Raw genomic sequence first — 72,089 nt, 5'->3', positions numbered from 1 at the left:
TCTGCATTTTTATTTTGTTAAATATGAATACAGTGATAGCAGAAGTGCTGCCATGTGTCAGAAAGAGAGGACCAATGTGTTTATTTGGTAGTTCAATGAAAGGCTTCAGTTAGCTAAGAGTGAGAAAAATAATTTGCATTCACATTTGCGGTTTTGTCTTGCTATACAATATTTGAAATTTTAAAAAACAAACAAAACACGACATTTTTGGAAATATTTGTGGGTGTTTTCTTGTTTGTTTGGGGTTTTTTTGTACTACTTGAACACTAAAGTGGCACTCACATGAGATGACAGTGTCAGCAGTGGCCCACGGCTCATTTAAGTGTGACGCCCCTGATGTAGGGAGTGCAAAGAGCTGGAGTGTGTATGAGAGCAAGTGGGGGGTGGGGAGTTTTTGTGCACAAATTGTGCATATGAGAGAGAAAACTGCTTTTATAGCCTTCATTTTAAATTATGTTTTGAAAAGATTTGGTGTCCAACTTAGTGGCATTTTAGCTTTGCCTAAAGTTACAGTTTGCAGGTGTTACAGCTTACAGTTATTATTAACATAAGCACTTGGTCATAGCGCTTGGTCATCTGATTATTGGTTTTTTTTCTTTCTTCTGTGTTGTTGTGATATATACAGTAAATAAAGTATATACAGTAAATAAAATTTAATTGACTTTAACTGAATCTGTCTTCTGCTTATTCAATTCAGGGTCGCATTGGGGGGTTGGAAGCTATCCCAGCTGCCACAGGCCAAAGGCACAGTGCATCCTGCTCATGGTGCCAATTTATCTCAGGGTTGGTATAAAAGCCACTGAACTATTTGAATACTAGTTATTTATAACACCTAGCATGTAAAGCTTCTTTCTAAACTTGAGCGGTTTCAGATGCTTTTTAAAAAAACAAACTCTGAGTTCTCTGATTGCAGGGTTAAGGTGCTTTTAACCTCTTGAAAGTACTTCTGCTTCTTGTCTTCCCCAAATGACAACATTTAATGCCTTTAATATCATTCACTGTACCTAAGGGCAAACCAGGACACAAAAGGACAAACACTTGCCTTCCTTTAAGTACATTCTAGAGAAGAAGCTGAAAAACAATCATCTGTCAAAGTGTGTTCAGTAGAGCATTGTTTGTTGAAAGCAAACACTGCATCTGTGGTATCATATTGGTTGCTCCCATAGCGTAGGCAGTGCTACACTGACTATAAATGGTTCAGCATAGACACACAGACAGAGAGGTAGTGTTTAAAGTTGAGGACTGTTAATTATCATTGTTAACTAAGTCACTGATCATTTACAGTATTTCCAAGAGTCTGGCAGTCTTTTGCTAGAATAGAATAGAATAGAATAGAATAGAACATCCTTTATTGTTCTTTAGTGAGGAAATTCAGGTGTTACAGCAGCAAAGTGACAGACAGATGGGGCATGCAGATTCACACAAAAGTAAAGAAAAAATAAAACACAAAAAAATAATAGACTCTGCAGGGCAACTTTACAACATAAGAAAAAAAAACCCGGTGCATTTATTAAAAATAACCTACTCAGATTCAAAGAAATGAGCTGAGTGAGATCATTAAAAAAGATGTACAAAAAGTGCTGTATATTTGTGCTTCAAAACAACAATGACAAGCTATTTACAGAAAACTGGAAAAACTGTGCAACAGCAGGGATGTAAACAACTTATTGTGTTTGTTGGGAGCAGTGATGGTTATAAAGTCTAACAGCTGCTTGGAGGAAGGACCTGCGATAACGCTCCTTTATGAACCTAGGATCCAGCAGTCTGCAACAGCTTTGTGCATGGGGTGGGAGACATTGTCCAAGAGTGATGTATTGCCAGAGTTCTTCTCTTTCCTACCACCTGCACCGGGTTGAGGAGGCATCCTAAAACAGAGCTGGCCTTCCTGATGAGCTTATAGAATCACTTTCTCTCAGCTGTAGATAAGCTGGTGTTCCAACATAAAACACCATAGAAGATGGCTGACGCCACCACAGAGTCAAATAAGGTCGTTAGGAGCGCCCCTGCACTCTAAAATATCTCAGTCTCTTCAGCAGGTAGAGTCTGCTCTGACCTCTCTTAAAAGCATCAGTGTTGTGACTCCAATCCAGCTTAATGTTCAGGTGAACACTGAGGTGCTTATAAGAGTTCACTATCTCAGTGTCAGGTGCCTTGATGTTCACTGGTGTTGGTGTGGTGGGTCTGCACCAGCAGAAATCCACCACCAGCTTCTTGGTTTTCCCAGGATGATGGAGATCATGAGACGGTTCCGCTGGTACCAGTCCACAAAGTCCTGAATCCACTCTTTGTCCTCTGAGTCGTCCTCACCTGTGTAAGTCTGCACTGTTTAGGGTGAACAGGAAAGCTATGAGCACAGTTCCCTGCTGGGCCCCTGTACTGCACTCCAGCCTGTCAGAGCCACAGCCCTGTGTCATTTATACAGTGCCAAATCATAACAATGGTTGCCTCAAGGCACTCCTAACAGCTCTAGCTTGTCCCTCAGAAGTCCAGGCTGGATAGTGTTAAAGAACTGGAGAAGTCAAAGAACATGATCCTCACAGTGCTTCCAGGCTTCTCCAGGTGGGTCAGACCTTGGTACAGGAGGTAGATGATGTCATCATCCACCCTGATGCCAGGCTGGTAGGCGAACTACAACGAATCCAACGAAGACCTCAACAGGGAGCGGAGATGATTTAGGACCAGCCTCTCGAGGGTCTTCATCAGACATCAGCCTGTAGCTGTGCAGGTCCTTTGGATATGTAGACTTTGGTACAGGTACCACACAGGAGGTCTTTCCCCAGCTTCAGGACCATGTTGAACATGTTGAACATGTATCTGTGCAGCATCTCAGGAGCCTGGAGCTGATGCCATCTGGACCTGCACCCTTTCACACCTTGATCATTCCAACCTCACGTGTTGAAAGGGACAGGATGATGGTGAGGGAGCGGGCCTGTAGGATGGAGTCTTTTTAAGCCTCTTCAAAATCCCACTGATGTTGTTCTGCAGCAGTTGGTCCTCCATCTTCTTCCTGTAGATCTTTTTAGTTCCGTCCCCGATCTTCTTCTTGGTTTCTTCTGCAGAGCTCTTGGCTCCTCCTTATTTCCTGATCTAAAGACTCTCTTCGTCTTTTTTCATGGCTTATCCAGTGCTTGTTACTGCAGAGGGGCACAGTGTTAATGAAGTTAATGTAACCATGGATGCAGTCTGTTATACTGTGAATGTCCTTGCCCGTGAGGAGCACAAAGCTCTTTCCACACAGTGGAGCTGAAGCAGTCCCTCGGAGCTTCTTCAGTCTCTTCAGACCATCTCTTCACTTTGCATGTCACAGCTGGTTCTCTGCGTACAAGGGGTGTATACATTGGCTGGGGATGAAGCAGGTTGTGATCTGAGGTTGATCTGATATCCTCGTGTTGGTGTTGTTCCCAGATCATCATACTAAATGTTGTTCCAGGATCAACATTGCAAGTGACCAATCAGAATGTTGTGACGTCATACTTTTGCGACTTCGGGAAAAACCGGCGTAAAACAAAAAACTGTACTAAAGCTGCGTGAAACCGCCTCTGTCCGCCGATCAACGGACCCTGACCCTAACCGTAACCCTTTAATAAACAGTAAGCAGAATTGATATTGTCCTTGCAACATTGGAATTTCATAAATGCACGAATGGCTTGGCGCGCAAAAAAATAACGTCACAACAATGTGGTTGGTCACTTGCAATGTTGAACCTGGAACAACATTTTCATGATGGTCTGGGAACAACACCAACACGAGGATATCAGATCATCCGTGATCTGAGTCCCCAGGGGGAGTTAGAGGTGATGAACTGTATGCCTCCTTGGTCTTGGCATGTATTAAGTCCAGCATTTTATTGTATTTGGTGTGGCAGAGACATGATTCAAATTCCCAGAGATCAGAAAAGGGCCTGGGCATGCTGTGTTTGGAGATACCCTCCTCTTTTCTTACCGTGAAGTCATTGCTGAGTTTACTGAATCTGCTTTTGGGTCCTTTCCCTCATGCCAGCCTCCGGGCCGCCCTGTGACAGACGTGGGTCCCACGTCTCTTTCTACCCAAGGAAACATGCAGCACGGAGAGCTACCAGCTGATCTCTGGTGTAAACAACTGAAGCATGGCTGCTCACACGGTGTCTGAGTACAAGGACCATAAAAAAGAAAACAAAAACAAAGTGGTCCAGATTCAGAAAAAGCTCCACTCCAGTGTGTGTACAAGCAAACCAGAAGAAACAGAAATGCACAGTATGTCCAAAAAAAATAAATTAATTAAAAATGGAAACTCAGTATTGAGTAGGAGCTGCTGTAACAGTCTGCCTGCTCCCCTGGCTCTGGAAGTAGATAATATAAATGTTAATGTAACTTTAACGCTTGCTTGCTCTTAGGGGCGCCAAGTGTGCCCACAGAAAAGAGGGCCCAAAGGGTATCCAGACACTTCTCATGCAGGATCAGAGGCCAGACTTTATTCAGACAGCTGGAATTTTATTTTACTTTTACCCTAACGCTGGGTCAATATAAACATGATTCAGTTTAAATGAATCCCTGGTATTTGCAGATATTAAAAATTGATGCATTGAAGCTAATTGGGACTGTTATTGGAAATCTGTGGCTGCTGCACTACTAGTTACAGCAGTAACCTAAATAACTAGTAACTCAATGAGCGATGACAGAAGCTAAAATTTGTGTCATATCATCATTGAAATAGTAACCACTCTATTACCTTTGTGCAGTAACTTTAGGCTAGCACTACGATAACAGTAAAACACATCGTTACATGAACATAGGTATTAACACACATTAACATTTCTGAGTGCTTACTCACTGACTTATTAAAATCACTGTATAAATGTGTGTATCCATTTATTCTCCTTACCTGTAAACCAGGGGTTTCAAAACACAAGCCCTGGGGGGCAGAATCAGACAGGATTTAGCAGGGATTAAATGTTGTTTAGCTCCTTTACACTGATAGAAAGGGGAGTTTCAGTGATCTAGCTCCCTGATATAAACCCTGACCTCTGATGTAAACACTGCTATATCACCAGAAGTCAGCAAGAATGGATTCTGGAGTTTTCCCATACTTCTGTTAGTAACATTCTATGAGAGGTTTGGTACTGGGAGTATCACTTTAGCATCGATTAATTTTTGAAAAGTACATTATCATAACACATTATCCTCCATTTTATTGTAGATGCGCTTTTTTGTGTTTTACAACACAACTTCATTCTGTGTTTACTAGCATCTGGGAAACAGGTTGAATATGTTAAAAAGCACATCACTAATAAAAAAAATGCTAAAGCGATGCTCCCAGTTGAAACAAACTTACACTGAACCTCTGTACATGTTCAGGAGCAGGTTGAATATGCAGCACCCATTAACCATAACCATAGGAGACCTGACACAGGGAAAATGCTAACACTTTAGGACCTTTGAAATGATGTTGAACTGATGAAACAACATCAAGCCGGAGTGAAAATCTCACAGATAGAAATTTATTATTTCTGTCTTATCAAAAACTAAAGAGCCAGATTACACCTGACAGCTAAGACAGCTTTGCAAAATGTGATGCAAAGCAAAATGAAGCACAAAAGTGTCACATGCATTAAGTGATACTATACTGTGTACTCTGACCAGCAACAGGTTGTTTTTTACTAAAAGATAAAGGCTGGTCTGGCAATGTGATGGAAAGGCTTAAAGTGGTTTATATATGCTTGATATAATCGTGATAGTGGCAGAAATTACACTGCCAGTTTGAGGCTAAAGATGCTGTATCCCAAAAATACCACACTTTAATTTTAATGACATTAAGTACTTTAATGGTCTCTCTTTGTCAAGAAACACTAGATTAAAAGCATTACCATACTGCATGCCAGAACTACACAAATAGGCCTAAAAGTATTTTGATGTGAATTCCTGTAGGAGGATATGATTTAATGAGGTTTTCATATATTGTCTCTCTAAAGATGATTATTGAAAACAGCAATCCATTTAAGAGCTCTAAGGCTCGTGGTTAGAAAACAGATGATAACTCGCTGAGATCATGACCATTTGTACTTGCTGTTATCATGAATACACATGTGGCATAGACTGATGTCCTGTACACTTGATTTACACATGTCTCTGAAAGATGGTTTTCTTAGTCTAGTCTAGTTTATTTTGTTTTACACAAAGAAAGTGCCCATGTTTAGTGTGAGGTTTGTAGCTAACATTTCTTCTGCTCAAACTGAGTTTAGTGGTTTGTGAAGTGGAAAAGTGAGCACACTGCTGAACACTTGTTTTGGTGACATCACCTCCATACTGCTAGCTTTAAATGTGTATGTTACATTTATTCAATTTAAAGAAGTGTATGACAGAGTTTTTAGTGATCGATGGTGGTGAATGTGACGTGAGTGTTAGTATTCATCTTACTCATGAGCTTCTTTTAAAAGACATACATGTGGATTCTGAATTCAAAAAGAGATGTCTCTTATGAATGTATTTTTAATTGACAAACTGTGCATAGCCTATCTAACTAATTAGGTGTATGTATTTTCTTTACGGTCAGTGCTTAGAGACACTACATATAACTCAAAGTCACATAGACCAAATGATCTGACGGCCATCATAACGACCCACAAAATGATAGATACACGACTGACGAGAACAATAATTTCCGTTGTTAGGTGATAAACTTTTATGGGTAATAAAAGCTGTCACAATGCCGTCACCTCCACCGCCCTCCCACCTAGAGCTCCTTCACCTCTTTAAGAGATCATTTGCAGACTAAACTGTAACGTAAGCCTGGGTTTGATTAGTATACATGTGCTGGTGCCTTCTGATAAAATCAACATTCAATGAGGAAATTAACTTTTTTTAATGTCAACATACAGGAGAATATACCCCAGGAGTTACAGGTCTACATAATATTTGACAACTGTCTTTGTAGAGCTCCCATTGAAGAGCCACTCACGTATGACTACCAATTTATCTACTGAAAAGCCATTTCCTCTTGATACTGATAGAGGCCACGTTATCAAACATACGGTTAATATAAATGATGACGAAGATCTAAGCTGCAAACCCAAACGCTCAAAGTACTTAAATCAGTTAAGTAATGTAAACTTATTTTTTTAAAACTACCCTACTAACTCAATGGAGTCCTTGTCTGTTATCAGTTGCTCACTGGTTCTTTCACTAATAATTTTTATTTTTTTTCTTTGTTATATTTTTTTTGTTGCTTTTATTTCTTTTTGAAACATTTAAAAAACAATTTAACTTGAAAATTACTGAAATAAATTTATTGGGCCTTTTAAAAAATCTGCCTTAACTACAAGCTTTTAAAACAATCAACTGGACATTTTTAATTTAAGTTGTTAATTTGGTTTTTTTTTAAATTATCTTTGATATCTTTATAATAATTAAATTATTTAATTACTAATTAAATTAATTGTCTTATTTGATTGAAGACTGAAAAGCCAGAAACACCAGCAGTAAGGTAGCTCTGAATTAATTGCTGTTGACCAGCATTGTTTGCATCACGGTAAGTATTCTAATTTTCTTTAAATCTTTCTCTTTTTTTTTCCCCAAGCCATTTTAGATGGTCAGGAATTCTCATTCAGTGGTACCGTGGTGTTAATAAGCTAACAGCTAATAGGCTAACGCAGCCAATTCACAAAGTTAGCTGACGGAGTTCACAGTGGTAGCTAGGATAGACTGCTAAGTTTTCAAACTATAGACACCGTGCTATTCTGAAGTATTTGATTTTTTTTCTTTATTAAAACAGACATCATAATCAGTGTTGGTAAGTTACTTTTAAAAAAGTAATTAATTACTAATTACTTAATCAATATTGTATTTAAAATACTTATCTAATTACTGTGTCTGAAAAGTAACTTAATTACTCAATAAGTAATTTAACTAAATACTTCTTAAAATCCCTATAAACCTTGGACAAACAATAGAAATTAAACTCTTTAAATAATAAATAATTTAAAAAAACATACGAGTCAACATGAAATAGTTTAGCCTTTTAGCTTTCTGAATCATCTTTATTACATTCTATAAAAAAACATTCTTTAATAATTACATTTTTTAGTAAGAAATGTAACTTTCTTTGGCTAAGAAACACAATTCCTGAATAACAAAAATATTTTTCTGCAACATATCTGAATAACAAAAAAGCTTAGCCTAAGAAATGTTAAATATGACATGTATCACGCTGTAAACATTAAAATTTTTACATTTTCAAAGCAATGAGTAACATATTCATACATAATGTATGTAATCATGTCATGTGTTTCAACAAAGTGAAGTTAACTCTGACATTTGGTTAACAAACAGAATTCCTCTGAAACTTTCTCAAACCAATGAGCACCATATTTCCTGCATGCTGTATGCACTCATGTTTTCCAAAACCTTGTTGTACTACTTAGCTGTCTTGTTTTTGAAAATGTTGTTGTATCTCATTAATGTAAGTCTCTCAAAGCGTTCACTTGACAGTCTGTTCCTTCTGGGTGTAAGCACAAGATTGCTGAGGCTAAAAAGCCTTTCGACTGGTGCGCTTGATGGTGTGGCTCTGTTGTACCTCAGTGAAATGGTCTTAATCCTGGGAAACTGGCTAAGAACACCCAGCTCAGACCCAGCAGATTTCAAATATTCCATCACCTCTGTTTCAGCAGAGTAGGTACAGTTGTCCTCCTCAAATGAAAAAAAGTCATCAGTGGAGTCAGCAGGGTTCTTGTGATCCTGAGCAGGTTGTTGGTCTTCAAGAGACAACCCTCTGTAGTAAGCATTGCCCTAACCATGTCTTTTTTTCTCTTCTTCTCTGGTCCAGCGTAACTTAAATTTAGGCAAAGTGACTGCAGCCAGGAGAGCTTCTTTATTGTCCATCATTGAGGAAAAGCGCACCTTGATCGCCTATGAGACAAAAATACATCAGACACTTCACATAAGAGCATGATAAATAACACAAAAATTTTGCATACAGAATTGCTCAGAGCAAGAAACCACACACGATAGCTGAGGAGCTAATACTCCCCGCAGCTTTAGATATGGTGTCAACTACGCTCAATTAGACAAGTGCTGCAAAATAAAGGCCGTACCTCTCTCTGATGATGCAGTTGCAAGCTGGATATGTGATATTTCAAGTGACATCGAAGAATAACTAATTGACGGGCTGTGGACAGGAATAAAGACTGTTGTTAATTGCTTATGTGTGCTTCTTCATGTCAGAGTCTCTGTGTGACGATTTGTTGTTTTGTACGTGTCCCAAGAAGAGCGACGCTGATGAGCTCTTTATGTTTCTTGACTGTTATCTTACAGAACGTGGCCTTAAATGGGAGAATTGTGTAAGAATTTGTACGGATGGTGCACAAACTATGGCAGAGAAAGAAGGGGTTGCAGGCACTTCTCAAGAGAGTCTCACCAAATGTGCAATGGACGCACTGCATACACATTGAGGCAGATTAACCCTGAACTCAACACTGTTAACCGACGTTGTTGCCATCATGGTGAATTTCATTAAAAAAAGACCCCTTAAAGCGTGACTGTTACACCACTTTGTGAGGAGATGGGAGCTGAACATGTAGCTGTTTTATTTCACACATTTTTCCATTTCTGACTTAGTTCACATTCTGTTTAACTTGTTACTTTTGAATTGGTGCAGACTAATGAAGCAGTGTGGGTACCTGGTGAAGCTCCCCAAGAAAGGTGACCTATCCCAGTGTGGCAACTGGCGAGGAATTATGCTGCTGTCCATACCAAGCAAGGTGTTGACCAGAATCATCTTAGAGAGACTGAAGGAGGCATTGGACAAGAGACTGAGATCAGAGCAGGCAGGATTTAGACAAGATAGATCATGTACAGACCACATCGCCACTCTGCGCATCATCATTGAGCAGTCTATTGAATGGCAGTCTCCCTTGTACACAATCTTCGTCGACTTTGAAAAAACCTTCGACAGCGTTGACAGGGAGACCATGTGGAAACTGATGCAGCACTATGGAATTCCGTAGAAGCTCATCATCCAACAGCTTTATGAAGACTCGTCCTGCCAGATCATCCACAATAGAAAACTGACCGACCAACCTATTTGCAGTGAAAACCGGAGTGAGTCAAGGCTGCACGTACCCTAAAGCAGATGACTCGTAATCTGGAGAGGAAATGGCGTGTCACAAATTTAGAGGATCATCATTTAGCCTGGAGAAAAAGTTTGCTGCTTTATAAGAAAGCCCTCCGCAAAGCCAGAACATCTTATTATTCATCACTGATTGAAGAAAATAAGAACAACCCCAGGTTTCTCTTCAGCACTGTAGCCAGGCTGACAAAAAGTAAGAGCTCTTTTGAGCCAACAATCCCTTTAACATTAACTAGTAATGACTTCATGAACTTCTTCACAAATAAAATTTTTATCATTAGAGAAAAAATTACCAATAATCATCCCACAGATGTAATATTATCTACAGCTACTCTTAGTACCATTGATGTTAAGTTAGACTCTTTTTCTCCAATTGATCTTTCTGAGTTAACTTCAATAATTACTTCCTCCAAACCATCAACGTGTCTTTTAGACCCCATTCCTACAAAACTGCTCAAAGAAGTCCTGCCATTAATTAATTCTTCGATCTTAAATATGATCAACCTATCTCTAATAATCGGCTATGTACCACAGGCCTTCAAGCTGGCTGTAGTTAAACCTTTACTCAAAAAGCATCTCTAGACCCAGCAGTCTTAGCTAATTATAGGCCAATCTCCAACCTTCCTTTCATATCAAACATCCTTGAAAGAGTAGTTGTCAAACAGCTAACAGATCATCTGCAGAGGTTTATTTGAAGAGTTTCAGTCAGGTTTCAGAGCTCATCACAGCACAGAAACAGCTTTACTGAAGGTTACAAATGATCTTCTTATGGCCTCTGACAGTGGACTCATCTCTGTGCTTGTCCTGCTAGACCTCAGTGCAGCGTTCGATACTGTCGACCATAATATCCTATTAGAGCGATTAGAACATGCTGTAGGTATTACAGGGACTGTGCTGCAGTGGTTTGTATCTATCTAATAGACTCCAGTTTGTTCATGTAAATGGAGAGTCCTCTTCACACACTGAGGTTAATTATGGAGTTCCACAGGGTTCAGTGCTAGGACCAATTCTGTTTACATTATACATGCTTCCCTTAGGCAGCATCATTAGAAGACATAGCATACATTTACACTGCTATGCAGATGACACCCAGCTCTATCTGTCCATGAAGCCAGATAACACACACCAATTAGTTAAACTGCAGGAATGTCTTAAAGACATAAAGACCTGGATGGTCGCTAACTTTCTGCTTCTTAATTCAGATAAAACTGAGGTTATTGTACTCGGCCCTGAAAATCTTAGAAGTATGGTATCTAACCAGATTCTTACTCTGGATGGCATTACCTTGGCCTCCAGTAACGCTGTGAGGAACCTTGGAGTCATTATTGACCAGGACATGTCCTTCAATGCACATATTAAACAAATATGTAAGACTGCGTTCTTCCATTTGTGCAACATCTCTAAAGTTAGAAATATCCTGTCTCAGAGTGACGCTGAAAAACTAGTTCATGTAATTATTACTTCCAGGCTGGACGACTGTAATTCATTATTATCAGGATGTCCAAAAAACTCACTGAAAAGCCTTCAGCTAATCCAAAATGCTGCAGCAAGAGTCCTGACAGGGACTAGAAAGAGAGAGCAGATTTCTCCTGTTTTGGCTTCCCTTCATTGGCTTCCTGTTAAATCCAGAATTGAATTCAAAATCCAGGGGGCAGCACGGTGGCACAGTGGTTAGCACTGTTGCCGCACAGCAAGAAGGTCCTGAGTTCAATTCCACCATCAGGCCGGGGTCTTTCTGTGTGGAGTTTGCATGTTCTCCCCGTGTTTGCGTGGGTTCTCTCCGGGTACTCCAGCTTCCTCCCACTGTCCAAAGACATGCAGCTTGTGGGGATAGGTTAATTGGATAATCCAAATTGCCACTAGGTGTGAATGTGCGAGTGAATGTGAGTGTGAATGGTTGTCTGTCCCTGTGTATTGGCCCTGCGACAGACTGGCGACCTGTCCAGGGTGTACCCCGCCTTTTGCCCTATGACAGCTGGGATAGGCTCCAGCGCCCCCCGCGACCCTGAAAAGGATAAGCGGAAGCGAATGGATGGATGGATGGATGGATGAATTAAAAATCCTGCTCCTCACATACAAGGTCTTAAATAATCAGGCCCCATCTTATCTTAATGACCTTGTAGTACCATATCACCCTATTAGAGCACTTCGCTCTCGCTCTGCAGGCCTACTTCTTGTTCCTAGAGTATTTAAAAGTAGAATGGGAGGGAGAGCCTTCAGTTTTCAGGCCCCTCTTCTGTGGAACCAGCTTCCATTTTGGATTCAGGAGACAGACACTATCTCTACTTTCAAGATTAGGCTTAAAACTTTCCTTTTTGCTAAAGCATATAGTTAGGGCTGGACCAGGTGGCCCTGAATCCTCCCTTAGTTATGCTGCAATAGACGTAGGCTGCCGGGGGATTCCCATGATGCATTGAGTTTTTCCTTTCCAGTCACCTTTCTCGCTCACTATGTATTAACAGACCTCTCTGCATTGAATCATATCTGTTATTAACCTCTGTCTCTCTTCCACAGCATGTCTTTTATCCTGTCTTCCTTCTCTCACCCCAACCAATCACACCAGATGGCCCCGCCCCTCCCTGAGCCTGGTTCTGCCGGAGGTTTCTTCCTGTTAAAAGGGAGTTTTTCCTTCCCACTGTCGCCAAAGTGCTTGCTCATAGGGGGTCATATGATTGTTGGGTTTTTCTCTGTATCTATGAAGCGCCTTGAGGCGACTTTTGTTGTGATTTGGCGCTATATAAATAAAATTGAATTGAATTGAATTGAATTGCATGCTGTCGCCGACAATCTTCCTGATCGTCATGGACTGGATCATGAGAAGAACCACAGAGGGCAGCAACAACGATACAATACTAATATCAGCTTGTAAGTTGACAATTTTAAAGGTGAAGTAAAAAATTTCTCTTTACCCTTAATTACTTGAAGCTCTAACATATAATTAAACCAAATATTTACAATAACTTTTATGTTTCTATATTGAATATTAAATCACATTATCACTGAACTGCTAGTTCTACCTGTCTGATGTGACGACATTGCAATAGACAATGCCGCCACAAAGTTTAGTCAGTTTAGTGGGTTTTTTTATTCAGTGCGTCATTTTAACTGAAGCATTTGCTTTTTTTTGTTAAGCAAAGCTAAGTGCTTTGGCGACCGTGGCTCAGGGGGGATCCCTGGGCTCTCTGTCCTGGTCGTTGTGTCCTTGGGCAAGACACTTTACCCTACTTGCCTACTGGTGTTGGCCAGAGGGGCCGATGGCGCGATATGGCAGCCTCGCCTCTGTCAGTCTGCCCCAGGGCAGCTGTGGCTACAACTGTAGCTGCCTCCACCAGTGTGTGAATGTGAGAGTGAGTGAATAGTGGCATTGTAAAGCGCTTTGGGTGCCTTGAAAAGCGCTATATAAATCCAATCCATTATTATTATTATTAAGTGGTATGCCTTCCCTTCTAGTCGCAGTCTCAACCATATACTGTCTTCAAAACTGCCAAAAAGTTTCATATTATGTACAGCAAGTAGCTTTTTCTGTCATCTACATCTGTCATCTGCAATGGTTCTGGCAATCTACAGAACCATTGCAGATGGAGAAAATGATTATGTATAATCAGCAGTGTTGGGTAAGTTACTTTAAATTAGTAACTTAGTTACATTACTAGTTACTTCTATTCCCCGGCCTACATCTATGTGGGGGAGGTAATTGGCTGTAGTGTTTAACTGTAGGGATATCCTATGTGAAGATTATGTGTCCTTATTTAGTGAGGATGTTTTACTTCCTGCCCTTTATTTACCTGTGCTTGTGTATGGTGAGACTGTTAAAAAGGAGTTGAGCCATATACATCGTGAGGGGAGATGACTAGACTTGTAGTCAAGATTGCCTAAACCAAGACCATGACAAGACCAAGCCCAAGACAGACCAAGTCAAGACCAAGACAAAGTCGAGACGAGACGGAGACGGAGACCAAGACAAAAAACAATAAAAGTCTTTAAACTGAAGCCAGATGCTGCTTCATTTACAGGTGTTTACATATTTACATATTTATGTGTTTTTGCGATGCACTCGCACAGCCCTCCTCACCGCTGTCTACTGTTTCACTAACTTACTGAGAGGACAGACGCACGCTCCACCTGACTGTTGCGTCTCTCACCCTCTCTGTTTTTCACATAATGATATTACCCTATATCCTTGCATGTGATTGGCCACAATATGGAGGGATTGGAGCATAGCTGAGCCACTGTGTGAGAGCTGAGCAGTGAAAGGAAATTAAGTGAGGAGCTGGCTCTCGCTCAATGGCTTCTGACTCTTCTGATTCACTACAACTCAACTTACATTATTAAACACTCATATGAATCTATGCCTGGAAAACTTTGATTGTCTATATCAGTGTATAATTTGAAATAAGAAGGTAGAAAAGTACTTCTCACTGTATCATTTTTATGTAATCTAAAAAAAGATAGTTGAACTATCATGGTCTTTTCTACTCTTTCTGAGCTCTTCAAAGCACTCTACACAACTTGCCTCATTCACACCTACACGCTTTTTCTATGGAAATGCTTTCTACCTAACATTCACATGCATTCATACTTTGATTGAGGCATTGAAAAGCAACTTGGCTGGATTTTTGGCAAGGAGCAGATGGGGATTAAACCCAACCTTCCGATTAGTAGGTGACCTGCTCTACTACCTGAGCTACATCCAACCTCGTTTCCTCCTCTGCCCAAACACACCTGAGTTAATCAACCACTTGTTCCTGACGATCTCGTCAAGAAACCACTACTTAAGGTAATAGCTAAGGATTGTTCTTTGCTGGATTGTTGAGCTGCTCAGTTAGTTGAAACCCTGGCTCTTGTGGCTCTGTGTGTTTTGCGCTGCACCTGACAACTTTGATTTCGACTGGGTGTTTTCTGTGCACAAATCCCTGGAGACCCTTCCCTGGTGTGGTAAGTCTAACCCTGACCTGAGAGAGAGTGTGATCGGTAAATATAGGATGTGTGGATTTCCTTCCTCCCTAGACCCCCCTGGAGCACTATTTACCTTGTGTCATTGTGGTTGTTGTAAACATATCAATTCACTGTAACTAAGCACACTGAACTGTGATCTCCTGAGTCCTGCACTTGATATCCATAAACACAGGAAAAACTTATACTCAGTCTCCAAGAATGTCCCTAGCTCTCTCACTTTCTCCTCCAGCGACAGTGCCTGACAGAAATGGCTGCAGGCCATGAATTGAATGGACTTCAACCCATGCAAGTCACGCTCTCCTCTGCCTCTCCTGGCACAAAAGAAGGCTACCAGTGGTTGAGTGTCTTTTCTGCGGCCACAAGAGCTATTTCACTGATTTATGTCCTGTCTGGCCAAAAGACAACATTTCTCAGTAATGATAGGGGTACAGATGGGTGAGAACAAAAAAGCTTCCTCTCTACCACTTCTCATGAGCCCTGCTGAAATGTCTTTAAACTCCCACTATCATTTACTCCAAGCATTAGCTGATTCAGGAGCCGAATAAAGCTTCATTGATCCCTCCCTATCTTAAACATTAGAGATCCCTCTCTCCAAGGTTTTACAAGTCAGAAGCCTAGATGGGAAAAGATTCCCCGACATCACACATAAGACTCAATCTGTCTCTCTCATTCTCTCTAGCAACCACACTGAGGACATCTGTTTCTATGTGTTCAAAGCATTTGGTCCAAGGTCACCCCTGGTTATCATTTCGTAACCAATGTATTGGTTGGGATGAAAATTGCATTTAAGGGTGAATTCCACAATGTTACTAACACTAGTTAAGATAAAAAAACAACAAAAAACATTGCTCACCTTCAGATGCTCCGCCCACATCTACAGATCTCCTGTGTATCATGAGGCTGAGGTTTTCCATGAGTGTCTGGCTTTGTCTCCTCCTCCCTTTAGACCTTACAATTGTGTTACTGTCCTCACCGGTGCACCTTTCCCGACCAGCAGATTATACAGTTTCTTTAAGAGCGAATGTAAGGCCATCGATAACTGACTCACTGGTCGCAGGCATCATTCGGCCATCTTCGAGTGTCTGGTACTTCCCTTTGGGCTAACAATAGCTTCTGCTGTCTTTCAAGACCTGGTAAATGACGTCCTCTGGGATGTCATTAGCCACTTTGTGTTCGTCGACTTAGACGACATCCTGATCTTCTCACGGTCACTCTAAGAACATGAGTTTCATGTTAGGCAAGACCTGCAGCACCTCCTTGAGAATAAACAGTTTGTTAAATGTGAATTCTATGTTGACACTATTTCTTTCCCTGGTTACATTGTAGAGAAAGGACACCTCAAACTGGATACAGCAAAAGTGTTTGGCCTGTCCCTGATGCTTGGTAGCCCCACAAAACTCCTACACAGGACGTTGATTTCAGCTCTCTGATTTTTAAAAAAAAAAGTGTCTTAACCCCTGATCCTATCAGTCTTATCCAGCAGATAAGACTGAGAAGAAGTCTTATCTGCTGAGAAGAACCCTGCATTATCCAGAAGATAATGCAGGGTTCTAGAGCTGATGTGGGTGAGGAGATTCACCCAGCCTGACTCCCTTGATGTGCAGGTCTCTTCCCTGTTTGCCCTGGTATGTAAAAAAAATGAGTAGCCTTGCCAACAAAGGTTTTTTGGTTTTGTTTCTTTTCATCTATAAGCTTATTACTGTCTTTATATTGCAAATGTGAAGAGACTGTTTGGTTTGTAACTTGGGTTGTCCTACCTTGGTTGTCATGATCAATGGTCTTGTCCCAGGGTTTTAAGTTGCTTTGGAGTTCTAGTTTTTGATTATTGTTTTGTTAATTTTTTTTATTCATGTTTATACTATGGTTACTATTGTCTTGTGATGCGATCCAGTTTTGTAATGTTGATTTTTTTCTTCTTCTTTCAAGCCTTGATTTTTACTCTTTTTAATTGTTTTGATTCCTCCAACAATGAAGAGAAAGTCATTAAGACAAAAAAGAAGCATCAATCATATTGATACAATCAAATGTCATACTGACAACGGAAAGTGGTAGTTTCAACTCTGAGTACAAATTTAAAGTAAAGCGCAAATCAACACTCAAAAGTGATTGCCCCCTGTGCTGTTTTTGCTCTGTCCTCTTTGATTGTTGGGCATGGAAAGGCAAAGGCATGAAAAATACAGCAGTGCATGTTTACAAGTTTATAGTCTTGGGAGCATTTCTCTGGATTTATCAGTACACTTAAAGCAGGGGTCTCAAACTCGTGGCCTGAGGGCCACTTGCGGCCCACATGAAGAAATATAATGCAATTTGGCCCTTGAAGTTACTTTTTTGTTAGGGAGGATTTGTTTATTGTTGAGTGCAATTATAAAATAAGTTCTTTATTTAATATGAAGGCAACATGAGCAGAGAGTACAAACATGTTGAGGATTGGCTGTGTTAGTGCAGTGAGAGAGTCAGAAACTAATGTGTACGGTTATGTCTGCATTTTTATTTTGTTAAATATGAACAAGGTGAAAGCAGAAGTGCTGCCACATACCAGAAAGAGAGGACCAGTGTGTTTATTTGGTAGTTCAATGAAAGGCTTCAGTTAGTTAAGAGTGAGGGGAAGAAATTGCATTTATGTTTGCAGTTTTGTCTTGTTATCCAATACTTGAAAAAAAAAAAAAAACACTACATTTTTGTAACTATTTCTGTTTTCTTGTTTGTTTGCTGTTGTTGGGTTTTTTGCACTAGTAAAAACACTAAAGTTCCCCTCCAGTGAGATGACAGTGCCAGCAGTGGCCCACAGCTCATTTAACTTTGAGACCCCTGACTTAAAGAGATTTGCGGCAGCTGACAGTCACAGCTGGCATGTCCTACCTGGACCATACTGATTGAAATTCCTTTTAAAGAGAGCCTTCAGTTGTTTTGAATGAATGACAGTTATTTTTGAATCCCCAAATAACTTCCAAAATGAGTAATTCTTTTGTATCCCGTATTTGGAAGGGCATACGAGGGAGTACAAACTGAACTCCTGCAGATGTCACATCGTGTGATTCATTGTTGTAGCATCCAAGAAAATTAAAACCTCAACAACCTTCAAACATGAATGGATAAGTGTGTACAACACACACTGTGTGTGTCCACTTATGGGAGATGTTTAAAAAATGTTTTATCTGTTCCAGTGGGACCCACATCTTTTTTTTTCTTTTTTTTTTGCCCAATGACACGTTCATTGTATTGTGTACTTGACATTTATCAGGTAACAATAGCTAACTGAAGTTGACAGTGTGAAGTACAGATGACAACTGTGCACAGATTTGTTCAAACGCCTCTCACTATGGACATAAACCTCACACCTGGTCCCTAATGGCCAAGTACTTCACTTTACAGCATTTCATGCTAACAAAAGCTATGGCTTGTGGATGTTTTCTGCTGTTTGGGAAAAGTATTAGTGTATAAATTCCCATGGGTGGAGAGCAGTCGATCACATTTACAGCCTACAGTGGAGACAAAAGGTTCTCCTTCCTGTTATTCTTAGGCAGAATGCCATGAAATGCCAAGATCTGAGAGAATGGCCCTCCCTCCATAATCCTTACAGGTAAACTTTACATCACCTTATAATAATATAATAATAGTGTTTATTACCAGTAAACTGCTTTCTTTACACAAAATGTCTAACTGTGTCCAAATGTTTAAAATTATATCCACTTTGAGAGAGTGTCACTGTGCTTACAGAAATACATTACCTGAGTGAGTCTTTTTTTCCCACCTCAATTTAGGTATACAGAACTGAGATAGGCGGAAGTGAGTCGTTGTTTAAAGAAAATGTGAGTCATAAGAGCTGTTATGATGCATAAAAATGAAGGAAGGGAAGCAAGAATGAAAATAATTTATAGGCTGCCAGAGATTCGGGGCCCAAAGGAACTGTGAAAATTAGCAGCAAATAAAAAAAAGTAGGTTCAGTGTTAGCAACAAGATGGGTGTTTTTCTGGACTGTACATGTGCAAAACGAGCTAAGTCAGAAGTAACAGATGTCAGTTTAACTACTTTGTTTCCTTGAATACTGTTTACTACATACAACACATGGTCTGTAGACTGAAGAAATTGAAATCAGTTTTGTTTACCCTTTAAAAGAAGGTGCTCAAAGTAGAAATTATCCTCCTCCACATTTTTTGATTACCATATCCCCAAGCTGCCTCCATCTGCAGGTTAAATGGTGTCTCAGTATCTAAAACTGAAGAGCACACTTTGTTGTTGTTTTGGGTTTTTCTTTTAACTAAGCTTCAATTCAATTTTATTTATACAGCACCAAATCACACCAACAGTCGACTCAAGGTGCTTTGTATTGTAAGGTAGACACTACAAAAATACATACAAAGAAAAACCCAACAATCACATGACCCCTATGAGCAAGCACTTTGGCGACAGTGGGAAGGAAAAACTCCCTTTTAACAGGAAGAAACCTCCGGCAGAACCAGGCTCAGGGAGGGGCGGGGCGGGTGAGAGAAGGAAGACAGGATAAAGACATGCTGTGGAAGAGAGACAGAGGTTAATAACAAGTTTGATTCAATGCAGAGAGGTCTATTAATACATAGTGAGTGAGAAAGGTGACTGAAGAAGAAACACTCAATGCATCATGGGAATCCCCCGGCAGCCTACGTCTATTGCAGCATAGCTAAGGGAGGATTCAGGGTCACCTGGTCCAGCCCTAACTATATGCTTTAGCAAAAAGGAAAGTTTGAAGCCTAATCTTAAAGTAGAGATAGTGTCTGTCTCCTGAATCCAAACTGGAAGCTGGTTCCACAGAAGAGGGGCCTGAAAACAGAAGGCTCTGCCTCCCATTCTACTTTTAAATACTCTAGGAACAACAAGTAGGCCTGCAGAGCGAGAGCGAAGTGCTCTAATAGGGTGATATGGTACTACAAGGTCATTAAGATAAGATGGGGCCTGATTATTTAAGACCTTGTATGTGAGGAGCAGGATTTTGAATTCAATTCTGGACTTAAACAAAACTAATTGAGAGGCGGTCGATTACAACTATGTGCCCACCCTAGCAGAGGGAAGATTTAAGCCCCGGATGGAGCTCCCACAGTCAAGGGCAGGAGTGCCAGGGGATCAGAGGCAGCGGGCAGCCAACCCCAACTGAGACTAACCTTGGTTTTATTTTAAAAATTCTTAAAGAGTAGTTGTAAAACAGCTAACTGATCATCTGCAGAGTAATGGTTTATTTGAAGAGTTTCAGTAAGGTTTATAGTTAGGGCTGCATTAGGTGAGGCTGAATCCTCCTCTTAGTTATGCTCCAATAGGTGTAGGCTGCATTATGAGGTCATTAAGATAACATGGGGCCTGATTACAGTAAATCGTGCACTCTCTGATCCTATGAGTAATACCCAGTAGGCGGTGCACAGCTTGAATGGAGATGCTATTGTGTCAAAGTAACTGAGGATGGAACTTAAAAAAATATAATTTGTTCTCATCTAATTTTTTTGTATTTTATAGCATATAACCCCTTTGAAAATATGCTGTGGTAGACAATATACTTCAGAAAGTCATGAATCACCATAATGACAACAAAGACTGATTCTGCTGAAGTGAAACAGTCCAAAGTTAGTAAGGTTTTAGTGAAGACATAGCCAGGCGTTCTAAAATTTGACACAATTTGGCAAATCTCATCACAGTCTGTGAGAGTTGAAATTTCTTAGATACTGAGCAATAGAAATTATCTAACTTTATTTACATGCCTAAAATACTTGTTTTTTTATTATCTTTTTTTAAAGAATTACTCACACACATGCACAGCAAAAATAGTCTTTGAGACTATTTCTGTAAAACAGGAGAAAGGTGCATTGTGGAAGATGGTGTTAGAGGTGTTACTTGTCCACACACATGCCTTCGGGTGAACCGTGCTTTGTGTTTACATTATTTTATGTAATTTGTGTGTTTGATGCTGTTTAAACCAAATTTTTGAGAGGACAGAGGTTGGAGAAGTTAACGGGCATATCCAGGCATAAAGATGCACTTATCTCTGTATTTCCTGTTGATGACGATTAAATGTCAACAACTGTGACATCCAGTCATATTTAATCACCTGATGTCCAGCTACACCTCTCTCTCTCTCTCTCTCTCTCTCTTTGTGACCTTGCTTCAACATGATTTAAAGCATAGTTTAAACTTTCAAATCACTTAGTCATTCTGACCAAGCACTACAGACCACAGACATCCGGACAGCTCCAGGCTGTCCACCATCTTTACATTCCCTGCTGGTACAACAACCCCAGGACACACACGCACATACAGACAGACACACACGCACATACAGACAGACACACACGTGCACACACACACACACACACACACACACACACACACACACACACACACACACACACAACATCACAATAAATTTCATTACTCAAACTGCATTTCTCATTCATCATATTAATTAGACTTATACTTTGAATAAGTCTAATCAAGTGTTGCGGGAGTATGGGGTGTCTGGCCCATTGCTACGGGCCATTCGATCCCTATACAACCGTTGCAAGAGCTTGGTTGGCATTGCCGGCAATAAGTCGGACTCGTTCCCGGTGGGTGATGGGCTCCGCCAGGGCTGCCCTTTGTCTCCGGTTCTGTTCATAATTTTTATGGACAGGATTTCTAGGCGCAGCCAAGTGGCGGAGGGCTTTCGCTTTGGTGGCCTCAGAATCTCATCTCTGATTTTTGCAGATGATGTGGTTCTGTTGGCTTCATCGGGTGAAGGCCTCCAGCTCGCACTGGAACGGTTCGCAGTCGAGTGTGAAGCAGCGGGAATGAGGATCAGCACCTCCAAATCTATCTCTCGGCTGGCCTGGGAACGCCTTGGAGGTGGCTGTAGAGAGGGAGGTCTGGGCCTCTTTGCTTAGGCTCCTGCCCCCGCGACCCGGCCTCGGATAAAGCGGATGAAAATGGATGGATGGATGGATGGATACTTTAAATACATCTTTGATTAAGAATAAAGATGATTTACTATTAGCAGAAAAGGGCTGGATGTTAAGACCTTTACCCTCTCATGTGTAATGAGGGGTAAATTGGGGAGATTTCAATCTCTTTCAATCCCACCTTTATTAACATGAAACACACTATAATGATTAGACCGGGATTAATATTTATAATTAATTAAAATTCATTGTTTATTGACGCATTGGAAAAGGAGAGTGAGAAGAAAGAATCAGGAAAAGATGTTTGTGTGGATACAGATCACCTCAAGATCACTAAAGCCATGTTCTGGTTGCGATAGAGCGGCCCATTGACATGCAACTTATCGATCGTGATGACAGCTTCTTGGATGATATGTTTCAGATCAGGAACAAGACCTTGCTTCGCTCTAGGATCTTCTTGTTCAATCTGAAGTCTGTTCCACTCAATTCAACTGAGTGCATCTCCAGTTCTTTTTGCTTGAAGTGTTCAAATTTGGTCACGATTGGTCTGGGTTTGCATCCTTTGCTTTCCTCCCAAGCGGTGGACACAATGGAAGCAGATGGCTTTTACTGTGTCCTCCGGTGAGTCTGAATAAATTATCTCACTGTTTTTCACAGAGTCTTCCTCTGCTTTCTCTGGTATTCCTGTAAAAACTAGGTTTTCTCTTATGCTGCAGGCCTTCTGCTCAATAGGAATTTCTTAGATTTTTTATTTATTTTTTTATTTTCTTGCCAGTTCATTCCCTCGTTCAGGGATTTTATTGACTCTCTGGGGGCTTTGTTTTCTTTCTTTTTTTTTCTGCAGTGAGTGTTTCCACTGTTTGGTTGTACTCTACTTATTCCCACAAAGCCTGAAAGTCTTTATGGAGGATTTCTAACAGAGACAGGCATGCATGAAAATTGGACAGTGGACCCCAAAATGTCCAGCATGTTGCTGCTATATGAAGCAGCAGTTCTGGGAGTCTTCAGGCCAGCTTCTCTTAGCAGATGGGGTCTCTTTGCTGATGGAGGGAGTCTGCGCCTTGTTTGGTTTTTTCATAACAAGATCTTAATAGTCCTCCACAGTGCATATAGTGAGATATGAAAGTAAAATATAGCTAGCTTCTTTTGTCTTTCACTTCTCCTTTTGACTGTTTTTAAGGGACACTGTGTACACCATCACATACTAAAACATGCCAAGCTCCTGGCTTAAAACGTCAGATTCTGTTTTCTTTGGGAGATATGGCTTAAAAATATGTCTTCTTGTGACAGGCTGTTAGTAACAAATTGCCTAAAACTAGAATTCAAAATTGGTTTTTTGCTTCGTCCAGACCCAACTTTGGCTCATTTTTTTTGAATGATTTATACATCAGTGTTTAAAGGCTCACCAAAGAAACTAACAAAACCAAGACAAAAAATAATGTTTTTTAATTTGATTGAACTGAACTGAAAATGGGTGAAAAACATTCCAGTCTTGGAATGAAAAAAACTTCATCATTCAGAAAGTCAGTTCCGTGGGAGTGTCTGAGAGTTTTTCCACCTGGTGTCCGGAACGTCTTGTGTCCACCCATTGGGGTGGAGTTTCTAGCATCTCACCTGGGCCTCATCTGCAAACAATCAGCAGGAGGGCTTCTTCAACCAGCGCTGCCTGCTACTTCTCACCAGTTTTTCCTTTAGTGGTAACTAGGGTTCACCTGTATTCCACTCCTGCTTGTTCCTTCCCTGTGTCTAGATCTCCTCGTTACAATCTTCTGGACTGACCTCCTGTCGTAATCTCTCTAGCGCTGGTTCTCTGATTCCACTTCCATGGTCTGTTTCCTACTAGGCTCATCATTCTGCCTCCTGCCTGTCACAATGCTTCTGGAAATGCAGAAAACATTCCCTCTCGCTGTTTCACTCCTCACACTTCCATGGATACCCCGACCTGGAAGTAAGCAAACACCACCTCAAACGTATTCACCTTAGCCTCAAACTCCCTTACCCATTCAGTAACCTCTTCTCCCTCTGTTGCAGAATTCCCGTTCCATTGTTCCCTTTGCTTTTCACTCTGGCTCTAGCCACGTTTTCTACTCTCGCCTGTGCAAATAAAAGTCTTATAAATAGTTCACTGTGTGTATTGAGTCTGAATTCAGGTCCAAAACCAGGGTTAATGACAATAAATGGTTATAAACAGTATAAACTGAAGTGCCAGTTCAGAAACATTGTTGTGAAGCACTTACTACTACTTCACTTGTTCTGTCCCTACATTACTGGCTTTGAAAGAAATATGATCTCATTGTTTGAATTGCATTTATCTGATATAATTTAGCTTCATGTAATGGACCCTGTCTTCCTGAGCAGATATGGGCAGTAACGCGTTAATCTGATTACTTTTTTCAACTAACGAGTAAAGTAAGGGATTGCTGTTGCAGAAAAAGTAATAAGATTACACTTACTTTCCCGTAAGCACGCTGCTTTACTGCGTTACAAAACCGTGATTTTGTTTGTGAGACTGTCTTATGACAATGACATAAGCAAGTGCGACGTTCATGGTAACAGACTTGTGCAGATCAACAACATCGAGTGTGGGAGAGAGCATGACCGTGCAGCATTTAAAGCGTGGAAGTACTCACATTACTTTGAGTTTGATTCCGTAAAAAGTGACAAAACATTAGCGTCCTCTGTACAGTGCGTGGGAAGGAAACTTCTTTTAACAGCGAAAAAAAACCCCTAAACTTCTGAGCAAGTACCTATCACGCTGCCACGGGAATGTGAAATTCACAGAGAAACCCCCGGATCTCCCACTGACATGACCACTGTGGCACCGGGCAAACCTCCACCCACCCCACTCCCGCTAAACAGATTTAAGAGCTACAGGACTTAGTGCTGCTGAGTTTTTGATTTGATTTATTTTCTGCTGTGTTTTACTTGCATCTATTTGAAAGAGTGAGTGTAAACACAAATAAAATATTTTATTTTCTGTGCTGGAATATGCAGAAGATAGGTTTAAATGTTCAGCAATTTCTTCAAGTTAAAGACTGTTGCATATAATTAAATTTTTGCTTGATGCAATGTGCATAAAGTGCATGAAGACTTTTTCATTTGATTACATTTTATATTATGGATTATGCAGAAAAAGTAGAATTGGGCTGAAAGATTTATTGCTTTATTACCTTATTACAGTAATTCGTTATTGATTACTTTTTTCAAGTAACTTAACCAACACTGTTCCTTTTTTTTTTTTTTTTTTTTTTTGCCTGTCCCGTTTGGCTCTTTTGCATCAGAATTGTTGTCTAAAGGCAAAGAAAGATGCCCAACGGATTTACTTTACCAAACTGACCATCCCAGCCTTGCCGTAATGGTCCATTTGATTCACCTTTTATTGTTTATTTTATTTTCACTTACTGAATACGGGACAGACTTGACTGGGAGAAAGAAAGAGGGAAAGAGAAACAGCTGAGAAGAGGGACGGGGGAGAAGGGCAAAAGACAAAAACCAACAGAACGGGCAGAAAAAAAAAATGCATATATCAATCACCTGGATCACCTGCTGAGAAAGAAAAAAGAAAACAAGCAGAAGAGAACAAGAGTAATAGAATAAACAACATCACAATGATATATGGGAATATGACAGTAAATACTAAATATTAAACATTATTGTGCAGCACATAAGATCAACAGAACACAGTGTGCTTTGAGGTAGGAGCCAAAAAGGGTGTAGTTTGTGGGTGTGATCACCCGTGTGTACACCTGTGAGCATGGACGCGCTTGTTTTTTTTAAAAGGTTCCTTCATGTAATAATCTGCTAGAGGGTGTGGGGGGGCCACAGCCCCGTCCTCCAGGGCATGAAGCAGGTATGGAGGAGATCAAAACTCCAGACATCCAGAGGCCCCCAGAACACAAGAGACCAAGGAAGACCAACAGAGGGGCAGCCGCGCCACTGTCCCAGAAAGAGCTGAGGAGAGTCCCAGATGAGGGCTCACTCAGCAGCCGCGGAGCAGAAGCCAGGGGGGGTTGCAGTGACGTGCCTGTGAGCTCCGCCGGCAGCCAGCTGTGCCTGAGTGACTTCAGAGGTGGCCCGAGCGAGCCCCAGGCTCCTCCTATCCGGAGGAGGTGTCAGAGCTCATCACAGTATAGAAACAGCTTTAGTGAAGGTTACAACCAATGTTCCCTCTAATGTTTCATGTGTCTGAGCGAACACACAAACTCCCTGAGCGTCCCCTTGGACCACTGTGAGCAACAGCAGACGTGCACTGTGGTCACACCAGCATCCAATCCATCCAAGTTACATGTTTATTAAAGTAATCAAATTACACCATTTAAATTTATGTTAGACTACTTTTAATTAACTGCTTTAGCCCACTTACAATGAAAATTAAAAAATTTTGTGCAATTTTGAAAACAACTTTCTTTTTTCTTCTTTTTTTTATAAAGCTCTGACTTGTATTATGAGTCTGTGGTCTGGGAGAGAGTCCTGTAACTCTCTGTCTGCAAAATACAGTATATAATGACCAATGTTGGGCAATTAATTATATAGTTACTTCTTCAAAAAAGTAACTGAGTTATGCAAACAACAAAGTGTTTTGCAGCTGTTTACCTAAAAATGCAGCCAAGGCATTTTTTAAATAAACATTTCAAACTATTTACAGAACAATCAGCTGTTCTGCATCAAATCTGATGCCACACAGATTATTTGTGTCGCTCCAAAAAATAATTTCTGTCCACTATGAGATAAAGGAGAACAACAGCCTGATACCTGCAGGCCTGACAACAGGAGATGTATCACTGCTGTAACACCTGTACCATTCAGCAGTCGCCTCATTGTTCTGACACACACAACAAAACTATTGACTACATTACACACTAACTACACACTAACTACACAAGATTTGCACTAAATGTTGAAAATCTCTCACATCTCAAAACACCGCCGTCACTCCTAAACCTTCCCCCCGTCCTAAACAACTAAATGCCATGTTGCCATATCATTTTTTGATTGGTCCACATGATACATTTTTCGACCAATAGGAAAGGGTGGGGGTATATTTGGTTTTGTTTTTGCTCACAGGCGGAGCTTTGAAGCGTTTTCCTTATAAAACGCCGGTTTTACTGTTTCTTCCGGCAGTAAATATAAACAACGACAGTATTCAGGAAGAAAACCAAACATTGCAGATATTTTTATCATAACTCTGGTTTTACGTGGCCGATCAACACAGTTTAAAAACTGGTATAAAGTCCACACTTTGTCCGTCAGTTGTTCCATCTGTCCTGCTCACATCTCCAATGGTCGTACACGTTGTCATTAACGTGGCTTCACTCCACAGCAGCTAAAATGGTAAATGGTAAATGGCCTGCTTTTCTAGTCCCTAAGGACCCCAAAGTGCTTCACACTGCATTCAGTCATTCACCCATCCACACACACATTCACAAACTGGTGATGGCAGCTACATTGTAGCCACAGCTGCCCTGGGGCACACTGACAGAGGCGAGGCTGCCGGACACTGGCGCCACCGGGCCCTCTGACCACCACCAGTAGGCAAACGGGGGGTTAGTATCTTGCCCAAGGATATTTGGTATGCAGCCAGGAGGCAGCCTGGGATCCAACCACCGACCTTCTGATTAGTGGCTGACCTGCTCAGCCACCTGAGCTACAGCCACCGGTGTCGGCACATAAGGATGCTGTCATAGCCTGTCAACCACGTTGATTAGCTGCGTATATACGAATGTGAATTGCATTATTGGCTGGACTATGGGATAAGGTGGCATCGTTCTGATCCCATACGGGAGCAGCCAGTCACTCACTGACTGACACTGCAAAACAGATTTGTTAAAGTATTAATTTTAATTTCAATTCAGGTTAGATTTTTTTTCTGTGCGCAACGCAGATTTTCGTGCCAGCAGTGCTCAATTGCGCACGCGCGCAGCTTAGAGGGAACATTGGTTACAAAAAATCTTTTTATGGCCTCTGATGGTGGACGCTGTGCTTGTCCTGCTAGACCTCAGCTCAGCATTCTCTTCCACAGCATGTCTTTATCCTGTCTTCCTTCTCTCTCCCCAACCATTTGCAACATATGGCCATCCCTCCTTGAGCCTGGTTCAGCTAGAGGTTTCTTCCTGTTAAAAGGTTTTCCTTCCCACTGGGTTGGGTTTTTCTTTGTATGTATTATTGTAGGGTCTACCTTACAATATAAAGCGTTTTGAGGCGATTGTGATTTGGTGCCTTGTAAATAAAATGGAATTGAGAGTGTTAGATATGATTCAAACCACTGCAGCGCAGTACCTTTAATACCTACCACATGCTATAAACACTACAATAAAATATTGTGGTCAACTTTATTAAATGCTGAACTGAGATCTAACAGGACAAGCACAGAGTCCACTTTCAAATGCCATAGAAAGATCATTTGTAACCTTCACTAAAGCTGCTTCTATACTGTGATGAGTTCTGACACCTGACTAAAACTCCTCAAATAAGCCATTCCTCTGCAGATGATCTGCTAGCTGCTTTACAGCTGCTCTTTTTTTTTTTTTTAATAAAAGGAAGGTTGGAGATTGGTCTCTAATTGTCTAAGACAGCTGGGTCAAGTGATGGCTTTCAAAGTATTGGCTTAATTACTGCCACCTTGAAGTACTAATAGGGTTAGATTAATCATTGATTGAAGCATTAATCAATGGTATGGCTTCTCTGAGCAGTTTTGTAGGAATGGAGTCGCTGATGAATAGATGTGCTGATGGTTTGGAGGAAGCAACCCAGAATAGAGCAATCAGAGAGGAAAAGCATAAATAAATGTCAGCAGTACTGAAAGCAGTCACATACAATATGGATTATTTTTTTCTCTGGTTAAAATTTTATTTGTCGATAGATTAATGAAGTCATAGCTGGTTATGGCTACAGTGCTGAAAAGGGATCGTAAGATGTCCTAGCTCTATCGAGTGCTTTTTCTAAGCTAAATGAAGATCATCTAAATTGGTTAAGATGCCATTTCCTCTCCAGCTTACAGCTTATCTGCTATAAGATGTCCGTTTTAAAGTTATGCCAGGGAGTCGAGCACTTCAGATTTGAGGCTTTCTGTTTAGGAGGAGCCAAAGTATCCAGAGTAGTATCCTGCAAAGCCTTAATATTTGTAATAACAGGACAATCAACATCTGTGAGAGCAGAGACAAAAATGGGTGATATAAACACTTTGAATGGTCAGTTTAACTCAGCACAACACTCCCAAATTAAAAATGCTATTAAACAATCACTCATTGATGGTTTTCTAATTGTTTCTAATGGCAGGATTATATTCTGTTGTGCTAATCTGCAAAACAATATACATTTGTACAAATATTTTCAGTTTGGCATAAAAAATTTTACCTATTGAAATCACATTAAGTCAAAATATTACCATTTACTTGATATTTACTGTCCATGCAGCAAATTCTGTGTCTGAGCTGAAGCTCATTTCCTCTTTATCCCAGACAGTGGATTATCAATATTCCTTTCACATCTTCCCCCGCCCACAAGTGAGCATCCATTATCTAGATGAAGCCCAGGGGACCATCTCCATCAGAAGGTCACAGCAATGTTCATGCAAGCAAACTCAGCACTGAAAGCAATTTAGCCACAAAGGAAAAGAAGTGCATTGCAGAAATTATTTTACTGAAGTAAAGCCACTGTTTGTATTCACAGCACACAACAAAACTGTGTGTTTTGTTATGACCTACTGAGTCAAGGACTCTAATAGGTGTCATGAAGACTGTTGCTCTGTAGTTGTCACAGCTGCCACACAACAGAAATGTCTTGGGTTTGAACCCCGCACGCCTCTGTCTGTTAGTAGTTTGTTACTGGTGCTTGCACAGATTTTCTCTGGGAATTTGACTTATTCTTTGTCATCAGAAAATATTCTAGTTTATTGCTGCCTGTCATGATCATGCACACGCTTTCAAAAAAGATTCTTAATCTCTCTCTTGCAACAAAGATTTATAATCTTTGTTGCAAGAACGTAGACAGTCTAATCGCTGGATGATTGTGCGAGACACTTTCCCCGTGTGAACGTGTGTGAAGAGAGGAGTGAGAGTGAATGTGATTCCCTTCCCAGACTTTCCCTTTGGGCTATTCCCCCACTGTATATATCTGCGCCTGGTGACTTTGTAAATAAATGTTGTTCCTTGTATTGAACTCCGCTCTGCACCCGAGTCCTACTACACACCATGACAGAATCATCCAGCCACGAAATGGACTCAGCAGACCCAGCGACTTCCACTCCTACTCTCGCCACCTTGATAGCAATCTTGGAGCGCCATGAGCAAATGTTTGCTCACATCAGAGGTGAGCTTACAAGCCTTAGACAAGCCGTGGCCCAGTTAACACCTCTGCCGGCATCTCCACCTGCCACCATGTCTCCACCGGCCAAACCAGCTCCCACTGTAAGTGTGTCAGCCTCCACACCCACACCAGTTCATTTTGACAGATTCCTTCCCACTCCTAGACCCTTTACTGGAGAAGTTGGTAAATGTGCCGGATTTCTCACTCAATTCAGTTTCGACAGCAACCTCAAGCGTTTTCTAATGATGGGACTAAAATTGCTTATATCATGCAGCTGCTTCAGGACCGTCTGTGTCTCTGCCTCTGTCTGTGCTTATTGATTCCAGTGCAGAGCAAAATTTCATCTACACCTCCCCTCCCCTAAATTTCTTTAGAGACACTGCCCAGCCGCTCAGTGTTCACGCGCTATCTGGTCAACGCCCGCCCGACATAACTCATGTGTCTGAGCCTCTCTCCCTCTCCCTATCCGGCAACCACACTGAGAGGATTTGTTTTTTCACGTTCAAAGCACCACTCATGCCGCTCGTGTTGGGTCATCCCTGGCTCGTGCTCCATAACCCGCATATTGACTGGGAGAAAGGAAAAGTGATGGGGTAGAGTGTTAACTGTCACATGCATTGCCTCCGGATTAGGGAGGGAGATGAGTGGAAGACTGCGTTTAACACTCCCTTGGGCCACTTTGAATATCTTGTGATGCCCATGGTTAATGATGTGCTCCGTGACTTTGTTAACCGTTGTGTGTTTGTCTATCTGGATGACATTCTCATTTTTTCGAAAACGCTTGCTGAGCATCAGCTGTATGCGGCAGGTCCTTCAACGTCTTCTGGAGAACCAGCTCTTTGTGAAGGGGGAGAAGTGCGAGTTCCATGTGACCTCGGTGGCGTTTTTGGGCTACATTATCGAGCGGGGGAACCTACGGACCGACCTGGAGAAGGTGCAAGCGGTGGTGGAATGGCCGGTTCCTCCCAACTGTCGGCAGTTGCAACGCTTCCTGGGCTTCGCAAATTTCTACAGACGATTCATCCGTGACTTCAGTAGGATTGCTCTTCTGCTTACCAAACTTACCTCTCCCAAAGTTCCGTTTCAGTGGGATTCTGCCGCACAGCGCGCTTTCACTCTGCTCAAAAACAAGTTCTCCACAGCACCCATTCTCCATCAATGGATCTCATTTGGCAGTTTATTGTGGAGGTGGACGCATCGGACTCCGGGGTTGGAGCGGTCCTGTCCCAGCAGGAGGAGGGTAAGCTCCATCCATGTGCTGTCTTTTCTCGACGTCTCTCTCCTGCAGAGCGCAATTATGACATCGGTGACCATGAGCTCGTGGCTATCAAACTCTCCCTGGAGGAGTGGAGACACTGGTTGGAGGAGGCAGCACAGCCATTCATCATGTGGACAGACCACAAGAACCTGGAGTACCTCCGTTCGGCCAAGCGTCTCAATTCCCAGCAGGCCAGGTTGGCTTTATTCTTTACTCACTTTAACTTCACCATCACTTACACTCCCGAAAACGTGAAGCCAGACGCCCTTTCACGGCAGTTCTCCACCTCGGAGTGGGAATCGGACCCCGGGACCATCCTCCCGGCTGCCTGTGTGATTGGGGCTGTCTCTTAGAATCTCTTATCCATGAGGCACAGGAATTGGAGCCGGATCCAGGAACCAGCCCTCCAGGATGCCTTTTTGTGCCTTCCGCTGTCTGTCCTCAGATCCTCCACCAGGACTTCTCCAGCCCCTCCCCACACCAATTCGGCCGTGGTTACACATCTCCTTGGCTTCATCACCGGTTTGCCACCCTCTGCAGGTCACACCACTATACTCACCATTGTCAATTGTTTCTCCAAAGCAGCTCACCTTTTGAAGCATCCTTGGGGTACCAACCGCCTCTGCTTCCCACCATTGAAGGTGAGCACACCGTCCCCTCTGTGCAGGCTCATCTCCGCAGGTGCCGGCGGGCTTGGCGGGCGACTCTGCTCCGCACCAAAGAACAGAATAAGATGCGTGCGGCTCGCCGTCGAACGCCTGCTCCAGAGTATGCTGTGGGCCAACAGATATGGCTGTCCACTCGCTTTGTGCCATTATGGACTGAATCAAAGAAGTTGTCACTTCAGTTTATTGGTCCCTTTGCCATTGACGCCATCATCACCCCTGTGTCTGTACACCTCAAGCTTCCTCGCAACATGCGCATTCACAATGTGTTTCATGTGTTGCAGATCAAGCTGGTGCTCTCCAGCCCGTTGTGCCCTCCATCCAGGCCCCCCTGGCTCGTGGATGGCCAGCTGGTGTACAACATCTCACGCATCATGGACTCCTGACGCCGGGGTAGGGGATTCCAGTACCTGGTAGATTGGGAGGGCTACGGGCTAGAGGAACGCTCCTGGGTGCCTCGGGCAGCTATCCTGGACAAAGGCGTGCTCTCATGCTTTCATCGCAGGCATCCAGGTAAGTCTGGTGGGTCGCCGGAGGCTCGCGTTGGCTGCCCGGCCAGCCCCACAAGGCCACATGTGTTTTTGTGTACGTTCTCCTCTTGCCTCCCCGCCAGGGCGGAGCCCACTGCAGGCTCCTGCCCTCGGCGCGCACACACCTGTGTCTCATCAGGCTCCAATTACGGGTTGGACACTTAAGGCTGGGACGCAGACAGTCTCATTGCTGGATGATTGTGCGAGACACTTTCCCTGGACCCATGACCGACCCGACGTGTGAACGTGTGTGAAGAGAGGAGTGAGGAGGAGTCCCTTCCCAGACTTTCCCTTTGGACTTTGGACCCCCGCTATTTCCCCACTGTATATATCTGCACCTGGTGACTTTATAAACGTTGTTCCTTGCATTGAACACCGCTCTGCACCTGAGTCCTACTACACACTGTGACATTAAATATAGTTACATGTGAAAAATATTGAAATGACCTACTAATATGGCCAAACACTGTTATAATACAATTAATTGGACCTAAAATTGCAGAAAAGTACCATAATTAGTTGGGCTTTACAAGAGACATGAGGAAATCAGGATAGGACTGTAGAAAGGCATCAATTCAGGACAGAACAGAACAAACAATGCCAGTCCTTTGGTGTGACTTGTGTTCACTGTTCAGTACCAATCAAAACTGGCTGGTCTGCCACTAGCATGCAGATGAGAACAGGTTTGGATAATTTTAGGGAAGAATACCGGCAGCTGCCTGCTCACATTAATACAGTGGTGTGAAAATGTTTTTATGTTTGTCACAGTTTTTAAACAAATTTAAAAACTAAACAAAACTAAAACAAGTAAGCACAAAACACAGCTTCTAAATGAAGGGGTTTGTTATTCAATTAGTTCAGCCACATTGGAGGGTTTTTGAGCATGAACCGCCTTTTTATGGTCATGCTCAATCAGATTCAGGTCAGGACTTTGACTAGGTCCTCCAAAGTCTGTTTTGGCTCATTGTCCTGCTGCAGAACCCAAGTGTGCTTCAGCTTCTGGTCAGGAAAAGATGGCTAGACAGTCTCCTTCAAGATGTTTTGGTAGGCAGCAGAATTCATGGCTCCATTTACCACACCAAGTCTTCCAGGTTCTGAGGCAGCAACACAGCTCCAGACCATCAGACTGATGGTCTGAAATGCTCTGTTGCTTTTACACCAGATGTAATGGAACACACCTTCCAAAAACTTCACCTTTTGTCTCATCAGTCCACAAAGTATTTTCCCAAAGGTCTTAGGTATCTTCAAAATATTTTCTGGCAAAACTGAGATGAGCCTTTATGTTCCTTTTGCTCAGAACTGGTTTTTGTCTTGGAACTCTGACATGCAGGCCAGCTTTGCCTTAATATATTTCTAATGGTAAATGGTAAATGGCCTGTATTTGTATAGCGCTTTACTAGTCCCCATAGCTTTAGAGATGGCTTTATGATACATTCCAGACTGAGAGCTCCCAATTACTTTGTTTCTCATTTGTTCCTGAATTTCCTTGGTTCGCTGCATGATGTCTGTCTTTTGAGGATCTTTTGGTCGACCCTGCTTTGTCAGGCATGTCCTTTTAAAGTGATTTTTTTAATTCTTTATTGAGAACAGGTGTGGCAGTAGTCAGACCTGGGTGTGACTACTTAGAAACCAGCAGTCAAACTGAAAACTAACCTTTAATTAAGATGCATGCAGAGTATCCACAGAGGGGGGAAAAACCCAACAAAATCCAAACTTCTTTAGAAAAGGGAGCACACAAGAGGAGGTTAATAAATGACCTGAAAAAGAACAAAGGAAATAATACAAAGGAAGCAGAACTAAATGCAACACACAGTAGTTGATTATGGAACTGTGTGTTTGTGTGTGCTCAGCAAACCTATAAGATATGAGACAATATTGTGTGAGACTTTCTGGAGTCCAAGTATGGTCTGTGATCACTTTAATGGGCAATAATCTAAACCAGCGGTCTCCAACCTTTTTTGCGCCACGGACCAGTTTATGCCCGACAATATTTTCATGGACCAGCCTTTACGGTGTCGCGGATAAATACAACAAAATAAAACTAGTACCGGTACCGAAAAAAAGAAAATTTATTCATAACACACGTGAAAAGACCCAGGAAAACTGAGTAAACGATAAAAACGATAACAAAATAACGCTGAAAACCGATAAAAACCCTGAAAACCATACATTTCACACCTGAGCCTCAACTCTCGCAGCCCGGTACCAAACGACTCACGGACCGGTACCGGACCGAGGCCCGGGGGTTGGGGACCGCTGATCTAAACCAGTTCATTAGCTATCTATAGCGTAGTCTTTTGGTTAAATTGAAATGCATAAGTACCAACCAAGAGACCTGCTGCACCAGTTTGGCAAAACTAGATTTAGAGAACATTTTCTAATGTTTAAGGAGATTATGCTAAGGCTGCTAAGGAATACAGAAACCACAAGATTGGTTTTGGAGGCTGATAGAGTCTGATAGAACCCATGTTAGGTAGTTTCCAGTGCTTTCACAAAACACTTTGTTTCAAACCAAGAAGATGCTACATCGTCATCACTGCAACAGCTAATTTTCACAAGACAGTTCTGAAGCAGTTCCGAAGAAATTGTCCAAAATGTGTTGGTACCCTGAGGCCTTCAGAATTCAACTGGAACTAGAAGCCGGAGTCCAACTCCTGAAAAACAGCCCCACACCATAACATCTCCATCCACCAAATGTCTACACTGCTCTAGAGCCCAGTGGTGGTGTGCTTTAAATAATCTGACATTTTGCATTGTGCTTGGTCATGTAAGGCTTGGATCCATGAAGCTCTCTATGCACTGTTCTTGAGCTAATCTAAAGGTCATATGAAGTTTGGAGGTCTGTAGCAATTGACTCTGCCGAAAGTAACTCTGCGCACTATGCACCTCAACATACCCAGGTGATCCTAGACTGTACAGAGCTGAGGTGGCAAACACAATCTGATTCACTCATACCAAGTGAAATGTACTTTTCATACAAATCCCACTGCACCGTGAAAGCCTTATTTGACATAGCTACAGTGACATTCATCTCTGATCTGTATGGTGGTTCGCTTAGTGATAAGGAGCTATCCAAGCAATCATGCATTGCTGAGAGGTTGACATGGCACTGATGCTATATAATTTCTTTCTAATCAGTAGCTGTTGTAAATGCAAGGTGCTCTGCCCACCTTTTCTATTTAAACAGGAGCAAACGCCAGCATACCAGGTTAAGAATACACCTGCCATAGTCAAACTGAGAGTACATGTGAAGAGAGTCATTCTGAAGGTAAAATAGAACAAACTTTTTGATGACATCGTCGCCTTATCACATGCCTACAATATAAACAACTGCTTGCATATATGCTGTCAAATTACCAGAACACAGCATAGGTTTAAAAAATTAGTTTAGTGAAACCACATGGCCTGCAGCTGAGGCCAATATTGTAGCGTTTCCGCCCCTCAGCTGACAAAACCTAACTGCACAATTGATACTTGAGTGCTGATAGTTGAGTTCTATTGATAGTTCTAATTCATTGGAAATGTTATACTAATGCACTATATTACTATGCAGATGCATACTATGCAAAAAATATGAATCAAAATTATAATAAAATAAAACACTTTTTGTTACATAAGCCAGACAGGTAGCTTGGCATAAATATGCAGAAAAAAAATGATCAGCTTTTTCTCTGATTGGTCTTTGCACGTCTATCAGTGTATAATTTTTGCACATAGTAGTTCTCCTGTGCCTACACACACACACACACACACTCACACAACCACTGCATCCCACTGATGAGCAGTTGTCCTTGCACTTGCCAGTAATACGCATGGCTCTTCTTTAGTGTAGGCAAACCAGATTCCATCTGCACATATTTGCAGTCAATAATGTTTTGTACACTGAGGAATTTCAGTTCAACAAGACAAGAAATATCTGTAAGCATCAGGAGATGCAGGGAGGCGAGGGCAGTGCCTACTATACTCAGCGGTTATTGTGGGCTTTATTTCGGCACTCTTCTCGTGTCTGCTTTCTACTTTATTCCTTTCATGATGCACTCTGCAAGTGAAGACCTCTGCCCTCTGACATGACACACCTCACAAAACCATCATAGCGGAAAGGGCCGGTGCATAAAAGAGGACCAATGCAGATTCAGGCGGAGGCACAACAAATAGATTTTCAGCAAAGCTTTGTTTACAAACACAAGGTAAATACTTAAGTTCAGGGAACATGAGACGTGAAAGTCCAGCCTGAGAGATAAAGTGATCCAAGGTGAATGTGGCAAGAGGGTAAGCAGACGAAGAGAAACGGAAACAGAGCATGAGCCAGTGGTGTGAGATTCACAGGAGTGACCAGCGTCGACGCAAGTTAGGTTCTTGCCAGGTTGGAGCAATGGAGAAAATACAAGGAGACACAAAGTAGGCAAAACAGGAACTTAAAATGTGTTGGCCAAAATCCAAAATGGGTTAGAAGACAAACTGGCGAGGACTAGTTGTTAGCACTGGTCTTAAATACTGCCATCTCTGGTCAAGGCTACCAGCTCATAAGACAGAACACTTCCCTCCTGCACCCGGCCATCATTATGGTCACAAGTGGCGTGTCCTCAATATTACATTTTGTGTATGATTCTGTTATTCTGAACATGCAGAGATCTGGTAATGGATCCACTCCTGAAAAAAAAAGTTTATGATATTAATGTAAGGAACAAGGTTCTTATATTGAACAACAAAAATAAGAACAACTAAAAAAATAAAGTGTGAAACACTGGTGCATAAAATAAAAATTGCGATACACACCTATGTGACTCAGTCAGTTGCCTTCTCAATGTGTAATTTATGTAAATTATAAATTATTACCCATTCTGAACTTATAAAATCTTGCTTCTGACATATGTATACCAACATGCATTTCTTACATAGTAAACCAAATTTTACAAATCAAAGTAGAACATGCAATTAGAGAAATGGCATTGGGATTGTTGCTACTGGCAGATTCAGTCTGTAGCTTCACTAATGATGGCTCATCAGGTGTGCCTAGTAAAGTGGCAGTGGTCTTAAAATTGAGTTATGTTTGAGTTACCTAGTGATGAGGACTGATAAGAATTTAGTGACTCTGTGTTGGAGGTATTTCCACTCTTTGTTGTGATGGATGTTGGGGTCATTACCCAAAAAAGTAATTATTGCACATATTGCATTGAACACTTTTCTCAAAAATAATGCAGCACAGTGCTTAATTACTCCCAGGAGTAATTAAGCACTCATAAAATTACTCATTAAATTACTTTAATGTGATGCCATAAAATGACCTAAAAGGCATTGTCTCATAATTTATCCCTGTACTTATGAGGCCACACATATGAGCTTTCTCTTGGTATTACACAAAGCCCACAGCACAAAGCAAAGACGAAAACTAGCATAAAGAGACTTACAGTGATTGTTACAGTGATCGCTACTTTAGAAACATGAACAGGAAGAAACAGCCTGATTGATCATCCATTTGTTTTATGTTGAGAGTGAGTGTTCAGAGTGTGGCTGTTGGGCTGGGGGTGGCATTCACTCAGCTGTAATGCCACTCTTGATTATCTAAGTATACATGCTGTGTGTTGCAGGTGTTTTCCAAAGAGCTGAAGTTCAGTGGTTGTAATAATTTCTGTCATTCAAGGTTTGTATTCAAAATGCACTCACCGACGGGCAGGGCAGAGATAGATTTTGGTAGCCTGACTGGAAAAATCGCTAGCCCCGGGACGTCGGGCTAGCGATTTTGCGAGCCCTGTATCTGATTGAGGAATCACTCTTCTTTGGAAAAGAGAGTTTATTACAGAGAAATGGCTCTTTCAAAATAAAAGCTATACTATACGCTTCTTCTGGGCTATATTCTCAGCAGCATATTAAACATATCAGGTCCCCATAAGGAGAATCATGTGCTAACGGCTGTCTAAATGACTCGGGTAAAGTTTGTAGCATGCCTGCTTGTTGTTTTTGTCTGCTTCCACTTGTCTTTGCACGAGGATGATGTCGGCGTAAATGTGCAGTCATATTCGTTGTGTTCCCACTAGTGCTGTCAGCGTTAATCTCATTAAAATGACGTTAATGCCATAACGCGGCAAATCTCCGTTAACGAGCTACCGCGGATCGCCCCGTACGTGGGGCTGGACGGCGTCAACACGTTAACGAACTAACTGCGCTAACGCAGTAGTTCCCACCAATGTAATTGAGCATTGCGTGGCACATCCGACATACTGATCAGAGCCTCTACTTCACTCATCATCCAAGGTTTTCGCTTCGGAAAAACCCAAATGGTTTTAGTCACTGTCACATTCTCTGCACAGCACTTAATATAGAAAAGGACAGAGTGAATGAAGGTCTCCAGGTCCTGCTGCTAGAGCTGGATCAGGTCTGAATTGGACTCTGTGCTTATGTGCTTCAGGACTGGTGCTATATGCTTTACCATAAAGGAAAGTTTAAGCCTAATCTTAAAAGTAGAGGCAACAATACAAAGTCCTCAGTGCATTGCAGGAGGACGCAGTGAAAAGGCATAAAAAACACAAAAACCCCAAAAGGTGCACAGTAGTTGGGTGCGCTGTGCTGCTGAATATGTCCGTACACACTGCCATCTTGTTGGGGTTTTTTTGCAACCTTTCAAGTGTAAGTCAATGGCATTTCAATACATTTTCCCAGTCAACTATAAATTCACCTAATTTCAATATAATTTCCCAGTCAGCCATAGATGAATGACTTTGAGAGGGGTCCAATGGAACAGTTGATAATAGTTTTCATTTCCCGGTCAACTATGAATCCATTACTTTTCAATGCCTTTGTTGTCGCCTGGTCAACTATAAACAGATCAATAATCATTCAGTTATAACACGACAACTTTGAATCAATGTTATTCCACTGTCATTGCTGTTACACTGCCATGTGTCATCTGTTTTAATATGGATTTTAGTATATTTGTGCCATAATGAGGATTCAGATGAAAAATCAACATTAATTCAATCTCATCTTGCTCTCTGGGAAAGATGAAAACCAGCCCCGAAAGACTTCAAACGATCACCACGGTGATTGTACTGTAGAAACGGAGGCTGCAGTCTGTCTGTTCATCCATTTGTTACGTGCTGAAGTTCAGGGTCTGGCGGCTGGGCTTGGGTTGACAAACACTCAGCTTTTACATTACTCCCATTTCTTGGCTAGCTTAGCGTTTGCATGCTGTCTGTGGAGATGCTTGCTAGGAGTTCTATTGCATAATGCAGATGCTTTTTGCACTACACTCACGCACTCTCCTCCTTTGGTGCAATAAAAATTCATGAATAAATGATAAATTAAATGTTAAATACAAATGTTCTTAAACTGAGCATTAGGTAGAAATATCCCTGCAACACTGGCCTCCATCAAAAGTATTCAAACAATGAAAAAACGTTAAATCAAATGGCCCAGACATGTTGGAGCTACTTTGAAGTTTTTGGCTCTGTGACAAGGAAAAGCTGGATAACAGTACTTTCTGACGTCACCGCCATTCTTCATAATAGTGACGGTGAAGTCCGGTGACGCACAACAGGTTCTGATCACTGCGCTTAACAGGCTGCTTACCGAAACTTCACTCAAGTAATCATAGTACTGCTAAGGCGTTACTTAGCAACACTATTCACACTGGTATATAGGAGCGTACGGATCGGAGACCGTACGAAACAAACAGCTCCAGAAGCTGAGTGCGCAGACAGCGCTGGAGATAGTGCTGTGACACGGGCTACGCGCTATGGACTACTGTTGATTTGTTGAGGAAGAAACAGCGCACACTCCAGCTCCTTCTGGTGCTCACACACCTGTTTCATTCACCTCGCTTTATTTCTGCTGATAACTGTTATCGTGATACATTGGGCATTAGAGTGCTTGTTGTTGTACAGTGAGAGAAAACCTGCGAGATCATGAAGTCTCTGCTTGTAGCAGTTTTAATGGTTCTCATCACCGCCGCCCAAGTTTCCGGCGAAGAAAATGACCCAAAAGAGGACACTGATTACTGGACGAGCACTAATCAAATCCAGGTATTTATTCAGACTTATACTCTCTCCTTAATAATTCATAAATACTACTATTTAAGTAGCTCATCTTTTAGTCTCCTTCAGTGGATGAAAGCAGAATAAATTTATGTACCGCCTAACAGGCATAAGGAAATTAGTTTGACTTAAGTTTTTTTTTCTTGCTTTTTGTGAGAACAAAGACATCCCTTTACAGAAGTATGTTAAACCCCAGCGTCACACTGTAGGTTGCATATTTGTATTTTAAAAGATATTAAAATTACATGTATACACAAATTTACTGAACAGGTGTATATAAAGGCTTATATATTAGCTTAATCACACTTTAGGAGCGACTGTCGGCACTTTGTCATAATGGGCATCGTCACTCTGTGCGGGACATTAGTAGCGCAAAGATCCATATTGCCAGTCACAATGATGCGTACTGCACGAATATAATCCTGAGATGGAAACAGAAAATGGCAAGAAAAGATCCAAATACATTCTGCTTTACTCAGTGTATTTTATGTGGGTGGACCGGTGGGTGGGTCTTTCAGCTAATATTGATTAAGATAAGGTTCTGGCAGAATTCCGCTTTATTCTCTTGTTATAATGACACGAGCAGGTAGATATGGTATTAACACAGTTGAGGTATAGTTTGATGACGCAAAATTTTTATAAAGATAAGATCCACTCTCACTCCACTCTGCCTCTCAGTGTAAGCATTGCTTCTCTCCCTCCACTCAGAATGGCTGGATTTCCGACAACCCGTTCAGAGAAGCCCTGCTGAGACTGACAAGAAAGCCAAAGCCACATCAGTTTATCGGTCTGATGGGGAGGCGCTCTATGGGTAAGAGCTATTTCTTAATAAAAGTACTTCTCCTATGCATCAGTTATGCTAACCTTTCATTTTTACTTTCATCCTCCCACAGCAAACACACAGATCACCCGCAAAAGTAAGTCCTGAAGTCCTTATAGCTAGAGCAATTTTCCTGCTCTTTAATTAAAACTCGGAACAAAAAGACCTAACCCCTTTGCCAATAGCTCGAGATATGTGGCCAGTTACCTCAGAGCTTTGACTGGCGCAAGCTGGTACGCTGCTCATTTGTGCACAAATCAGCATGCACAACGCAAAAATGAATTTTAACATAACAAAATAAAGCTCAGGTAAAAATAAAGCTAAATAAAAAATTACGATTTTAAAACAAATATAAATATCAGTATGTACAGTAGTGGAAATAGGCAAATATGAATATTATTGCCAAATAAAATTGATGAATAGCTACAACCATCTATTACAGTGATAAGTTAACAAGAATTAAATAATCACTTTGAATTTACCACCATATCACTTGTGTGAATTATAAGTAATCCTGTTACAGTATCACTTTTAATTTAATAGAGAATAAATTACTAGTGATAATGTAATAATCCTCCCATGTGGTAAAATGAGACTGCTCTGTGGCGACCAATCAGAGACGTATACATCAGGTGGGATGTATTACTCATAATGGTGAGGGATTTCTTCAGCATTCTCCTCTTAGACACCTCTACCTGAGTCTTCAAGTTTTACTCCCAGAATCAGTCTTGATTAAGATTAATTTGTTCAGTTTGTTGACATTAGCAGCTTTCATCCTGCCGAACACTCCTGCATAGAACACCACACTTGCCACCACAGAGTGATGGCAAGTGATGTAAACAGCAAAGCCTTACAAATGTAACGTCCTGAGCCTTTTAGTAGATACAGGTCGCACAGATTCTGCTTCATGTCTCATCCATGAAATAAACCCTTTTAAATGGATGGAAGGGCATTAAAAAGCATTCAGGACATTAACCCATAAAAGCCCAGATACATTTTTACTGCCAGGAAAACTATGGGAGAGTCAGTGTTTAAGCTTTAACAGGAACTTTCCTCAGTGTGTGAAGGGACGAGGTTCTTTAATATCAGACACACAAGCAAAGGCAAGTGTGCAAGGGTCAGATGTGTGTGTTTTTCTCTAATAATGTGCATTTTGACTGAGACTAAAGGCAAAAGAAAATACATTGAGTTTATAAATGTACGGAGACAGTGGGTGGAGAGGTGTACACAGCTGTGACAGCTCTACAGATATCAGCTCGCTCCACAAAAGTGGAAGGCCTTTGTTCCACAAACAGAGCATGGAGCAGAAAAAGCACAAATTCCACTTGCCCACCGTGTTTGTGTCTGTGGGCAAGAAATGCACACTTTCCCAGGGTTTAATTAACATACACCCACCAAAGATTTTTTTTCCTAATGTTCTTTGAACTCATTAATTAGTGAGTAAAGAAGGTGGTCCAGGGGAGACGCCTGTGTGAGACAAAGAGGGAAAAGATAAAGAGCCATGAGGAGGAGGGGATTTTCTCTTTCCTCTGTCATGGTTTGCGTTTCATCTGAATTAGTCACCTACTCAGTGATGCATTCAGTGCAGCGTAAGTAAGCAGACAGCTAATTTATCCCTGTAATGCAGGACCTGCTGTAAAACAATCATGTGGACATGTGGCCGTTCAGTTGAACTGTTCATGTTTCAACAGAAAGTCTTTAATACTAACAGAAAGAAACCAGAAAGACACAATTCATTGTTTTGTCGATGGCTCAAGAGACATTACAGTTTTCTTGTTGTAGTTAGATACCATACCATACCAACTTTATTTCTAAAGCACTTTAACATAAAACCAGGGTTTCACAAAGTGCTGTACATGTTAATAGCATACGTAAAGAAAATTAAAATGAGATGAATGAGACATTCAGTGTTGTCTTATCTCAATGTCTTTCCTATGAAGGACATAAAGTGAACTCCTTCGTTGGACTGATGGGGAAGAGGAGCCAAGAGGAGCCAGGTCAGTTCACTTAACAAGGTTTCATTTTCTGAAAAACAAACTGAATCCTTAAGATGGCATTTTCCCCTTTTTCAGCAGAGTCTTATAACTGGAACACAATAGAGATGTATGACAAGCGCCGCTAAACAGCTGTCACCTCTCTGCTTCTCATCAAATATTCTTCAGCCACGGCACGGGGACCGGATGTTGGTTTTGTTTTTCTCCAAACCGCATATAGCTGTTAGCTCATTTAAAAGATTGCATTTTTCATACTGTAGTGAAATAGCAGTTCTGTATTTGTGTCAGTTTGATCTGTTTCGGTAGAAGAAAGAGTGGAGTTTGAGGAAGTGTCATTATAAATGTTAATTTCCACCACCTGCCAGTTTTCTGAACAATGTGCTGATAGTTTCACTTCATTGTGCCTCACAACTGATTGTTTTTTGCTAATACAACAAAATAGCACAGGTGCTCATTTTGGCTTTCGAGTGACTTATAGAAGCTGCCTTGTTCTTCATCTGCATATGTTGTGATGTATTAAAATAATGTTAAAAATTGTATTAAAATAATTTTATCACTGGTTCAGTCTTAAGCTTGTACAGTGCAAATCAGTACTCAGTTAATCTAGATGGATGGTGCTAGGGCAGACTCTGATGGTAAACAGTGGTACTGCATGAAATATAAATGAAGTAAACAGTTTCTGTTGCAACAGGAAATTTTATTTTAGCGTCAATTAATGTAAAACACAGAAAAATAGAGACAGATAAAAGATTAGTTAAGAGAGAAATACAAATGCAATACTGCCTAGTGCAAACATGATTCAATAAACTAAGGTTGGATACAATTTCCTTGCTGTAGCATATGGTTATTAAATTACATTAGACTGCAGATATTAGTGATCTCTTCCTGTAATCCACTTTCAAATGTGACCATGGGTGGGACAGTTATATGAAATGTCTAACTCCTAGTTCCCAAACTGTTTGAATAGTCATTCATAGTCAAGCATGAAAAAAATGATTAGATCTTTTACGCATGTCTCACTTCTGCCAAACATGAAAAATATCCTTTTACAAAACACTTGCATAATATGCTAGTTAGCGCCAACAATGCTGCAGTTCTAGCTTGGTGATTAAGAGCCAAACAAACTGAAACCAAAGCAAACCAAACCAATTCAAACTACCAGAATCAACCAAAGCTGTCAAAAGCTGGGAGGTAGCAGCATGATAACACTACTTACTGACCTCAGTCAGTTATAGTGTAAACATGATACCACCCTTACACCCTGTAGCTCAGGAGGTCGAGCAGGTCATCTACTAATCAGAAGGTTGGCGGTTTGATCCTCCAGTATGCACGCCAAAGATCCAATTCCATCCATCCATTTTCTTCTACTGGGATGCAGGGGCAGCAGCCTAAGCAGAGAAACCCAGACCTCTCTTTTGGAGAACAATAAAGCGGTCCCAGGCCAGGAAAGATATATCATCTCTCCAGCGTGTCCGGGGTCCCACCAAGGAGGCATTCTAGTCGGATCCACGAACCACCAGAACTGGCTGCTTTCGACGTGGTGGAGTAGCGGCTCTAGTTTGACAGTTTGATGCACAACAGTGGCATATAAACACCAGGCAAGTGAAAACAGGAAAGTGAGGAAGTTCAGTTCAGTTCATTTTTATTTCAAACATTTCAAACATGTGCCTTCACAATCATTACAAAATATCATTCCATTATTTGTTTGAAAAGGAGTAGGCTGAAGTATTTACTTATTTGTCCCTACCCCCTCAGTGCTCAATGAAAGTCCACTAGCAGTTGGAGCTTATAGCAGGGTAACTAAGAGATGGTTCAGGTTCACCTGATCCATCTCCAGCTAGTCAGTATCAGAAAGGAAAATCTGAAAGTTTGAAGCCTAATCTTAAAAGCAGAAGAGCTTTGTCTTCGTTCTCTCAGCTCAGCGGAAGAAATTTTAACTGTAATTACACCCTCAAACACACAAATCATTGGTCTTTCTCAGGTTTATAGATGGACAAGGTACGGGCTGATGGATCGATGGCATCAATCCAGCGCGGCATCCAGTAATGGGAGAGCCACTGAGCACGGTCTGGGTAGTGCTTCTCAAACTCCTGTCTATAGTAGTAGGCCTCTTTAGTGCGTGGGGGATTGTGAGGGAACCTCTTGTAAGCTTCCTCCATGTCATCATCGTTCACCTAAAAAAAACAACAACAAAACAAAACAGACGGGTCACTCGCAAACTTTGTTCAATCAATCAAAGCATCAACATCAACTAACGAGCAATGTCATAATACAGAGCTAAGAGGAACACCTACAATTTACTGAACCTCTCTCTGCGGTTTAATTAAAGATTTTAACGCTGTCGTGATTAGTGTATTTGATCAATTTTCTGTGGATTCTTGGCCCGTTCTAATTTAAATTTACTTTAAATGCAAAATTTTAAGTTAAAGTAAATCTTTTATTCTGTCAAAGTGGTGCCATTGCACTGAGCTTGGAATTCTGATTTTTAGTAAGTGCACCTGTGTTATGAATTTGAAAATTTCCTACGTTGCCTTGTTCTTGCGTTATTGCATTCACAAACCTGGGTGTCTGCACCACCTGAAATCTGCCTGAAATCAGTCGAGATTTACTAGATTGTGAGAAGGCCGAAATCAATGTTAACATAAAAACTTTACTGTGAATGGGACCGAGTCAGAGGTTTCTCTACCAAATATTACCATTGACTCCAGATGCTCCTGCAGGTACGTGTACCAGGACTTCTTCACAGATGTCAGGCCATCACTAAAGGCTTCTTTACGCCTCCAGAGAATCTCATCAGGTATCAAGTCGAGACCTTTGAAGGACTCCCTCAGAAGGTGCTTCTCCACTCCATCCTGGTTTCACAGGACACAATACACTATTATTACAAAGCAAAGTTGCATGATAGTGTGGACACCAATATTGTACAGACTCACCCTAGGAACCCTCATTTCCTCAGGCAAGGAGAGGTAGTACGCTGTGAATCTGTGGTCCAGGAAAGGCACTCTCAGCTCCAGGCTGAAAGAGAGCGACACGAAATGAGCCTGAACTGAAATAGTCCATTGCAAAATCAATTTCTATCAAATTGTGTGAGTACAGGACAGGGTTACTAATAGGTCTATGCTATTAATCAGAACTCTGTCATTAATTTTTATTACTATATTTGAATAATAGTCAGCGTCACCCTATTGGTTGGTTGCATTATTTGGTGACCACTATTGGTTAATCACTGACATTTTGGCAATGGTTAAAATGAATGCATTAGTTATTTTACCACGAAAGCTCTCCAGCTGAATTCCTGCTGTCCACTTTACCCTCCATCCTTTTTCCCCCCTTTTTATGGTCAAATTAAAGATGCTTCATGAGCACTACATGCTCTGAAAAGCTGTTGCACAAACAATTACAGCCAATTCTGAACGAAGTAATTGTAATTACAGGACATTTTTTCAGCAGAAAATTATCGCCAACAACAGGCAAAGTGCAATGTTCCCTTTTTATTTTTTGCTAGATTCTTTCAGTTACCGGTCTTAATTCTTCGGGCAGGGCTAGTGAGTAACAAAGAAGGGCTACCCATGTGCAGCAGTGGTCCGATCAGCACGGAGAACATCAAACATGTAGAGCTCCTCCATCAGACGAATGCTGTCCTCTGCTGCAGCTTTGGGTGTTGGAGCCTAGAGGAGAAATAAAGCCATGTTTAAATGAATCCTTTTCGATTGGCATTCTAACTTTAGGTTCAGTCTGAAGTTTTCCTTCAGACGTTGTAATATTTCTGGATCACAAGTCTGACAATTCTGGCTAACAAAAGTGCTTCGTATATTTTGTCTGTAATTATCATTTAAAATCATTTTTATTTAAAGCAATGAAACGTCAAAAGAAAAAAACAAATGCAATGAACTTAGATTTGCTCTACTTTGTAAGGTTGTCCAGATTTTTTGAGAAGTATAATCATCCCAAAGCATAAAGATTTCTGTATTCAGATCAGTTTAAAAAAAGAAGTCTTTCTTCTGCACAAGTTTGAGAAGCCACATGCAAGTCAGAACAGGAATTCCAGAGAAGTGATCCAAGCATGTCAAAAGTATTCATTCACCCATCCAAATCAATGAATTCAGGTGCTCCAGTCACTATAAAATCAAGCACCTAGGCATACAGACTGCTTCTAGAAATATTTGTGAAAGAATTGGTCGCACTCAGGAGCTCCATAGTGGTACCATAATAAGATTCCAACTGTGCAACATAGGGATGGGTATTGATAAGATTTTCACGATTCCGATTCCATTTTCGATTCTGTTTAACGATTCGATTCTCTTATCGATTCTTTTTTTTTTTAAAAAGGAGAACACTAAGGTCGATTAGCTTAGAACTTTGTTTTATATCTTCTCTTTGAACAAGATAGAAATTTAGGAGTAACATGGCCTTACAAACCCAACAGTGAGATCTTAAGAGATCCAGCCTACGGCTCTTCAATGGGGTGTCACAGGATCCCCAGGAAAAAAAATTGTAAATGTAAAATAATAAAATAAATATTCTTCTGTAGCAATAACAAAGTATAACATAAATTGTTCTGTGGCAATTACACAAGAATATCCAGTAATGTCCCTGCCTACAATTAAACACATTCACTTACGGAAAATCGGGGGCATCTGCTGTGGCAGCCTTTTACCACAAACTGAGTCACTGCTCAGTGACATTCGTCTATCCTGGCCTGAAAGGAGACGCTAAAGGTAGACTGCAGCGAGAACTGCCAGCATCTGAGCCAGCCTCTGTCTGTCTCATCATGGTCACCTAAATGCACAGTAATGGCAGGTTTTGTAATAAGGCAGATCGCGCTAACATAATATGCACTGTTGTTGATTATTTACCTGCCGCATTAACGGGAGAGGACGTGCAAACGTTACCGCTGCTGCTGGGTTGAGATTCACGAGTCCGGAGCGGAATTAAAAACACGACATTCATTTGAGGTTATCGTGTGTTTTTTTTTGAGCAAATGCTTTTGCATATTCGTAGTGTTTCCTCCCTTAAATGAAATATCTACTTTGCAAGTATTGCAAGTTGCCCTGTTGTCATCCGTTCTCATAAAGTACGGTGGGGCAAAAAAGTCAGCCACCGATTGTGCAAGTTCCCCCACCTAAAATGATGACAGAGGTCAGTAATTTGCACCAGAGGTACACTTCAACTGTGAGAGACAGAATGTGAAAGAAAAATCCATGAATCCACATGGTAGGATCTGTAAAGAATTTATTCGTAAATCAGGGTGGAAAATAAGTATTTGGTCACTTCAAACAAGGAAAATCTCTGGCTCTCACAGACCTGTAACGTCTTCTGTAAGAAGCTTTTCTGTCCCTCACTCGTTACCTGTATGAATGGCACCTGTTTGAACTCATCATCTGTATAAAAGACACCTGTCCACAGCCTCAAACAGTCAGACTCCAAACTCCGCCATGGCCAAGACCAAAGAGCTTTCGAAGGACACCAGGAAAAGTATTGTAGACCTGCACCAGACTGGGAAGAGTGAACCTACAATAGGCAAGCAGCTTGGTGTGAAAAAATCAACTGTGGGAGCAATCATCAGAAAATGGAAGACATACAAGACCACTGATAATCTCCCTCGATCTGGGGCTCCACGCAAGATCTCATCCCGTGGGGTCAAAATGATCATGAGAACGGTGAGCAAAGATCCCAGAACCACACGGGGGGACCTGGTGAATGACCTGCAGAGAGCTGGGACCAAAGTAACAAAGGTCACCATCAGTAACACACTACAACGGCAGGGAATCAAATCCCGCAGTGCCAGACGTGTTCCGCTGCTGAAGCCAGTGCATGTCCAGGCCCGTCTGAAGTTTGCCAGAGAGCACATGGATGATACAGCAGAGGATTGGGAGAATGTCATGTGGTCAGATGAAACCAAAGTAGAACTTTTTGGTATAAACTCAACTCGTCGTGTTTGGAGGAAGAAGAATACTGAGTTGCATCCCAAGAACACCATACCTACTGTGAAGCATGGGGGTGGAAACATCATGCTATGGGGCTGTTTTTCTGCCAAGGGGACAGGACGACTGATCCGTGTTAAGGACAGAATGAATGGGGCCATGTATCGTGAGATTTTGAGCCAAAACCTCCTTCCATCAGTGAGAACTTTGAAGATGAAACGAGGCTGGGTCTTCCAACATGACAATGATCCAAAACACACCGCCCGGGCAACAAAGGAGTGGCTCCGTAAGAAGCATTTGAAAGTCCTGGAGTGGCCTAGCCAGTCTCCAGACCTCAACCCCATAGAAAATCTGTGGCGGGAGTTGAAAGTCCGTGTTGCTCGGCGACAGCCCCAAAACATCACTGCTCTCGAGAAGATCTGCATGGAGGAATGGGCCAAAATACCAGCTACTGTGTGTGCAAACCTGGTAAAGACCTATAGTAAACGTTTGACCTCTGTTATTGCCAACAAAGGTTATGTTACAAAGTATTGAGTTGTATTTTTGTTATTGACCAAATACTTATTTTCCACCCTGATTTACCAATAAATTCTTTACAAATCCTACCATGTGGATTCATGGATTTTTTTTTCCACATTCTGTCTCTCACAGTTGAAGTGTACCTCTGGTGCAAATTACTGACCTCGGTCATCATTTTACGTGGGGGAACTTGCACAATTGGTGGCTGACTAAATACTTTTTTGCCCCACTGTATAATCAAATTTTTGAGCGTTTGAGCCGCTTAGGCGCTGTGTTTCCTGCCAGGTAAATGACGCTCCGCAACGTGGTGACGTCATTCGGGGCGACTGGAATCAATAAGGGAATCATTTGCAAAAATGGCAAACAATTCCAAGGAATTGAAACAGTGGGAACCGGTTCTCAACAAGAACCGGTTTTCGATACCCATCCCTAGTGCAACAAGTCCAGTTGCAAAATTTCCTTGCCACTAAATATTCCACAGCCAACTGTTAGTGGTGTTATAAAAAGTGGAAGCGACTGTGAACGATAGCAGCTCATCTACAAAGTGGTAGATTGTTTAAAATCAGAGCGGGGTCAGCAGTTTGGCAGTTGCCAGGAGAACAGTACTTGTCTGCCTGCACTGTGCCAAGTTGTGGCGGGGCGTGGTAATCGGTGCAGCAGCAGGATAGGCGAATGCACCTGCAGGGCATCCAAAATCACACCTCGCCAGGTTAATAGACTAAACTGGGTCACGTCATGTTTTTGTTTGTGTATTCTTGTGGCTGGCATCTAGGGAGCTGCAGCCGAGGCATGTTGTAACAGCAGCCGAGTTACATAAAGAGTAAAAAGTCACTGAATGCTGGATCGTGGTCCTGTCGTGCCTCCTACCTGCCACAGAAGTGGTCGGTGAAGGGAGCATTATGGTCTGGGGTTGTTTTACTGCAGTTGGGCTCGGCAACTTAATTCCTGTGAAAGGACCTCTAAAGGCTTCAGCATACCAACACATTTTGGACAATTTCATGCTCCCACGTTTGTGGGAGTTTTGGGATGCCTCCCTCCTGCTCCAACATGACTGCGCACCAGTGCACAAAGCAAGACATGGATGAGTGAGTTTGGTGTGAAAGAACTTGACTGACCTACCGAGTCCTGACCTCAAGCTGACAGCATTCCTTTGGGATGAATTAGAGGGGAGACTGCCAGCCAGACCTGTTCATCCAACATCAGTGTCTGATCTGTCTGACAGGCTGAAGGTTAAGGCTAAGCCTCTGTCCTGCTTTTCCCTTCTTACTGTTGCCAAATGCATTCTCATATGGGGTCATCTGACAGTTGGGGTTTTTGTAGGGTCTTTACAATATAAAGCACCTTGAGGTAACTGGTGTTGTGATTTAGCATTGTATAAATATGTCTGTGGAGGTTCTCAGTCATCCAGGTCATCGTAGTCAAAGGAGCTTGCAAAGAAAAGCGTCTGGACTTCTTTAAGTTGCTTGAAGACGTTTCACCTCTCATCCGAGAAGCTTCTTCAGGTCTAAGGTCAAATGGTGGAGAGTCCCAGATATAAATCTAGTGGGAGTATCCCCCCACAGAGGGACAAAAGGACCCCTGATGATCCTCTAAGAAGCCATCAATGTCCACTGTGAGCGACCACATAATAATAATAATAATAATAATAATAAATATCTATTCTCTAGATTGTAGAGACTGATTTTGCCTCTAAACAGGAAAATTACTACAGAAGTAGTTACAGTGATTTTCAGCAGGTGGTGGAAACCCTAAAGTCAGTTTTAATGGCTCAGCACAGGGAAAAGAGCCACAACTCACAATTTCTACTGAGAGCTCCAGTAGATTTTCTTAGTGTGCAGGCTGTGATCAGCAGACCTGCAGCTCTTTGTGGATTTATACACCTGGATTCAACCAGATGTGAGCAGATGTTTTATGAATTGTCCTGGCCAATTTCCATCCTCTACACTGATAGTATTGTTTATATTAACTTAATACTAGATGGCCACTGTGCATCACAGTACAGCAAATAAACCTGTTTATCCTACACTAACCTACATAGGATTTTCTACTGAGCCTCAAAATAACAGTCAGTTTTTCAGCACATTAAACAACATGGGAAAAAAAAAACAAAAAAAAAAAAACAAAAACAGTGTGACATGTACAGACCCAATATCTGACTTGGAACAGAATAGCCCTTTATTGTCATTGCACATGTACAAAAAATTGTGGAAATTATTTAAAGACATGAGGACTTGCATATAAGATTTAAACTAGTTTATCAAACACCACTGAGCAGCCGTTGTCTTTAAATCCAATCTCTCTTCCTCCTCTCCGGTCCTGAGTCAAGTTTGCTCTTTCTTTTCTCTCCCTGTGAAAAACAGCAGCTGTACCTTTAGCTGCAACACACTGTACGACAAACTGCACACAAACAGTTTGATGTTTGTTGGGCTGATACAAACGCTGCATTTGAAATGACCTGTCACTTAAAAAATGTCACTCCCTTTATGCTCGCCCTTTTGTAGGGTACGCTAGATGCCAAGGTGCCCAAACCGCAACTTATGGACACCTGCAGTCGTTCCAGTTTTGTGACAGGAATAAAAAGAAAGAAAGGAAAAAGAAAACAATCCACTTTAACCACTGACAATGGCCCACAATTGTGCCTCTTTGATCTCTTTTTATGCTACATCCTGCCTTTCATGCATTACTATTCACGCTCCAATCAGTTTGATGTGTGAAGGCGGCAGTAACATGAAATAATAACTTCCCTCAAATGTCTTAATGAGCCTGCTTTAAAATGTAAGGAGTGGAAAATACAGATATTTTTTTTGAAAATGTAGGGGGTAAAAATAAAAAACCCAAAACAATAACTCGTAATAAAGTATAAGTAAAGTACAGATGCCTGAAAATTGTACTTAAGTTCAATAAGGAAGTATTTGTACTTTGTTACTTCCCACCTATGCCCATTACTGTATGTTCAAACTAACAAAGTGAGAAAGAGAAGAAATGTAAAGGTGATGAATACCCCACGCTGTACTCGAACTGACAATCTTCAGCAGGCAAAAGAAAGATAACAGAAATAATTATGAAATCAGGCAACCAATATCAAAATGATCTGGAAAGTAGTTCAGTCTGCAACCTCATGACATACAGCAAATAGCTTACTGCTGTAGAGTGAAAACAGGTGTACCTAATAAAGTGGCTGCTAGGTTTACTAAAGAGGCTCAGTATCAGTTTTGTGACTCAAAGTATTTTTGTGGCTGGTCTTATGACTCATGAATTGGTAAGAGTTTCACTTTCAGAAGATGAAAATTTGTAATTCACATTTGCATTATTTAAAGTCTGTGGCACATGATTTGCTGCAAATTGCAAGAAATGTAACACTGGAAACAATCCTGTCTTATGCCTGTTGTGGTCGTGATAGTCACTATCAGGACTGTTTATTTTTAAGAGGGGGAAACAATATCACAACCAGTGCATCATTGTTGTGTTTGTTGTTTTGACTGTGTTCACCTGATGGTTTCTATCTCTGAATACAAATTAACTATTCTGTTTGGGAATGCAAACTTTGAGGTAGCAGGAGTCATTCCTTGGGAGCAGGGACCATGGGAGTCATGTTTGTGTTGCTCTGGTTTTCCCCGGGACCACAAAAAGAGTGTTATGCTACATGATGAGTCTAGATTCAGCCTGTGCTGTCCAAGTGTGGAGGATGAAGTGTATGGGGTGGCATTTCCCTCAATGGAAAAACAATGCTTTTCACCAGAGGAGGATATATCAATGCGTCGAGTTATCAAGATAAGATTCTACGACCAGTGACAACACATGATCCCACAGAGAAGGGTTTATGTGGAAGTGGAAACGATAAAGTAGCCTGCCTGCAGTTCTGACCTCAACCCCACTGAACACTTGTGGGTGTGCTTAGGTTTGCTGCTCATGTCAGTGACCGACATAACCAGGCTGGCTTACTTGTGACAAAGAATGGGACGCCATCCCACAGAAGTGTGTGACCAAGCTGGTGGTGCCAGGGTGTTGTGCATGTCTCTTCTACATTCTACTAAAGCAACTCTCTATTAAATGAATACATTTTTAAACTGCCAATATTCTTCAGACTTCAATTATCAGTAGCCCAGTAAGCAGTTTGGCATTGGCAGAGAAGATTTGAGATGGCCATAGTATAAGGTTTATGAAGCACTGTTACACAAATTTCATTAATTTTTGTACTAAGTTTATGTGTTGTCACAATTCTATTACATTTAAGATAAATCAGCCTGAAAAAACAAAGGTAAACCATCAAACTCACCTTGTGGAAGTAAATGTATCCCTGCGTCAGCTCATCAGAACCCTCTCCAGAGAAGATCACCACACTGTCAGTCTTCTGTCTGATGTACTTTGAAATCAAGTACATGCCTGTACAGTTAATAGTAAAAGAGTGTAGAGTCAAGTGCATTCCTGTTCATGTACCCTTATAAAAACAAATCACAACCTACTGAATGTATAATATACAACTAGAATGCTGTTATGTTTGATTACATTACAGTTAATATCCTACATGTCCGACGCCCGTGTGGTGGTGCCCTGATACAAGGCCACGTAAATTTTGATAACTTTTTCCCTTAATAAGTGAAAAAATAATTAAAAAACTATTTTAAAACATATTTGACAATGTAAAACATTTAAGTATGACAAATAAGCAAGAAAGTAAAATCAAGAAGGGACAAACGTTTTCACAGCACTGTATATAAAGTGCTTTGTGTTCCACTCACCCACAGAGGCACGTATTGTGGTGATGTCATAGCTCTCCAGGTGGAAGATGACATCCTTCACAACTTCAATACCTTCTTCTACAGTGAACGTCACCTCATGGTGTTCACTACCAATATGAGTGGCCACCTGACAAAACACCAATTGATGATTAAAAACACACCAAGACCTTTTTTTAAGTGATCCGTGACACACGCCAATGTTATAAGCTTAAGTTATAAGTTAGAAACAGGTCTTATAAGTGAGGGACAAACCTTGCGAGCAGCTACGATGTCTGGACTGTCGTCTGATCCGATTGCAAATGTCTGAACGGGATATGGCAGCTTCTCCTCTTTGGCCAGTTTTACAAGTGTAGCAGCAACCAAACTGGAGTCCAGACCACCTGAACAACAGTAATATACGTTTATATTCTATATCTGGAGTTACAGAGGGTTCTATGCTGAGAACAATTGGATAGATAAAGTTGGGCATCATCTGAATAGAAGTAAAAATGCATGCGGTGTGTTTTAATGATACCATCTAAGAAAAGCTACTATAATGTAAACAGAAGGACCTAGCACAGAAGCCTGTGGAACTCCAAAATTAACCTGTGTGTGTGAAGAGGACTCCTCGTTTATGGGAACAATTGGAATCTATATCTACGTCATATCTAGATATGATTCAAACACGGTACCTTTAATACCTACAGAAGGTCTAATCGCTGTGATAAAATATGATAGTCAACACTATCAAATACCTGGTTGAGGATTAGGAGGACAAGCAGAGATTAGTTCTAAACCATTCCTGTTTTATAACCACTCTTTCAAGAATTTTTGAGAAAAAATTAAAGATGAATCAAGTGATGTAGTGGTTTAATTACTGCAAGCTTGAAGGCCTGTGGTATGTAGCCCGTTAACAGAGATAAGCTGATTGCATTTAAGCTCGAAGCATTATTTAATAATAGGTCTTCTTTGAGCAGTACTTGTACACAAAAAATGTTTTTTAAAGTTTGGAGAAAGTAATTAGTGAAGTTAACTCAAAAAGATCGATTGGAGAACAAGACTAAAAAGCAAGAGATTGTATAACAAATGCTGCATTTCTAACAAGGCTTGGACTGGAAAATGATTTACTTACAGAAGTCAAAGAAAAAGCTGTGAGCTTAGTTTTTTAAGGACTACGATTTAAATCACTGTGTGACCAAACATGCAGGAAAATACAAGAACTTGTCTGATGAATTGCGGGTCAAGGAGTCGGATGCTTTGCTAGCTACACTGCAAAGCCAACAATGATTTATTTTTGTTACAAATCTACACACATCCAGGGATGCAGCTGACAAGGCAAGTTGTTTCATATCCCACACAAACTGTTTTCTGATGGAGAGCTTATTAAAGAGAGCTGGGTGGATAAATCAGTTGGAGCCCAAAACAGACTTTAGCTTTTTTGCTGAACGAGAAAAGTGAACTGAAACACATCTAAAGCATTTATCGTTTTTCTATGGAGTTGATTAAATGCTTACATTTGTAAAAGAACTATTCAGTATTTTTAGCCATGTGTTAAATATAAAATGAAGTACTGATAATAATTATTGTTTTCTTGTTTATGACTTGGATTTTCGACTTACTCCACAATTTTATCTTTATCTTAATACAATATCCTTCATCTTTCAATTATCAGTAACATAATCCAAATTAAATAATTTACTGCTCTGTACAGTTGGAGAAAATTAATATTAAGCATAGTTAAACAGAGGTCATGATTGGTTCATCCCTGTGATTAAAGTGTAATTAAAGTAGTGGGGGTTTTTTTTACATTTTAAGAGAAGCCCATTGAGTTTAATAACAGTTTAAATCCCATTCTGAGGCTGTCATTTACAGCAGCGGTCCCCAACCCCCGGGCCTCGGGCCGTGAGTCGTTTGGTACCGGGCCGTGAGAGTTGAGGCTCAGGTGTGAAACGTATAGTTTCCAGGGTTTTTATTGTTTTTATCGTTAACTCTGTTTTCCTGGGTCTTTTCATGTGTGTTATGAATAAATCTTTTTTTCGGTACCGGTACTGGTTTTATTTTGTTGTATTTATCCGCGACACCTTAAAGGCCGGTCCATGAAAATATTGTCGGGCATAAACCGGTCCGTGGTGCAAAAAAGGTTTGAGACCGCTGATTTACAGTATCCACATGGATGCTAAAATCACAATAGTTTGGGAACTGTTTGGTCTTTGGTTGTTTAATACGATGGAATGGAAGCTGCTCCAAGGATTCTAACAATATGGCTCAGAGGTGTCGATTCATTTAAACCAGGGGTGTCAAAGTCATTTCAGCCCACTTCGACCTTAAGTGGGTCAGACCACTGAAACCTTTCTGTCAGTGTAAAGAAGTTCAGTTTTTCTACATGATACAGATAAAGCTGCTGTGACAAAGGAAAGGAATCTGTCAACAACTCTTTGGAGTTGTATTGTAAGAAATAAATGTATAAAATGAATCCAGTTTTGAGGGGGTGGTATGCATTCAGTACTAGGGAGAACACACATAAGGTTTAAGGCCTGGACAAGTTTGAAACCTTTTTTCATTAACAATGGAACATGGCTGAAAATATAAGCTGATATCACTTTAGCCAGCTCCTAATTTTAGAAATTCCACACTCAGTTTTGCAGTCTCCAGTATCATTGAAATACAGCCAGATGCTGCTCACTTTAAGTTTTCGTTTCTTTCTGCTACACTTGCTGTCTGCAGAACGTCCGCCCCACTTCCTTCTTTCACATAATGGCACGTCTGTCTTTGCATGTGATTGGCTGCATGGTGTGCCCATTAAAATAAATACCAAAAGATTCGGCTCCCACCTAGAGATGGGCCATTAATAACTGACATATGAAATTATCTCACAAGCCAAAAGTAATTGTATTCGGCCCACAGGCCAGATGTTTCACACCCCTGATTTAAATGATCACAATCATCCTGCTGTATCCAGGTTTTTCTAAAGCAAAGTAAACTATGTTGATCAATTATAAACTCGTGTACTAGCAGGAAGAGACCTGATGTTTACAAATCCACATTTCACCGTTTTACTCTTTGGTGCAGTTGAGCATACTATACAGTTCTTGATGAGGATGTCCACTTCCTGGACAGGGAGGAACGCAGGTTTGAGCGGGGAGCCAAGGACGTCATTTACATGAAAAGGGAAGAACCATCTCTGAATCGAGGAGGGGGCCTAAGGGTGCATCTTTCGCCATCTTACAATGCTGTGATTGCAGCCATTCCCCAACTCTCTGTGAATAGTACTTATGGCCATTGATTAATGATCTTTGATCAGTGGTTGATGATCAATGGTCATGAGAATTTGAATATTAAAGATCAAGAAACTGACCTCCCAGCTCACTGTTTGCCATTGGCTGTAGTTTCAGTCATTATGCAAATGTCCTGTTTATCTGCATTCAGTCACTTGGATGAGTGACGAAACGTTTCTCCCACTGAAAACACAACGTCCAGATGAACAGAATCAACTTTTCTGGGATGATTCTAACTTCAGCGGGCAGTGCCATAAGAGGCTGTCACAGCTGTCATCCATCCCATCTACTACACCTTCCCTATTTCAGTAGCTGCCGGGGCCCAGAGGAGAGAGCTGTGTGGTTTGTGCGCAAGCTGGAGAGGGCAGCTGAGAAGCTGCATGTACAAAATGACCATGACATTAATGCTTATGATCAGTGTATGTTAACTTTTAACCACAACTCTATATGTAAATTGGATTGCGATGAATTGCAAATAAAACACTTCTTCACTTGTGAATGAACAGAAAGCTCATCACATGTAAGTGAAGTTAATGTTACTGTCAGACAGGTCGACTTACTCACACAGAATATGTCTATGTATGAACGCCTACTCTTAGGCGCTAAAGCAGAATAGCATGTCTCAAGGCACAGAAGCCAAATGAAAATGCAAGCCCTTTCAAAAAGGACATAAGATTAACACACACACACACACACACACACACACACACACACACACACACACACACACACACGTTGTGCTCCACATAGCAGATGTTACCTGACAGAAGACAACCAATTCTCCTGTGAGCCATGAGACGTTTCCTTACAGCATTTTCAAACAGATTTCTGATGTTGCTCTTCACCAGTTCCTCATCCAAACCTAGGGAGACAAACTCTTTAATGTCCTTCACAAATACCATCTACCACTAGAAATGCTTGATGTTTAAAGTGGTGAATAGACTCTTACTTATAGGTAGTTTCTCCACTGTATCATAGATGGCATGAGAAGGCTGTTGTCTGCAGCAGTGAAACTGTTCCATCTGAATAGACTGAACTTTGCCACTTGGCTTTAAATCAAAGACCTCAAAGTGCCCAGGGGGGAAGGGGACAATGCTGGCAGGAGTACCCATGCCATGGGTAATGTCTATCAAGCCTGTGATCAGAATAAGGTTAGTAGTGCAAACATATAAAGAAGCAACATTCAATATAAACCATCCCATTACCTTTGGCCTCCGAGCACAATGCAAGGAATCCATCGTCTGTGAGGAGTTTGAACAAAGGCCTAACACCATACGTATCTCTTCCCACATGCACTTTTCTGTTGGCAGTGTCCAGAAGAATGAAAGCAAATACACCATCCAGGAGAGAAGCCATCTTCTTAATGCCAAAGCGGTCATAAAGGTGGAGCAGAATCTCACCATCCATTTTAGTCTGGCAATCAAACTCAAATTGCTTCCTCAGCTGAAAGAACAAATGGCAACAAAATGATCATTTTAACTTTCATTAGTAGGGCTGGACCCTTAACCACTCTGGAATTTCCCCAGATGGCCATGAGAACTGCTTCTGTCTCTTTAGGTTAAGAAACAGGTGGGGGAGGATTGTGGTACCTGGCACACCCAGGTCTGTGCAGTGAGGGTGCAATGGGAGTGTGAGGCCCCGATCTTTAATTCCCAGATTTGGCAGAGCTCCATCCCAAGTGAGGCTAGGGACATTGAGTCATGTTCTGCACCCCACTGCCAGAGCTGCAGTACAGTGCTGCAGCCACAAGGTGGTTGGTGCCTGTTATGGCAGTTATCGCCAAACAAGATGGAAGACACCGTAAGCGAAGGGAGCAGTTAAACTGAAGTACGAGTCCTATTAAGCTAATGGCAAAAGGCAAAGCCGGATGTGGCTCTAGCTGAAGCAAAAACGCAGGCATTGGAGGAACACAGTGAGGCCATGAAGCAAACCTTTGTCAGCAGGAATAGAGTGCTGCTGACTTCAAATGAGGATACAGTCAGGCAGTTTTGTTTATATAGCACCAAATCAGCGTGAACAGTGAGCAAGTGAGCATGCTTGCTTCTTTAATGACTTGGCACTAGGGGTGGGTTTTGATAATCGATTTATCGATTAAAATCTATTCTAGCTCGGATAACGTGATATAGATTCATTAAAATCCTGAATCGATTTTTTAATATAAATTTATTTTGCCCAAAATGCCAGAAACTCAGGTGAAACCTCACAAAAAAACCCACCAAACAGCTAAAACAGTGAATGAGAGCAGAAACACGGATTCTGCACATAAATGTAAACACACAGCTCGGACCCGCCAGATCAGAATCAGTGAGATGTCGCCTTTCTCACCCGACGGCACGGTCGGGGCTGAAAGCCGACAGGTCGCTGATTCTGATGTTTCGGCGGGACCGCACTTTGTGTTTACGCCCTTTTTGCGCTGATTCTAAAGCTGTTAGTTTGATCTCTCTCCAAACAATATTGACCAAACCAGCAGCAAAAGATCCAAACTACGCTTCACAAAAACATAAACATTCCCTCTTACTGTTGCGGTTTTGCTTCCACCACTCCTCATTTACATGAATAAATGGGAGTATATGAGAGGATGTAAGTATTAGTGTGTCTAATTCCTGCATCCTCTAATGTCTGTAACAACATTACGGTCAACAGTATGGAACACTGCAGTGACGTCTCACAGGACAAATACAGAGGAGTGCACTGTCCACAAGAAGATCATTTGTAACCCCAAAAGGTTGATTCTGTTCACTTAGATGTAGCCTTTTCTGAATACGCTGTTACGTTCCCCTGAGGAGGCCCTGCTAGGGCCATAACACCCCCCCCATAAATACAAACCCGTTGTTTGTCAAATGATTATGATAAACAAAACCACAAATCAAGTCCGTAACCGTCGCATCAACAAATTGCAGGCTTTCCACCTACCAAACCCCATAGCAACGGTTAGGCATTTCCTGCGGAAACTGCCAACCCCATCTCAGTGGGTTCACAACATTGACAGAGAGTGGCCCCAGACCCTCGAAACAGTGTCCCATGTGATAGCCAGGGCTTTGGACCATCATATGTGGAGAACCCAGCAGGCAGCTAGTGGGCCTTACTGAAACACTTTGCAGACTATTCCTCAAGTCACCGGTACAGGCATGTTTGTTAGCCAGGGTTGCGGGTCTTACTGGTGGTTTTATACATGATCTGTCCACCTGCAGGTCATTTTGAGGAACTGGGACATTGTCAACCAGCAGCAGCTCAGGGTTAGTTGACCTCTTACACTGACTACATGACACTACTGAGCAATTATGCTCCAAGTGTAGCCTCTTAATAGGCCTGGCAACCTTGTCGGTTTGAGAGCCACGACTGACTTTTCTCAAAGCAGGCCCTTTTTGCTTTGAGTTTGCTTTCTGTTTGAGTTTCAGTCTCAAACAGTTAGCAACAAGGTGTCCAGGTTTGTGGCAGAAGAAACAAAGCTTCGTTTTGGGTCTCGAATCCACAACTTTTTCAGCTTCGTTAGCTGGCTCCCTCCTAGCTCTCCAAGATGTATTATAGTGAGAAGGGATGTCACATTCTACCGCATTTGTTTTATGAGTTAGGGTAAACTCATCGGCCAGTATGGCAGCCTGCTGTAAAGTGGAAACCCTCTGTTCACTTAAATAAAGAGCAATACACTCAGGAACAGAGTTTTTAAAATCCTCCACAAGCATGAGCTCACGTAACAACCCCAAACTGTTAACCTGGCTTGCAGAGCACCACCTATCAAAGAGCTTCGCATTGTCCCTAGCGAAGTCAAGATAGAACTGACCCTGTGCCAACTCCAAACCTCGAAAATGCTGCCTATAGGCCTCAGGCACAACTTCATAGGCTTGGAGGACGGCACTTTTAATCTTTTCATAAACTAGGCTGCCCTGCCTAGACAGACCAGAGCAAGCTTGCTGAGCCTTACCTGTGAATTTACACAGCAACATCACCCCCCACACGTCTTCAGGCCACTGTAATGCAGTTGCTATGCTTTCAAACACACTGAAGAAGCTCTCAACACTGGACTCACAGAAAACGGGAACCAGGTGGATGTTATTGCTTACAAACGAGCTTCTAGACACCTGTGCACTGATGGCTGCATCAGCCATTTTGGGGGCTGGAGAAGGGTTAGAAAACACACCCTAATTTAGACACAACCACACCCGTCTGCCAACTCACTCAGACTACCCAATAATTAACCGATTAATGGAAAACTACACAACTTACTTTAACTGACCAACTTACCTCTTGCAGTATACACATTAAACAAACACAACTTACCCAGTTCCTAAGCACAACAAACTTTACCTATCTTCTGGAGCGTGCCGGGCTCGAGGCGACTTGAAAGGCGAAACTTCAGCGACTGGAGCCCTGAATTGCCTACCCCCAACAGGGAACGAATCCCCGCCCAGGATTACTCCGAAAATAAAAAAGGCAAAATAACAAAAGAGTGCCCGAAGGAAGAACTTTATAAGCTCAGCTGGACACTCACCTAACTTAACTGGGAAGTTGAATCTCTAAAGGTGAAAAAAAGCAAGATAATCAAATACCAATTCCAACTCAAAACTCCCTTTTCAACTATCCCGGATGAGCCGCCACTTGTAACGTTCCCCTGAGGGGTCTAGGCAGGGAGGGGGAAGTAACAAAAGTGACTGGGTCAGAAAAAGGAGTCAAGGGGTAAATTAAAGAGTTTTATTAAAGTTTCAATTTATACTAACTAAAAGAGACGGACGAGCCGCTATCACCATTTAAGAAAACAAACAAAACTCAGGCGTTGGTCAATAAAGCACAAAGTAAGTCAAAAAGAGTGCAGCTCACTAGCTGCAAACACAGACACGCAGCTCACTAGCTGGAAACACCCCAAAACACTCAGCTCACTAGCTGTAACCACACTAATGGCACTCTGGCCCAGAGCTCACCTTTCCCTGGGCTTAAATACTTTTAATTACTGATGAGAGTCAGCTGCACAAAAGGGAAAGGTGGCACCTCCAGCAGAAGAGGTAGTGGGACACTCCCACACAGGCACCTTCAGGAGGAGGCCCTGCTAGGGCCGTAACAATGCTCTGTCCAGATGAACAGAATCTGTTCAGCAACAACTGCAATCAAGCATTTGCGATAACTGGCAATGAGTCTTTTACAGCGCTGTGGAGGAATTTTGGCCCACTCATCTTTTGCAGCCACATTGGAGGGTTTTTCGAGCATGAACCGCCTTTTTAAGGTCATGCTACAGCATCTAAATCTGATTCAGGTCAGGACTTTGACTGGGCCAAACTCCAAAGTCTTTGTTTTTCTTAAGCCATTCAGAGGTGGACTTGCAGGTGTGTTTTGGACCATCGTCCTGCTGCCCACAACCAACTTGGGGTCACGAACAGATGGCTAGACATTCTCCTTTCAGATGTTTTGATAGACAGCAGAATTTAGCACAGCAAGTCTTCCAAACCATCTCACTACCACCACCACATTTTATTGATGGTGTGATGCTCCTTTTCTGAAATGCTGCCTTTCTTTTACGCGAGATGTAATCGGGCACACGTCTTACAAACATTTCAACTTCTTATATTTATCTGAAGTTGCAGATGCCCAAGTCTTGGGCATCTTCAAGATGTTTTCTGACAAAACTAAGATGAGCCTTCATGTCCCTTTTGCTCAGCAGTGGTTTTTGTCTTTGGACTCTGACATTCAGGCCATTTTTATCTTAGTTTCTTATTGTAATCCTGAACACTGACATAAACCGAGGCAAGTGAAGGCTGCAGTTCTTTGGATGTTGTTCTGGGGTCTTTTGTGACCTCTTAGTCGTGCTGCACTCTTGGGGTAATTTTGGTCGGCTGCCACTCCTGGGAAGGTTCACCACTGTTTTCGCCATTTGTGGATAATGTCTCTCACTGCGATTTGCTGGAGTCCCACAGCTTTAGAAATGGCATTATAACCTTTTCCAGACTGAGAGATCTCAATTACTTTGTTTCTCATTTGTTCCTGAATTTCCTTAGCTCATGGCATGATGTCTGGCTTTTGAGGTCTACTCCACTTTGTCAGGCAGGTCCTATTTAAGCGATTTCTTTATTCAGAAGGTATGATAGTAATCAGGCCTCGGTGTGGCTGGAGAAATGTAACTCAACTTTATGTTATAGGGGAGAAAATCACTTTTTCACACAGGTCCATGTAGGTTTTGATTTTTTCCCTCTCGATGATAAACACCTTCATTTTAAAACTGCATTTTGTGTTTACTTGTGTTATCTTTGTCTAATATTTAAATTTGTTTGGTGATCTGAAACATTGAAGTGTGACAAACATAAAAAAATAAGAAATTGGTAAGGGTGCAAACACTTTAATGCCCCACTATCTCGAAGACTTGATTACAATTCTTGCTGCCAAAGATGGCATTAACAGGAATAGGTCACAGTTTTTCCACATAGGACCAGATAGTTTTGGATAACTTTTTTTTCTCCCCAATCATTTAATCAATCAGCGTTTAAGACCTTAATTCCAGACATCCTTACCACCAAACTGGCCCACCCTCAGATTCCCCCTGCCACCTGGTACTGGATCAAAGCTTTCCTCACCAACCGGCCTCAATCAGTCAGACCCCCCACCCCCACTGTCACTCAGCACCAGATCCCCACAGGGGTGCCCCCTATTGTACGCCCTGTACACCTCTGACTGCATACCAACTCACCCAACCAACATCATCATCAAGTATGTTGATGACACCACAGTGGTTGGGCTTATTAATAATAATAATAATAATAATAATAATAATAATAATAATAATGGATTGCATTTATATAGCGCTTTTCAAGGCACCCAAAGCGCTTTACAATACCACTATTCATTCACTCTCACATTCACACACTGGTGGAGGCAGCTACAGTTGTAGCCACAGCTGCCCTGGGGCAGACTGACAGAAGCGAGGCTGCCATATCGCGCCATCGGCCCCTCTGGCCAACACCAGTAGGCAAGTAGGGTAAAGTGTCTTGCCCAAGGACACAACGACCAGGACAGAGAGCCCAGGGATCGAACCGGCGACCTTCCGGTTACAGATGAGATTCCCAACCCCCTGAGCCATGGTCGCCCTTTGTAGAATTTGTACCTCTGGTTCCCCAAAAATAAACTAAACATCCTTAAAACAAAAGAACTTGTCATGACAGTAGCTGGCATAGACAGGTCCACTCCCCTCTCATTATAAATGGAGAATGTTTCACCACCTTCAGGTTTCTGGGCACAAACATCTCTGGTGATCTCATCTAGACCCACAACACCATTCACCCTGGTAAAGAAGGTCCAGCAGTGGCTGCACTTCCTCCATGTCCTGAGGAGGAACAACCTGGACCAGAAGCTGGTCCTGGCCTTCTACCACTCCTCACTGGAGAGTGTGCTCTGCTACTGCCTGCGTGTCTGGTACACAGCAGCCACAACTCAGAACAGGAAGGCTGCACAGAGGGCAATTGAAACTGCCACCCCCCCAAAAAAAAAAAAAAAAAAAAAAAAAAAAAATCATTGGCCTCTGAAACCAAGGCCATCGCAGGATACCCCTTGCATCCAACCCCACACCCACTCATAGCCATAGTCTGAGTAACCCTCATAACTGAGCCGCTCACACACAGACTCTAGTCAGACCAAGTCCATTGCGCTTCTTTCAAGCACTTTGCAACCTGTCTTCTAATGTGTGCCTTTCTCCTGTTTTTATATATATTCCTCTTGTTTGTTATTTATTCTTGCTGTATATAACACTTTATCTCTTTACCATGCACAGTTGGTGTGGAGCACCCACAATTTCATTATACATTTACAATAACAATAAAAAACTATTCCATTCTATTCTTTGTCCAGTATTAAAATTTGTTTAATGATCTGAAACATGCAAGTTTGATAAATATGCAAAACAAATAATAAACTGGGAAATGGAGCAGGGCGATATGACCAAAATATTTATCACGATATACATTTGAAAATTTGCGATAACGATATAACTGACGATATAATTGACACTAGACAAAATGCTTTACAACTCCACAACTTTATGTATTTTCACTTAAACAAGCAGCTGTTTTTTATGTGCATTAAAGTTATATAAAATGTAACAGTGCAAATGCAAATTCTTTGCTGACAGTTTAACCAAAAGGCCTTTCCAGTGGAAACTGGCCGACATATCCTCAGCATAACCATGTATAATATCCACAAAACTTAAAAAGAGGTGATACACACACAATACGGTAACATTATGTTGAAGCACAGTACGTATCACTCCGCGAGGCTCCGCCTACGACAGCCGTAATGCTCCGACAATCCATTAAGCGGTGCGACTTCGTAGCTTAGCAAAGTCGTACTACAACATTTGACAGATTTGCGAGCGCCGTGTACATAAAATCGTTTCGAGGTCAGTAAACACAACCAGAGTTTATACATAAGGCACACGGGATTATAAGGGGCACTGTCGACTTTCAGAAAAATCAAAGGATTGATTTTAAGTGCGCCGCATTTTCCAAAAAACACGGTAATAACGACGGCCCGCTAGCATGCGCTACCAAAAATAGTGCTTTGTTGTGTATCTGACAGATGAAAGCCAAACCAGTTCCACACCACTGAAGTTGCAGCATTTTTACAAACCAGTTCTGGTTCATCGTTTCACTCAACGATCTGCTTTCGCTCTTCTCATTCTCCGTCGCCGCCATGCTTTTTCCACCATGTGCGTATGAAAACAAAGGCACTGCGCATGATCGTTTTACCCATATTCGATCGTGAAATTTCATTTTCTTATTGTTGCCCAACATTATACCGGTATTACCGTGAACGGTATGATATGGCCCAGCTCTACTGGGAAAGAGGCAAATACTTTTCCACTGTATACTCAAAGCCTATAGAAAGAACAGGAGTTACAATAGTGCATTCCTAACATGCACAAAAGATGAGATTGGTTTTATTTATTGGTGGCACCCATACGGAAAAGAAATAGTAAAAACTTATATGTGATTACTCATGAAAGTGGCCACTTTCATGAGTAAATCAAATAAGGCTTACATGATTTACTCATGAAAGTGGCCACTTTCACATTACTTTCATACATTGTTTTAGTAAGTATCCAAAACATACAAGTTTCATTATATAATTTTTTAAGGGATCTTATATCTGTTTTCACACTTATATGCTTTTCATACAAGTTTCACACAAGACAGATACAAACTTTATAAGATTTATACATATCTTTTTCATATGGGCAACCATACCACCCAGCTGTTATCAGACAGGCTTTTTGAAAATTGAGCAAAATTTGTATTTAAAATCAAGCATATAAATCCCTGTTGTATGTGTCACACACGTAAAGAACTGGAAGTATTATAAGCATGAAGGAATTTCTATATTCTCACTGATGATTGGGTGACACTTCTGACACATTAAAGAACAGAAAGCCTAGGCCTTTATCACCATCTGGAGACAATATGCTGTTGAATCAAGAAACTCTAGTGAACACGATCTTCTGAATGAACATGGACCTGGTTTGAACAGTGGGTGTCATCTTATAAATGCACCCAGACAATTCTTTGTTAAATGACATGTTCATGTATGCAGTGGCCGTAGCTCAGGAGGTAGAGCAGGTCATCTACTAATTGGATAGGTTGGTGGTTTAATCCCAGGCTGCTCCAATCTACATGCCAAATATCTTTGGGCAAAATACTAACCCCAAGTTCCTCTCCAGTACATTCATCAGACTGTCAGTGTGTGTGAATGTCAGACAGATAGCATTTAAGCATAGGGAAAAAAAGTACTTGTATGTTGTGTAAAACACTTTCAGTGCTCAGGTAGAGTAGAAAAGCGCTAAATAAGAATCAGTCCTTTTATCATTTATATTAGAGCGTATTATGTTCTACTAGAGACTTTAGTTTGCAGTAATGTGATAACTGGATGTATCCCCTGCTCGAGAAAAATACTTCTTTAAACAACCACTAAAGTTTCAGAACAGAAAGGAGCAGAAGTCTTACTGTTTGGTGGTTGTAAATCTCTCCATTGTAGCAGAGCCACATGTAAGGAAACTTCTTGATGCGCAGCGGCTGCATGCCATACAGCTGGTCCACAATGGCAAGGCGATGGAAGCCAAACCAACAGTTGGTGAAGCCATTAACATTCTCAAAGCGGAAAGCATCAGGGCCTCTGTGAGCAATTTTCATGGCACAGGTGCACTGAACTGACATGGACTCGTCGCTGCCAAACAAAGCCCAGATACCACACATTTTGCAGCTGTGGACAAAAACAAAGAGGCATGTAGCTTACAAAGAGATTACACAGAGTTTAGATTTCTAGAAATGCCTACATAAAAGAGATGATATCCAAATACAACGCAGTGAGTTGGAGGATTTGGTCACCAGCTTCAAAATGAAACTTCAAAAAGCTCAGAGTCTACCTCTCGGATCTCTAACACAGCCAAACAGTAACTTAACAATAACGTAACCCTAACAAAATATCCTTCATTGTTCCTAGTACAATGGGTTTTAAGTAACAGGACATTATCATGCTTTACAGAATTCCCACGCTCCATGAACACAGCAGACTGATTTTCGAATTTGACTTCAATCACGTTTTAAACTAAACATGCGAGGTGGACGAAGATCGCGCTGTACAACTGACTGTGCTGCTGAACACAGTGTGTGTGCGTTGGGAGCGTTTGAGTTAATAAGCCACGAATTGAAGTCTCTGGTTGCTTCGGACGCACCTCAATCTGTAATATAAACTTTAACAGTTACTACGAAATAACTGGGGGGCTTTGGATAATTAGATAGTAGACAACAATAGACCTATCTGTGATAGAAACGGTCTTCAGTTAATACAACTACCATCAAGCGCTATTCATAATCCTACCAATTAAAAATATGCTCAGCTACAACAACTAATATCCGGAAACTATTTGTGGCTTTCTAACGTACGCCGCGTGCTCAGTTGAACCATTCGTCCAGCTGCGGTGTTGTAGTCGGACCGGTGTTCCAGATTAACTGGTGATAGCAACCAGTCTGCTGGGTGCCTCGGATACGCTGAATTTTTATTAACACTGTACACAGTTGGACAGTGCTCAACATTCACATAGCATATGAGATATACTTTTAAAATTGTAATATATTTAAGTAAAATTACACATGGCAGTTTTCCCAGCATGTTTTTGCTGTGAACGCTTCCCAGTGGAAAGCCTCATTCCTGGGCACAAGCTTTTGATGAAGACGAAGAACGCAATGCAGCTTACCGTTTTCACCTTAAAACTTCCGCAAAGAAAGGCATAGACTGTTTGAATACTTGTGGCTAAGATGACGCAACGTTTCAATGAAAGAAGGGAGAAAAAAGCTACACCGCGAAGGCATTTCACCGGATAAGTAACCGCATCTTCAAAATAAGAGCCACGGCACAATAATGGCTCTACAATGATATCAAGATGTTGGAAAAACGTGGAAAAATAGAATGTATTATGAAAAGCACAAACTAGAAAAATAATAATTGGATGGATGCTTGGTAGATATGATAGACATGGTAGGCAATTTATTAAATCATAAAATTAGACGATTTCAAAATGATAAAGTGAAAACTAGGTAGAGATCTTGAGCTTTACTTTGATAAATTCCCTATTCATTTATTTCTAGCAACGGGTTGTTTGACGAAGTAGCTGACAAAGTTGTGTCCGCCTGCAACACTAAAGCCACACCTGCGCTCTGCACCACCTACATGGCTTCTCTTCTTGTGCAGTCTGTCACAAACGGTGGGAAACTGATTTGGCAGCAAAGTTGGTCTTTTTCGCCGCTTAGATCCCATCTACCTGCAGATCTAGTTTTGTAAATGTATTTCCAATGGAAACTAGCTCATGCTGTGAATGCTTGTGTGGTATGATTCATAATGAACACTTGTACCCATAAAAACAAACAAAATGTATTAATTAATAAAGTAATGAAAGTGCAGGCAGCTAAACGCTGCTTCCATATACCAGCCGCACTACAGTCTTGGTTTTTATAGCGTTTATTTTCCAAAGGCTTTCATTCTGAAGGTCATGTTCAAAATCCTGTGCATTTGTTCCTTTCTAGCTTGACACTGCAGCTGCATGCAAAGTTGCATCATACTTGAAAATTGTGTTGTGATATAATCAAATACTGTTGCAGGTTTTGTCCTGACAAGTTTTATTAAGCTCTGAGAAAGAAGCTGTAAAATGGCTCCTCTCTAAAATATACCACAGATGCTGTCTTCTGCTCTGAAATTGCACTTCACTTTATTGGAATAAACGGTTTGAGGTTTGAGATCTTGGAAGTGATTGAGCATTAACTTTGACTATTAAAGTGACAAAGGAACCCTCAATAAATAATATTCATTTATGTTAATTTCTATATTCACACGAAAGTCTGAGGGACTAAAAACACTTCTAAGATCAGTCAATCTTCAGCACAGTTTTTGTATATAGCCAGCACAACTATCATTGGGTATATCATGAAATACCAAAACTCCCTATCCATCCATCATCTTCTTATCCGGGGCCGGGGCAGGGGGGCAGCAGCCTTAGCAGAGAAGCCCAGATCTCCCTTTCACCAGACACCTTCTCCAGCTTGTCTGGGGGAACACCAAGGCGTTCCCAGACTGGCCAAGAGATACAATCTCTCCAGTGTGTCCTGGGTCTACCCTGGGCCTCCTCCCGGCGGGACATGCTTGGAACACCTCACCAAGTAGGCATCTTCGGTGGGAGGTAGGCAGGTGAGCCATTGCACCCTTACCCTCCTGGGGCTGGCTGGCTAATACTTGAACTTGGCAGACCTGACCAGCCCCTTGACCAATCTCATCTGGAAAGGTGCCCTAGATCTGGTACGGTGGATGGAGCAGTGTCAGCCAGTGTTTGTGCAGGTGACGAAGGCCCTCTGTGGTGAACCCCTGCGCCACATGCCGATCTTTTCCCTCTCTTTTATCCTGAAGACTGATGCCTCAAAGAGGGCTGAGGGCCGTCTTGTCCCATCAGGTGGGGTCAGCTGACCCGTGGTGTACATAAGCTGGAAACTATCAGAATGTGAGACCCGCCACAGGGAGTTTACTCCCATTGTTATTAGCTTCTGGGATGCCCTTCACTAAAGGCTTACATAGGGGGTAGGCTAGGCCAGGCAGGAAAAGCCTGGGTGATGGGGGTATCTGGTGGTGTGTGGTTTGTGACTCAGATGCAGGGGAAGGGTGAAGCAGTGGGTTCAGGGTGCGGTGTTGGTGGAGGTTGTTTGACACAGTACTCATCTTCTAATCACACCTCCCCTATTTCAGTAGGACACTGGGACCTGGGGGAGAGACAGAAGCTGTCCCAATTCAGCTGCTGCATCCTTCAAAGGCCATATTTGATGGCCAGTTACGTCACAGTGAGGCAACGAGGCCCACAAATGTGTGGAATTCATACAATTTTGAGCTGGTTAAAGTGATATCTGTTTTTATTTCCAGCCATTTTCCATTGTGGAGGATAAAAGTTGTCCAGCACTAGTAGTGAATCCATAAAAATACTTTTTTTTTAGAAAAGACTGAACAAAAAACTGCTCCCTTGAAAAAGACTAAATTTACAGTTTAGTTTTGAGTATTACAAAAAAGAAACTATATACAAAGTGTCTTTGAATGGCAGATTTTCAGAAATGTCTGCATGTAGCACACAGCCATGGCTCAGAGTGTCTCAGTGAGTGTCACAGGCCTAAGTGTGCACTTGTAGCCATTTATAATTCTTAACTTGTTTCATCTGCTGCTCACCACAAACAAGCACAAGCAGAAACTTTGGACTTTTAACTGTAGTGTAAAGTTTTACAGATTTTTCTACTGATTAAAAACCTCCCATATGACCATTCATACTACACAAAGTAATTAAGTAATAAACAATCAAATGACCGAGAAACATTTTTTTGAAAACTGTCTTTCACTTTCTACTATGGAAAGGTTTTGATGAGCAATGAGCTGCAAGAAGCTTTTATGTAATCTTACACATTTATTTCTAACAGTTCAAGTCCAAAGTTTCATGCTGATAGAGTTCTTTCTTTGTCAATGGAGCTTTTTCTTTCTCATATATAGAAACAGGGAAATATGTAACTTCTTTCCACTGACAGAAAAGAGTTTCCACAACTGCACTAAAGAGT

General features: G+C 41.6%; 2 protein-coding genes across 5 annotated transcripts; one reads left to right on the top strand and one right to left on the bottom strand.

The window, feature by feature from the left end:
- Positions 1 to 40,256: 40,256 nt before the first annotated feature.
- tac1 (tachykinin precursor 1) lies at positions 40,257 to 44,110 on the top strand. Of its 4 annotated transcripts, none has more exons than XM_085262938.1 (5): positions 40,258 to 40,725; positions 41,446 to 41,548; positions 41,631 to 41,654; positions 43,498 to 43,554; positions 43,633 to 44,110. In XM_085262938.1, the coding sequence occupies exons 1-5, from the start codon at positions 40,609 to 40,611 to the stop codon at positions 43,677 to 43,679; spliced, it is 348 nt and encodes a 115-aa protein (XP_085119064.1). In that variant the 5' UTR covers positions 40,258 to 40,608; the 3' UTR covers positions 43,680 to 44,110. The 4 variants fall into 4 exon arrangements, with proteins under 4 accessions (XP_085119066.1, XP_085119064.1, XP_085119065.1 ...); XM_085262937.1 differs by having other exon boundaries at positions 40,261 to 40,725; positions 43,630 to 44,110; XM_085262940.1 differs by lacking the exon at positions 41,631 to 41,654 and having other exon boundaries at positions 40,257 to 40,725.
- A 1,076-nt stretch (positions 44,111 to 45,186) lies between these two features.
- asns (asparagine synthetase) lies at positions 45,187 to 69,324 on the bottom strand. Its single transcript, XM_085262950.1, has 12 exons — positions 69,209 to 69,324; positions 67,959 to 68,214; positions 59,193 to 59,430; positions 58,937 to 59,122; positions 58,748 to 58,849; positions 54,986 to 55,113; positions 54,734 to 54,860; positions 54,271 to 54,377; positions 47,119 to 47,219; positions 46,485 to 46,566; positions 46,248 to 46,403; positions 45,187 to 45,725 (listed from the first exon to the last, which is right to left on the bottom strand). The coding sequence occupies exons 2-12, from the start codon at positions 68,205 to 68,207 to the stop codon at positions 45,516 to 45,518; spliced, it is 1,686 nt and encodes a 561-aa protein (XP_085119076.1). The 5' UTR covers positions 68,208 to 68,214; positions 69,209 to 69,324; the 3' UTR covers positions 45,187 to 45,515.
- Positions 69,325 to 72,089: the final 2,765 nt, after the last annotated feature.

The sequence above is a fragment of the Mchenga conophoros genome, linkage group LG22, assembly GCF_057382185.1.
Source record: "Mchenga conophoros isolate Kocher_MC1m ecotype Shallow Benthic linkage group LG22, M_conophoros_male_GT1.1, whole genome shotgun sequence".
In the NCBI taxonomy this organism is placed as follows: domain Eukaryota; kingdom Metazoa; phylum Chordata; class Actinopteri; order Cichliformes; family Cichlidae; genus Mchenga; species Mchenga conophoros.
This window is presented reverse-complemented; position numbering and strand designations above follow the sequence as displayed.

What these genes read in the sequence shown, in the direction of transcription:
- tac1 (XM_085262937.1), top strand. Translation starts at nt 40,609, where the DNA reads ATGAAGTCTCTGCTTGTAGCAGTTTTAATGGTTCTCATCACCGCCGCC. An exon ending in GATGGGGAGGCGCTCTATGG is followed by an intron (nt 41,549 to 41,630) that starts GTAAGAGCTATT and finishes ATCCTCCCACAG; the next exon opens with CAAACACACAGATCACCCGC. An exon ending in GAGGAGCCAAGAGGAGCCAG is followed by an intron (nt 43,555 to 43,629) that starts GTCAGTTCACTT and finishes CCCCTTTTTCAG; the next exon opens with CAGAGTCTTATAACTGGAAC.
- asns (XM_085262950.1), bottom strand. Translation starts at nt 68,207, where the DNA reads ATGTGTGGTATCTGGGCTTTGTTTGGCAGCGACGAGTCCATGTCAGTT. An exon ending in AGATTTACAACCACCAAACA is followed by an intron (nt 59,431 to 67,958) that starts GTAAGACTTCTG and finishes TTGTTCTTTCAG; the next exon opens with CTGAGGAAGCAATTTGAGTT. An exon ending in ACATCGTAGCTGCTCGCAAG is followed by an intron (nt 54,861 to 54,985) that starts GTTTGTCCCTCA and finishes GTGTTTTGTCAG; the next exon opens with GTGGCCACTCATATTGGTAG.